Here is a 60948-nt window from a genome sequence, read left to right as displayed (position 1 = left end):
TAATACATATTGTGATATGGATTTTTACTGTGGCTGTTTGTGCCGATATGTCGCATTCATAATATCCTCCCTTTAAGTCTGATATTTCCCTTTTCTTTAGCTTTGATGCATGTGTGTAAATTCACATGAAACAGTACATTGTTGCTGTGAAATCAGACAAACAGAAATAGCTCTGAAACCACTTCTTTAAATTGGTCATCCTACTGGGTCGATTTTAGAATTTAAAAAAGCAGCGAAGAACCCACTGCATCCTGTATGGGGGGAAAAAAATGTTCATGAGAATTGAACTACCTTCTGTATTTACACCAGTGACATATTGCACCTCGTATTTCCTGTTGCTGGTGGTTACAACTTTATCTGAAGCTTAACTTAGATGCAAGAAGTCCTTTATTATCAAGTATTGATATTAAGCTATACAGAAACTGGTAATTGTTCATTTCAGTTGTGAGCCTGCTCACAGTTGACCAACAAACACAGTATAAATGTATAGGCTTTGGGTGCTTCAGCAAAGATGAGCTTACTCTGCAGCCTCAAAAGCCCTTGTGTTGATCTGCAGTCAGGTTAAGACACTTCTGTTGGAACAAAATGAAACTAACTGCAGATGAAGCACCGGTTGTATTTCAAAGCTGGTATTACAGTAGATCCCCTTATATCGGTGTACATTTCTTATAATCACCAATCATATTAAAGACTGAATCTGGTCTCACACACTAACAAGCAGGCGAGATAATACACTCACTTTTTGTGCAGCAAACAGTAACACGGACAGCAGTTTTAAATAGAAGTTTGACACTTAGAAAAAGTTACCTGCCCTTACAAAAAAAGGTGACGGTATTACATAAATCTGTACAAATCGATGAAAAAAGTCCTTTCAAACAAAAACACACAAATCTTTGACACACTGAATAGCTACTGGCCTTTTAACCGCTGTGAAAACAAATTGACATTGACAGGAAGTCTGAATCATATCGGCATAAATCAGAAACACTTGAACGAGACTTCAAAAGGTCACTGATTTGGGCAGTGGCTGTCCACCTGGAGGCATCCTGCAAAAGTCTGGGCTGGATCGGACCAGGGCCCCCCCCACGGAGGACTGTCCTGAGGGCCTGGGGTGGCCTGGTGGGGACCCCGTGTACAACAGTGGTGCTGGAAAAGCAGAATGGTCCCTGGGGCCCCGAGAGAAAGGCTTAGAGTAACTGGGTGAGGCGGCTCTGGGTGAGGCGACTCTCTGTGTGTCCGAGCAGCTGGCAGCGCCACTCTGGAAGGGAGTGAGCCGGTCAGCAAAACTGGCGGGAGGAGGGGGGATGATGGAGTCCTCCACCCAGCTGTCCTCCCCCTCGTACTCTGGCTCCTGAGGCAGACTGGGGAAGGCGCACAGCGGGGGAGGACCGAGAGAAGGTGAGGGAGGGATGAACGCAGGAGGTGGAGTGTAGAGAGTGGGGTCATAGTCTCTGTCTGTGGTGTGGGGGGGCATGCCGTGAGTTTCCTCAGGCGTGGAGCCCAGCAGTCTCTCCAGGCAGCGCTCGTCCTCCTCGGCCTCCGATAGGTTGTCGTACTGCGAGGTGTTGGAGGGCCGTCTGTCGCCTGCTGGCACCGGGACGTAGAGAGAGACAGGGAACTTGGTCGGCTTTGGGGGAGGTCTGGGGGAGGAAGTGGAGGATGTGGTGAGGGCACGGGGAGGGGTAGGCTTCGAGGGAGGGGGTTTTCTCTGTGTGAGGTCAAGAGACGTGGGTGGCTTTAGGCAAGGTTTTGGCTTTGTTTGGGTGACCAGTGGTGGGGCTGAGCGGGGGGAAGGAGGGTGCCGCGGGGTCTCTGAGACAGCCGGGCAGGGAGATGCGCCGTCAACCGGCTCGGTGTAGAAGAAAGGTGGAGGCGGCAGATCTGGGAGGTCCATGATCTCTGCATCAGTCTGCACAGCTTCAAAGGCAGGGGGCTCATAGGGCGGGGGCCAATCAACGGGCTCCTCCTGGGTCTGGGGTTCTCCAGGCTGGCTCTGAAGAACATTTTCGGTGTGTCTTACCTCAGGAAGCGTCCCCTTCCCCTCTCGGTCCGGCCCGGCCTCAGCACAGGATTTCTCTGCTTTTGGAGGTAGCGGAGGTTTCCTGCAAGGCCTTATGGGAGAAGGTGTTCGTTGTGTGTGGACTACAACGGGGTCAGGGGAAGCCAGAGGAGGGGTTCTCATGTCTGCAGGAGACGGGGTCTGCTGGCGGGTGATGCTGTCCATCTGAGGGCCCTCTGTGGTGGGGGGAATGTGAGGCTGCAGGTTTACTTTGACCTCCAGAGGAGAGTCAGGCTGCTTAGGCAGGAGGGCGACCGGTCTCTCATGACCCAGAGGTTTCTTTGGCACCTCCTCTGATTTGGCTAAAGTAAGAAAAGAATGAAATCCATCAACAAAGGTGAAAATAAATATACCGTAGGATATTTTAGACAGCTTTACATGGAGAGGGAATAAGAATAAAAACTGCACCTGGAGGAGGTTGGTCCAGCTTTTTACTGCGAAGTTCCGACATAGAAGCCTGAAGCTGTTCAACCACAACATCATCATGCAGGAAGAATGAAACCTCCAGCTGCTCCTGGATGAACTCCCTCAGGTCCTCCATCGGAAGCTTCTGCAGGCGCTCTGATTGGACACACACACACACACACACACACACACACACACACACACACACACACACACACACACACACACACACACACACACACACACACACACACACACACACACACACACACACACACACACACACACACACACACACACACACACACACACACACACACACACACACACACACACACACACACAGTCAGAAAAAAAGGTGACCCTATTCTATTTTGTCGCTGCCTTTTATAAAACCAAAGAACTATTCATATCTTACACTGTCGCTTGTTATTCTTGTATTCTAGTTCAGCTTGTATTATTTTGTCTTCTCATGGCTTGTTAATGACTTCTTAAACCTATTTTTTATACATGTTGTTATGTTTTTCTTTTGCACTATTTGCTATGTCTAAATGGGTTACTGAAATTCGCTTTATAAATCGACTTGCCTTTCTAATCAATGAGGTCACTAGTGAGCCTATGTGATACAAACCATGAGCATACATGATGTTAAATACACCGCTTCAACCCAGTCTTAACTTTAAGACACCGAGTCAAGAAGTGCCCCATCAAAAGAGCTGCTTTGCACGAATACAACTGTGCTGAGGCTAAGCTTGTGCAGGCGTCCAATGAAAAGTCAGCTTTCTGTTCTTCTCCACAGCAACCGGCCACTTGCATTATGTAAGCCATCCAGTTAGGAGGCAGCCAAGCGCGAGGCAGCGTGCGGCGCTACGCTCACTGGTATAGCAACAGCAGCTGGGGCTGTATCTGGGCATAAAACTGGTTTGATGCGTTCAACGCTGCACGGGAGATATTGTTATTTTCTTCTTACTCACTCTTGTGTAACTTCAGGGTTGTGTAAGCCATGGCGCTCAGTGTCTTCTCTCCCTCCAGTATGTAGATGTCCCATAAACGCAGGGTGAGGGTGAACGGGGTCTGTTATGTAAGACACGCAGCAGCAGATTAAAAAAATAATGCATTAAAAAAACACAGATGGGATGCACAATGAAATTCTGATGAATTATTAAAATGCAGAATATGTCTGGTACAAACAGGGAAGAGCATTTAAGGAGGATGTGAGTCAAATACTCACTCTGTCAATGAAGCACTGCAGGAACCATTTGGTGGTGTAAATCCCTGATGTCATCTGCTCCTTGTCCTGTTTGGGAGAATTAATGAGGAATATGGGAGCTCACGCCTCATAAACTGTTCTGAGTCATAAATCTAACTCTTGCACTAACATTCTGAACATGTGGCCTTTTGCAACATAAATGCATCAAATAATGAGAAATTAAGCATGATAATCTACCGCAGACCTTCTGAGCAATACATCAGCTCCTTGTTTCTCCTGCATGGTCAAACGTATTTTAGCTTACCAGGTGTTTCTTCAGCTTCGGGAGCATTTTGGAGAGGATCAGCTCATGGTGGGCCTGGAAACGGTGCAGCTTAGGAAATCCCGGGATAAAAAACCCTAGCAAAGCGAGAAAAACACAAATCAGCAGGCCATACTGGTGCATGGTAATAGTAGATTCATGATATTTACTATTTTCCCCTCTTTCAAAGATTGTTTCAAGGGCACTAAGAAAGCGTGACAAAATTATTTAGGTCCTTTGATTATTTGGAACATTTGGTTAATTTTCTTTGACTCACATTAAGCTTTGGTTTATGGAAATTTGGTAAACTATTCCTAGAAGCCTAATATTTAGCAATATTATATGAAAATGTGTGGAGAGTTTACAATATCATATCTAGAATTAATTAATTAATTGAGAAGCTTATATAAAAAAGGGGAACTTTCATTTTTTTCAGCTCCTAAAACGTAATATTTCACTCCTTTTAAAACGACTGTTTACAATACACTGTTGAGTGCACACTTCAAATGTTATGCGCACATAGAGAAGAGTGTATATGTTAACAAATCTGAGTATGGATTGAGTTACAGTTTCAAAACTGACACACACTTTTGTCCTTATCAATAGGTGTTGTGTTGTCGCTGCTATGGACAGTCTTGCACTGATGTACATTCTCAAAGACATTGAAATGACTGTTATTTAGTATATATTGATTGTTGTGCTTTTATTGAGGTCTTAATGTGTTCATATGTATAAATGTGTCTTTTGATTGTGGATATATAGGTATATACATATTTGCATACATATCTTTATATATATTTGTTTTTGTATTAGGGATTGTGGGAAACGGTATTTCGATCTCTCTGTCTGTACACACAAACTGAAAGATTGACAATAAAGTTGACTTTGACTTATGTTAGTTGATATGTATATGATTAATCAGCCCTGTTGTTTTCCTCCCTGTCCTCATTCCTCCCTCTCTCACCATGCATGGCATGTTTGCTGTTGGTGAGGAGCTGCGACAGAGCCCAGAAGGCCTCTTCCTCATTCAGGTACATGAGCAAGATGGCAGCGATCTGACTCATCCCCTGGCAGTAGCTCACCTCCTGGGGGGGGACACAGCAGAGACAGGTTCAATTAAACAGAATGGGCCAATTTATAATTTAATAGCGCCCACACACACACACACATACACACACACAGACACACACAGACACACAGACACACACACACTGGCCGAGACATGAGAGCACCTGAATGTCTGATGCGGTCTGAAGCCAGACTGTGGATGTGTGTTAAAACCTTACACGCTGCATCGACATTATAAACACTTTTACCGAAGATTGTTCAAATATTTACTGTAGCTACACATACATAGTAATTTGGTGTCCTTAACTTGGCTTACTGCCAATTTGACTCCACAATGATCCAATTATTTAAGCTAAACACATCACCCTTGGCAAGCACACACTTGGTATTTGTCCATATTAAGGCAGATTGATGGTGCAGACAGAAAAGGACACTCCGAAGTATCCTTTCAAGGAAATACAGTAAATATAAATCAGGGTAACATTGAGGTTAAACGACCACATTCTCCACATTCTTCACTATCATCACATAGGCAAAAGGGCAAACACACTCCCCCCTCCCTTCCTTTTCTCTCTCGCTCTCTCCCACTGACCCAGATTCTTCTGAGCAGTGTGTGAAGAGACAAAAAGAGAGCAGCACATGCCCATTTCCTCTGGCTCACCTCTATTGCACAGTGACAGACTCCAGAGCTGAATCAGAAAAAACACGACTGTGTTCGTGTGATGGGAGTAATGTGCTGTCTTTGAATGGTAATACCAAACGGAAGCAATCTATGCTGAGATACACATACATGCATGTACTGTATTTCAGTAAATACTTGTTGACACGGAACATTCCTACTTAGTTATAAAAGCCAGATTTCTGCCTACAGTCAAACTCTGGCTTTGGGTGGAGAAAGTAAAGGGGCTGTGGCGGCTCAATACCCAGTTACATTTGAGTCGCCGAGAGGCTAAACTTGGCTTTAAACTGTGACGCGTTTTCGAAAAGAAAGTCCATGTTGAAACAATATAGTTGTAAGGATATTTAATAAACAGAATCAAAACATACTAACTATGGACAAAAACGGTCAACAGAAAAAATGACAGCACAAGCTCACCCTCTGTCATGTGCACTCGACATCAAACAGGTGACTTATAAACCAAACCACACCCTTGTGACAATTACCGGAAGTGCTCAACAAGCAAATAAAGGTGACGTAAATAATAATGATAATACAAATAATGAACTTGAGCTAAGTAGTGTTATGGCACCTACAGGGGCCATAATCATCATTATGTCTAACCTCAGTACGTGCATATGCATTTTAAACGCAATATTATAAATCAAAAGACTGGTAAGATTAGATATAAATGGTGTCAATTAAAACTTAAGACAATGGATGAAACTGCCTGGTTCATTTTTGTGTTGACGAAGTATCTTAAATCAAGAAAACCGTTTTATTTTGTTTCCTCAAGTGTTAAACGACACATAATAAAAGAGGAACTGGGTCTCACGATGTGACTGCTGACTATTGGTTTGCCGGTGGTGTGACTGTCACACTGTGTTGCTGAACATTCAAGCAACACCACACTCATAAATACAAAATCTCACCCTGGGCTCTAAACAAGAGAACATATGGGTTTAGAGTGCTTGGCCTGTTCTTCGCTGTATGGAAACACACTGTTGCTCCACTGACGTGCTGCGCGTATTATGTAACACACACCTTTCAAGGCACACATCTACACACAAACACACTTACCGTGTTGTAGACAGAGTAAGCTGCAAGTACGTGAAACAGGGCCTGCTGCCTAGAGAGGGAACAGAGAAACCAACGGTTAAAATTAGGATGTGGTTCCTTAGCAACAATCGAGCAAGCTGAAACAATGTTTGCAGTAAATTAGAGTTAATTCCATGAAAACTCCCAGAGGCCGCATAACTGATGATGTCTCAACCACCTTATCCTCAAATTAACTCCATCCATCAGCACGGACAGACTTTAAACAGCTGCAAATATTTCTGGGGAGGCTAACCATTTTATCATTCTACTGTTTGTATAATCTGTGTGTGTGTGTGTGTGTGTGTGCGCGTGCGTGTGTGCGTGCGTGCGTGCGTGTAAGGTCTTTGCCGAATATATTGTAGGTTTTAAGGGATCAACATAAAGCTACAATAACTTTCATCAAATCAGTTCTTTCAAAGCACCAAGGCAGCAACTATTGATTATTTCCAATATCAATTAATCTGAAGAATAATTTCTATATTCATTGATAAATCATTTGGTCAATAAAATGTCAGAAAATTGTCAAAAACTCCACCCCAGTTCCTAATTTTTTTTAAACGTCTTGTTTGTCTTTAGAAAACAAAGGTATTCTGCTTAATTTATTAAATATTTTAGATGCTTAAAAGCAGCATTTGTTGCCATTTATGCATGATACATCTAACAAAAATCGGAATATTTGGTGATTACTTTTTCTCGATAAGTTGACTAATTGTTGCAGCTCTACAAAACAGCAGTGTCTATGTCCACAGGGTAGCGTGCTGCATGGCTGACTACATCTGGAGTCTCTACCGTTTCACACAGTGAACACAGGGCTGCTTCTGTGTGTGTGAATGTGTATCCGAGCAGAGAAGTGGCATTAACAACTACAAATGCAGAAGAGAGAGGATGTCTTCCCTCCAGGCCTCCATAGTAAATACATTTCTTATAGACAGAGACAGGAAAAGCAGCTTTAAATAGCTGTCAGTGTCTCAGTGTGAGTGAGACAGCTGTTGAAATGCAGGGAAGGAGTGGGCAGTGAGACAGGATGGAGCGGTGTTTTGGTCTGTTTGGACTCCATGGCTTTGAATTTGACGGGGAAATACGTTACAAAAAAGGAGAGCACTGAGTCAGAGTTTCCACCGACAAACCTTACAGATGTTCACACACAGCTGTCCCACAACTGTGTTCGGAACATCATTTATTCAAACTTTCTATTTCAAATGTTTGAGCTTTGTGGGCTTTGTCATTCTGTTCACTTGATGTTGGTGCACATTTCTGTATAAATGCCATTTCCTGTGGGGCTTTGCACACTGACAGGAAGGCTAATAAAACACAGTGAGGAGGAAACCACCGCTTTGGTTTTGTGTGTGTGCCTGAGTGTGTGTGCCTGAGTGTGTGTGGGGCTGCCTCAAGTCAGAGGTCACACTCTGCTTACTTAGCAAGGGTGAACCTGAACATGCAGAGTGACAAAGAAAATAATAAGAAAAAAGGTTTGAAGGCATTTGTTATGACCGTAACAAATTCAACAGGGTTTCTGAAATAAAATGGAATACAGGCCCTAGACGCATATTTCTGCTGAGCCAAGCTAGGAACTTACTTGACTCCAAAGCGGTCCATGAACATGATGTGGTTCCTGAACGTTCGGTTGACGTCCAAGTCGATCTGTTTGATCTCAGTGGAGAAGTTACGAGCCTGCAGCTTCATTCTCTGGAGAATAGATAGAGGAAAATGTTATAGAGGCTAGATGTCAGAATGTACCCTAACATGGTACCCTATTTTGAGAGAAACTGTCATCCGTTTTAAGATTCATACCTCGTATTTTCCAACGTTATCTTGTTTGACTTTCTCTACGTCCAAAAGCAAGGCCCAGGCCTGGCCTCTCAGCTGCAGAGGGATACCTTTATATACACGCTTCACCAACTGAAAAACATGTGACATATGAGCAGACATGAATGGGGTCTCTCCAAACATAAAGACACAGTCTTCACCACAACAACTACAAGAGAGAGGCAGAGGGTTGCTTATAAATGCTGCTTTATGGGATGTTGGCTCTATTAAATGACAAGAAGTCATCACAGGCACTTATGCTTTAACTGTCTACGCTGTGGAGAAGGAAGAAGTTGAGGCTAAAAGGGGAATGGAAAACAGATTATTAAAAGATACATCAAATCCTCGAAGCAGGAAAAAAAGGGCTAAATTGAGATGTTGGTTTTGTCCACCACTGCTGAGTAACTCACTTTTTCACTGTTCTTGTACTTGTCCCACTTCTTCGACATTTTGAGCCATTTCTCCACTCGCTCTATCTCCAGTTGCTTTTGCTGGGGAGAGGAAAGATAAACATACATGTTATCCACTGTGTCAACGGATGTAAATACATATATTGAAAGTTAAAATCTGGACTTTCTACGCATGTTTAAAATGGATAATACCTTCTCTTCAAGCGCACTGGGTGTTGGCAGCTCCTCCTCACTGGAGTAGAAAAAGCAGAACATGTATAAGTAATATGCACACAGAGGATCATCTAAGTTCAGCACCAATATAAGACGTCATAATATGGGGAAGAGAAAAGGGGAAGAGGGAAAAAGACAATCTAGATACAAATGAAGGTATTCTGCTATAATTCAAACTGCCACAAGGAGCCTGTCAGGGCTTTAAGTCAGGTAACTTACTGCAGGAAGCCAAAGCGGTCAGTGACCTTGTAGATGCTGTAGTCAGCATCCTCCCAGGGGTCAATGTTGACCCCCTCCTGCCTGCCCTGAAACAATCACAAACCATAACACCTATTAGAAAATATGTGCAACACAAACGGTTTCGAAAGTGACTTATGGTGGTGCGTTTGTGGGCTGCATTGTGATACAATACATGTAATATGCTAGCTAAGGACAATGAACACTAGACAGATTCTAATGGTTCACTATATAACATATTTCCAAAATGTGTCCCAGAGAAACGGCAGGGAAATGCTCTGCCATTTAGTTTCCTCCAACTGAACCATTAACTTCAACTCTGTTATTTGTGTTCATCATACATGTTCTGTATTGTCAGAGTGAGGTGATGGTTTTCCTGTTCACACGCTTACCTTGTCATATTTAGCGATTATTTCAGCTCGTTCCTCTGCTATCAATGTGTCTATGTCTTTCTTCATGTCAAAAACTGGAAGAAAGCAGACAAAAATGGCTTTTTTAAAAATCAACAAAATGAGCATAAACTATATTAATGCAGTGTTGTAGTCAAGTCACCAATTCACGAGTCCAAGTCACTCTCGAGTCACCACTCTTCGAGTCCGAGTCCAAGTCCGAGTCACCCAAGGAGTGTCCGAGTAGAGTCATCATTACCTGTGTTTGAGTCCGAGTCCAAGTCACCTAAGAAGAGTCCAAGTCAAGTCAGAGTCACAAGTCTTCATGTATTAATCTTCGTGGATATATGTGTTGAAATGTAGCTGCTCCTCTACATTGCTTTTATCCTGTCATGTTATACTAATCGGTCTAATGAACTGCTGTGAAGCGAGCTTGGCTGCAATTCCTGTAATAGGTGCTATACAAATATAAAGCTTATTACTAATATTAATATTATTATTGTAATTTACCTATAATATGTCTAACTATATTTAAAATGAGTTACCTTTTAGAGAAGTGATTATATTTGTATGCCAATATTTTCCTATGGTAAAGTTTTCGTTTTGCACTTTTATTTTTGATAGTAATAAGATCGGGACTCTTATTTTGAAGGAACTTTTACCGGTTAAATCGGTTTACCAATAAAGATTAAACCCCAGAAAGCACATGGCTACTTAGCATGCAAAATGATGTCATTATGCATGTTAAGTAGCCATGTGCTTTGTGTTATGGCTGAATCTTTATTTATTTATTAGATCACATTACTCTGATGATAGTGTTCAAGACAGCCTATATTTCTGAACTCGATCCTTAGAGTAATGTGTTACGGAGCCTTCTCTTCAATATTTTTTCCACACAACGAGCATTTTGCGCTGCTCTTTTCCAATGTGGAAGCAGAATGTGTGAAAGCATAGGGGGAAAGCACGATGCGGGGTGTGTCTCTAGACATCTTTAGACTGGAATAGCGGGGCCCAGTACATGAACTCACCTCACAGGTGCACACGCCAGGATAGAGGACATCAGACTCCAGAGAAAACTTGCTCGAGTCCGAGTCCAAGTCGGAGCGTCAATGTACAAGTCGAGTCTAAGTAATCGTACGCGATAATTCACGAGTCCGAGTCCAAGTCATCGTGCGCGAGAATTCACGAGTTCAAGTGCGAGTGGCGTACAATCAGTGCGCGAGTCCGAGTCCAGGACTCAGTACTCGATCTCTAATGTGGCCTAATATTTTCATTATTTGGATATAATGTAGCGAGGTGATATACTGCTGGTTGTTGGTGTAGAATATGCAGAGGGAATGGGGAGATTATACCATACATTCATCTATTCCTAAACATAAAAAGGATACATTTGTATTGATGGTAATACTTGACTGTTAGAAGTAGTCACAGTTTTTTTGCGTGCCTATAGCAGAGAGGAAAGCTTCTGATTGGACATGTTCTGACATAAAATAAAGGTTTAAGTTAACTTGATAAGTCCTTGACCATGTAAACAACACATGACCCATTCGAGTTGAGGTCAGAGTGCAGGTCAACAAAAGGGCAGGGCTAAGCTGCAAGGAACACAGAACAGCCATCATTGTCATCCACTTGGGATAATATAAAGACTTCTTATAGAACAGAAGAATACGTCTCACCATTATATCAGCTTAATATTATAAACTGTCTTACTTACTTATCCATCACCAAAACCCAAGAGGAACAGTAACCAAACTGACAAATTCTACAAATAGTTTTTCTTCAAAAGTAGACATATATGCTCAAGTCAATAAGGAGCACGCGTGTGAAGATAGAAGCCACAAGGCCATCAGCAACTTCCTGTTAGTGTGCCCATAGCTTCAGATGACAAAACGGTTTGCCATGATTAGACAATTTTCTGAGGCCAAATATTCTCAGTGTGACGTTGGTACACTGACATTTATACTGTATCTTAAAGAAAACATTGTCCCAACTCTCCATGGTACATTTAAATCCAAAGAATGTGTCTGATAAGGCCAGCTCAGGTCAGACTGAGAGTGGATCTGAACGGTTTGGACTGAACCGCTTAACCTCGGCAAAAATCTGTGCAGTGAAATGGTTCCAAGGAATCCTTCCAAACGTTTGCTCTCCTCAACGTTGGACCAACAAACAATCCAGTGGTGTATTTTCAGACTGGTTCATTTTTAACCTTGAACCACTGGAAAATGTATATAAAGAGGGAAAGAACATATATATGACACAGAGGGACAGTCATGGGACTTCACGTTCTATAATATGTGTGTACATGTATGCAGGAAGTCATTCGCGTCTAACTGGCCGTTTCTCAATGTCGAGTAAACCTGCTGCAGAGCCACCATTTCAAGTATACTACGTCATCGAGTGGCGCCGAATGCTCGGCATTTAACATGCATTTAAACAGTCCTTCAGCGCCACTCGATGACGTAGTATACTTGAAATAGTGGCTCTGCAGCAGGTTTACTCGACATTGAGAAACGGCCACTGTGTGCCTATAGCTGCATTGGTGCCAACACTCATGAAGCAAGAAAGCACCAGGGAAAGAGAAGGAGACGAGCAAGGCCAGAGCCGCTGGAAAGACCAGACATCTGATTCTGCTGGAGCCTCACCCCCTCCCTTTTTTCTCACAGTACAACAACTTTACTGACCCTGGTCAGCCCCTCTTCCCAGGGCTCATGAGCACAGGCAGCCGGCTCAGCTGTTCAGCAGTTGGCAGGGCTGAATTATTTGCTCGAGAGACAGAGAGAGAGAAAGAGAACAGCCTCACCTCACGTTTGCCAGACCAGCATCAGAGTGGAGTTTGGATTTGAATAATATGCCAGATATGCCTAGCAGGCGCAGTGAATGATAGGAGATAAAAGAAACAGACTCAAGAGACAGGCCGGTCTGAGCATTTGTATGTACTGTAGGCATTAAAGCACGAGGGTTAGGGACCACCTGCTACGATCTGGTGTTTATTATAAGCAACAAGGTAGACAAAAAGGTCTTTGTTTTGCTGCAACCTTAAATGTTGTCATAGAAAACTTTAAACGTTGGTGGTTGAAGAGACATAGATTCGTAAGATAAGCTACAGCATTTAAAAAGAGCAACATTGTGAATTGTAACCAAAATGACTTACTTTAGGAGCATTCATTCAAAGTATTTTGCCTGATAAGATCGCAAACAATAACAAAAACTCTAAGGGAGAGGCCATGGGAATACTTTCACTGACGTTTGACAACATGTGGAGCCAGCTGAGGCCTCAGGCGGTGTGTGTGTCTGTCAGCAACAGGTGTGAAGGCACCTGCCCCCCCTGACAAACTCCCTTTAACATTTCACTACAGACCCTTAGGCCAAGTGCTGACCACGACACATTTCATCCAAAACCATGTGACATTGAACCCGTCATAATTTACATCTCCATGCCAGAACATTGGGCACAGACAACTTTTAAAGGGGAAGTTCACTGGGCTTCAAATTAAAAGATGCAGTTTGTTAAAAAAAACTGTCTTATCGTCAGGTACCAAGTCCTTCAACTATATAAACCTAATCCCCAAAGCCCCAGCAGCATTTAGTCTTCTCCATCCAAACAACAGCTGAGTCTCATTTGACAGGTGGGCAGTGAAACTGACCCCTGAACAGATGGCCTCTGCTCTTCAGTGCTTTCCTTTTTTGAATTTCTCTTTTCTCGTCCATCTCAGGTCAAAACATTCCAGGTTTTTCCAGGCATCAGCAGATTTTTCTGAACTCACTGAGTAAGCAGTCTATGAGATGGTGCCACTAACATTACTGTAACCTTGCCTAAATTATCAGAAAACCCGACAAGGCTTAAGGAAGTCGTTGGCCTCCCGAGGGGTGTGAGGTTTTAAATGTCTGAACTACAGAAACATTTTAAATCAGAATGACCAGAGATGTGAAAAGTTGTGATGAAAGCCTATTTAAAAACACATTTAAATGTTAAAAAATGGTGATAAAAATGATGAAGCGTAACCTTTTAAACATCTTAGTTTGCAATTGGATACTAGGCTATGTTAATGATAATGGCTGCGTTAACAAACAAAACACATTTTTTATATCGTCTCAATTGCTCCTTTTACAGATGAGGACATGACGACACATGATTAGTTTAGGTTGTGAGACATATTCTAAGACATGACTCATTAGATGTAACGTCAAGGCTCTGGAAGGGCATTCAATGAGTCTTAAGGAATAATACAGAGATGTGTTTTATTCAAGCTGCACGTGGGTAATTGTGAGCTATTTTCAATTTCTGTGTATTTGGTAAATTAGTGTAAGCAGCCGGTTATGCTTCATCTTTAGGTTCCAGCAGCTTACTTCCTGTGTTGAGTCTCCAGACTGCTGATAGTATTGTGTTAGGATCAGGAAGAAAAGGAAACCAGTGACCGCCACTCCTACAACAACAGGTTCAATGAGAACTGAAAAAACAGTATAACAACAAAATGGGTTTTACTCCATCTAAGGAAAACCCTTATAGTGACAGAGCTTCAAATTATACAGGCTTGGTGTTTGAAGTCAGCAAAAAAGACATGAGTTATACCTTAAGTGGTCAGTTCACGTTAACCCTGCTGACATTTTGCTAGTGAGTCACCAACCCAGCTGAGGCCCTCCTCTGTGGGCGATACGTCGAAGGCATAACATCTTACAGTGCGTTCAAATACATGTGCTTTCAACGGCTCTTTTCAAGTGGTGGCTAGAAAGGTGGCTAGTTGCGGATGGGATTAGGGTCTCAAACAGATCCAAGTTGGAGAAAAGCGGTGAGTAAGCAGCAGAAGGTCACTGGGTGGGAGAGAGATCACATATACAGTTAAACATCACACCTGTGGGAGTGTGTATTGCTCCAGTAACCAGGGGTGTGTGTCATATGAGTGAGAACAGATATAGAAAAAGGAGATTTATTAATGTGTAACGATCAACTATCTAAAATAGTTGTGTTAATTAAACGCACAAGGGGTTCTTGAATGAAATAATATTATAAAGGTAAACAGAAATAATAAACGGATAATCTGCTCCTTAAACAAAATAAACAGAGACAGATTTCATGCATGATCCATTATATTGACAGTTTTCCAGCCAAACAACACAAACAAAACTAAACAGTCTGCTCTGGGATACACAAAAAGTGTCTTACTGCCTAATCCAGGCTATTGTTCATTGTCAAAAAAAACTGTTGCTCCTGCGCCCGTCGGCGGCAAAAACAGAAATGTTTGTAGGCCTTTTCAGGATATATTCCACACAAAAAGGAAACACGAGGTCCTGCGTGGCACAAAGGAGCGATCTCACCCTGTGTCGGAGAGAATCTCTCTCTCTCTGTGCGCGTCCTCTCCAAGGAGACGTGCTTCCAGGTCGGTCGATGCAATTATCCACATACGGTTACTTTCAGTTACTTCCCCATTGCATTTTTACATATATACACATGCTGAGAAAACGTAACTATCCCGCTGAATACCCGCATTCACCACACACAGGCTTCCTCCTCCCGTGAGAACCACCTATGGCATCCTGTTGACGTGCCCACTAAAAAGCCTCTGGGCGCGCCGCGACAGGTGAATATGCAAATGAGGCTTGCAGAACCACACCCTCAAACCTTATCTGGTATGTGACTGTAGGCTAGCATTGCACTAAAGTGACTCAATATGCTTATTTCTATATTTCGTTAATCTGCATGCATACAGGATACAAGATTTTGAGTCGGCATGACATCATTTCCTGTTATGACATAGATCTCTAAATCTAGCATGCCTATATAAATTCCCTCTGCGCTGTTGTCACCACAAGCAGCTCACACATCTCTCTGATGCACATCCAGCTAATAACATCGTTTCAGCAGAGAAGCGGCAGACAAAACCTCCTTTGCTGATTTATCACCAAAATGTCCCATCTCTTTTACATAACACATTTATATTTCCTTGATCCATAATCGTCTCTATTTTGGCGTACAATCAATCTTAATCTCAGCAGCAGAGTTCAGGCAGAGGATTATACAAGAGCAAAATAAGAATGACAGCCTGAGAATAGAAGGAGTCTGGCAGTGGTCGAAGTGTAGGAGGCTGGAAACTCTGAGTGCAGCGAGCCTCACTGGACTGATAGTAAGGGGGTGTATTTACTGTATGTATGTAAAGTATGTGGGTATTAGTGAGCAGATATCTTGAAAACTGCATCAGGGTGTGGAAAGTTTATATTGACAGAATGAAGGACAGAAATAAATCCTGTTTCGTCCTACTTACATGTATGGTCCGATGTATCTAATTCTAACATGTCACATTTTGACAGAGCTTCTTCTTTGCGGCTGGCACTCAAACCACACTCCCAAAACCCCTGATGGCCTAACGTAGCAGAGGACGACAGATGTTTGGATCGTTTCACCAATGAATGTTTCGTAAATGCTGCGTGGTCAGCCAAGGGCCGCTCTGGCTCTGAGATCAGACGGGGCCTCGGCCATGGACTCATTCAACCCGGTTAACCACACAGAGCCTACTCCCATACCCTGCCTCTCCTATCATACTCATGATGACGTGTAATTTATTACCGGTATGCATTATTGTCATGTCCTGTATATGTTTAGATTAACTGAAATTACCACCAACAAAATACCAAAGGAAACTACAAATTAGCCTCCCTTTTTGTGATCGAAGATCCTTAAAACTGTTGTTTTCGTTTTCATTTATTTTAAACATCTTAAATTGAAGAATCTAAACAATACCGGACACCTATAGAGCTCTAGAGCTATTTATTTCTGACCGAAAACCTTATTACATGCCTCATTTGTAGGGATGTCCCGATCACCTTTTTTTGCTCCCGATCCGATTCCGATCATTTGATTTTGACAATCTGCCGATACCGATTTTTCCCGATCCGATCTTTATGCAATGCATTAAGAGAGAAAAAAGGTAACAGATAATGGCTGGTCATCCAACGCGATGAAGTCAGTTATCTTGGCTGTTATGTTTTTGGCCTTGTCACTGTTCTGGGGCAGTTTCTCTTTCCTTTTAAAAGTCTCTGAAAGTGTCGGTTGTTTCAGTGCCGTTACCTGAGTGGCCGCTGTGTACTCGCCGTGTTGTTGTTGGTGTTTGTTTCTCAGGTGGCGTATTAGATTGGTCGTGTTGAACGTAGCTCTGTTCTTTCCACCACGCGGAACCTCCGCCTTGCAAACATTGCATCTGGCTGTTACACTGCCTTCGCTTTCAATTTCATAATACTTCCAAACTCCTGACATTTTCTCTGTCCCGACTCCGAGTCACCAGCTGGACGTAGCCTCTCGTTAGCTTGCTGCTGCTGCTATTAGACACTGCGCCCACTCTGTTGCTTTGAGAGAAATAAGCAACCAGGTCTGAAAACAAGCCCAAAGAAAGCAACACATACATGATGTTGTGTAATTTTAAACCAAAACTAAGTCCTCAGGATGACTTTAAGACGTGAACATGGTCATTTTTGTTTTGTAACATTAAATAATAATAAAAAAAATAATAAAAAATTAAAAAAATCCCGATCCCCGATTTTTTTCCTCCCGATCCCCGATTTTTTGAAAATCACGTGATCGGCTCCGATCCCCGATCACGTGATCGGATCGGGACATCTCTACTCATTTGTGTGATTAAGTCTTCTTCTTCCTGTCTGCAGTATTTCAAAATCTCATGACATCCATGTTTCTGAATATGTTTGCACAATGTTATGATGTATACAAGACCTTTCTGAAGATATCATAACACCCAATTAATGTATTACTTTTGCAACTGTGCTGGTGGCTAATCATTTCAGTAATTACTAGGCTAATATAATTCACGGAAAACAACTTCAAAGAATGAATTGTAATGAACTCCATGTCATCATCCCAGTCATTACATTAGCTTAATGCTGTAGGCCCGTGGTGATTGCGGAGAACAAGCATATCATTCCAGTTCAGAAAAAGGAAGGAGGCTAACAAGCGACCACATGGCTCTAATTTCCACATGAAGAAGTCTGAAGTCCCAGATGGCTTCAGAGCTCCATTGTGTAATGGTGTGAGATACACTGTGTGTGTGTATGTACTGTAAACATACACATTCAAAAAGAAGCAGAAAGTAGGCGAGCAAGTGGGAAACAGGGATTGAGGTGGCATCAACAGGGGCTGAGAAAAATAATTGTACTGATTTCTTCGTTCTGATTATGTAGCTCATATCCCCCTGTACCAATCCTGCTGCAGACTGCATTCACTTTAAAAACAGATCTTTTGTTAATTTCCTCTCAAAACAACGCCGATTTGGCAGAGGAAAACAGAGTCTTGTTATAAAAAGTGAGCCCCTGAGAGACGAAGAATATCACAAAGTCACCCTACAGGAAATCCAAACAGGCTGGTTACGAGATGCTCTTTCTTTAAAGAAAAGTATAGAGTCCAGATGAAACTACAGATACAGTAAAGCTGCTCAAAATGGAGAACCATAGGTTGAAAGCTCTAGTGTTAGCCAGAGAGATTCAGTATCTGTGAATCATACACAATGAGTAACTGGTATAAAAACATGTGTAGGCTACCCTACCACCAGGTTTGATCTTGCTTGGCATCTTCCAGCATGTTGCCCTCAACACCCAATCATAACATGTTAGTTTTAATGAGGATGTGTATGAAAAAGAAAACACCAGACACTTTATTAACCTAACATAATGTAAGAAGGATGCAAATGTCAAAGCCCAGTGCTACCAAACATGTGTTTTGCAGGTGCGATGATGCAAGGACAATGGCCAATTGTTTACACTTAGAGGTTCCTCTCAGGTGGTATTGACTCACAGCAAAAGCATGAGAAATAGTGTGCTAACTTCATCTATTCTGGACATGGTTAAGGCAACCACTGAAACCTTTAAAACTAGAACAAATTCACGTAGGTACAGAGAGAAGAATGATACCAAATTAGGCCAATGAGAGGAAACTCATGGGAGGCCTTGATGGCCGTGCACTTCGTCTCCTCAACAACAGATTCCTTGTCTTATTTTCTGTCTGATACTCTCTTTCCTCCGTCTCCCTCCGATTCCTTTGTACGCTTTAGGGTTTGTGTTTATGCATAGAAAATAGCAGCGACACAGAGACTGTGTGACCCAAGGGCGAAACATCTTGAGAAAAAAGCACACGGCTCAGAATAGTTAGTTTTCCCCAAGGGGCTTCTCTGTCCTGCTCCACTCTGTAATACCACTGTCGCTCTGACATATCGTATTTTTCCAAAGCTGAGCACATAGATTCACTAACAACACTCAACATCCCAAACTACCCAACCTTTCCCCTTTCTAAATAACAAGTCTGTGTCTGAGGGGGGGGAGCTCTCTCTATTGCCTCACCCTCCATTTTACCCGGCCTGAGAACCATCTCTGGTCCTTGCTGCGGCCTCCCCCCATTACCTGGAGGGTGTCTAAATATAACAATGACTACACAAAGTTGTAGATGTTGGAGGCGCAGGCCAGCCAGAGAGGCCTTGTTTCCCAGTGGCAGCACTTTTTCAGGGGTTGGTATGAGAAGGACAGGAATGTCAAGGGAGCCGTTTTCATAAACATAAACCCACAGGACCCTGCTGAGAAAGCCACATTCTCATAAAGGGATGTCATAAGTGAAGACAGAGGAAAACTCTCGAGATCTATTACATTCAAACCTAGAAATACAGCTTTTAAAATGATTTGATAAGTCATATTTGAATATGAAGTTGAACAGTACATAATACATGGTTGAAAAATCGTAACTCATTGTTTACGTAAGCTTTAGAGACTTTCACTGATAGGCATGTTCTTTTTATATTACATCTTTTCCCTATCATTTTGAAATCACACGGAACAAATCTTTCTGCAACACAAACAACATTTTTACAGTCCATGATGCAAATTCCCAGGCCATCAATAGACTCACGACAACATACAATACACTTGTTTTTATATATTAATACTGCAAAACTGCACCACAGCACAGTTTCTTACAATGCCAACCTGATTAAATTATTCAAAAGGTGAACATGTGTTACCCAAAGAGAACATTTCAACCAAGGGCCAAAGGCGACTGATCTCTAGTCAAAAGCGAAGCAGAAATGACGTTAGGTTCACTGATGCGCACTCCTCTGGTGATTTGGTTATCATAGTTTTCATGTTGTAATTGTGTCTTACAAGGCTGAAACGGAGGATTATGGTACACATAAGAGGAGCAGCCTTACAGCCTGGAACTGTAATTCTGCCGCAAGGAGGTTAAGCATTTGGAGCAAAAACAAATCTGAAGAGGCCTCAAAAAAGACACAAACTAGTGACAATAATAGAGGGGGAAATTCCAAGTCAGCCCAATTTAGCCTTTATACAAATGCCAAAAGACAAACAACTATCTCTACCGTTATCCCAGAGAGCCATCACTCATCTCCTCAGTGGTGTCGTCTGTTTTCCAGTGACAATCTGCAATCTCAACAGCAGTGTGACCTCAATATTTACTAACGTGTGGGGAATAGATTTGGCTAATTTATAGACAAACTCTGCTAAATGTTATCTTGCTCCTGGCAGAGGCTGAATCTGCAGAGCGAATCAAATGAACCAACAGATGGTGGTGCAGTGTGAGGATTTTGGAGCAAAGTAGGATTCCAACTTTTGATTTGACAGTATAGTATTTTTTCTTGCTATATTACTTAAAATAAAAATAAATTATCTAACTTTTTTTCATAATAAATATATTTTCTGTTAATTGACTAATCAATCATTCATCTAATCATTACACACAGCTTTATGGAAATAATCCTTATTTATATCAAACACAAACAAACTCATATCAATTCATACATTGTACTAATGTGTCATGATATGAAACAAGACTATGTACGATTAAGGATTTGGGCTTTTTTTCTTTTGTGATATAACAAAAACATTGTCTTTACGCCTTAAGGATTGCATTTCTTTAATGTGATGCAGTTTTCAAAAAGTATTACTCTAACTTGGTAAAGCGTATGACTGATATTTGGTCAGATATACCATGAGCAATGTCATGGTTCAAATCCAGCACACCTTTTTGTCAGAGGTTTTCCTGCCACAGTGCTCAAACATGCAGGATTTTTTTAACTGGAAATAGCATGCAGGTGTGAATGTGAGTGTGTCAAGGGTGTAACCCTGACTATCGCCCAGTGTATGTCGAGATAGGCTCCAGGAACTTGTGACCCTGACCGAAATAAGCAGGGAAATGGCTGTATTTCCAAGAAATTTGAAAAATAACCCTGACACCTGAAACATTTCATGAGTCACACGGCAGGCCTGAAGCCTCTCTGTCTTCTTTATGGTTGGCTGGAGGCTTCCCTCTCTGGTGCATTTTGTGACACTCAGCATTGGGTCTTTGACGTCTATAAAGCTGCCATTCAGGCAGACAAAAAGGCCATTGATGCCTCTCCACTGAACTAATATTATCACAATAGAATACAATGAAGGCTGCTGATTGAAGAGGGTTACAAGAGAACCATAGATTACCGTTACATTTGCTCTGATAGATTTTCTTAACCAAATTCGGTTAACACATCATTCATTCAAAGAAATATACGTGCAATGAGATATGTGGTGATTTACAGTAGAAAAATGACTAAGAGTCTTAATCACCATCTCAAAGAGTACTAAAAAAAGGCAGCTGACTGAGGCCCATTCACGGGCATAACATATAAATAACGGCTCACATGCCCTGCCTCACACGTGGTTCACATCCGGTTAGAGAGGGCAGTCAGATCATTGTTCAAGTGTACATTCAAGTTCCTGAACGCTTCTCTACAGAAAAGTTCATCTGGCACCCAAGTCAAACTTTACCGTTGGAATAGGTTGTTGAAAGACTAAACTTCCACTCCCAAGCAAAAAGTGATGACTCATCTTTGATTTGGCGATGACGGATACATCTAGAAGAGTGTTTTCATAAACACATGACTCCAATGAGAATTTAGGGGAGCAAATATTGTAAATCTGTTAACTATTGACCAAAGATGATCAGAAATCAAACAATTTCATGCAGAACACAAGAGCCAAAGAAGGGACACAATGAACAAGAAAATAAATGCTGAGGGTAGGGCAGAGGGGGGTCTCTCCTCAAACCACAAGCATAGTGTCACACAATGTGAAACACTAAAGGCTCAACAACTATAATAACAAAACACTCCATGTTATATCTGTGCTTACATGTCTGCATGTAAATCAAAGGGGAAATAATTCGTCATTACATAGAGATAATTAGATCATGTGCACCATTAAGCATACAACTGCAAACACAAAACATATTAATCTGTTTCCTTCCCAAACAATGATGCACACCAATTAAATTAATGAAAATGGATACAAACAATTAACAAGCTTTGTCATTAGCAACATGCACATCTGCTACATTGTAAACAGAAACACAATGAGGGGGGCAGTGACAGTAGCCTACAACAATGACCAGCAGCAGACATCTGGTAGAGGTAGAGGATGAGAGCTAAATCCTGCCGGAGATGTTTCACTCAGACTGTCTGTAACCTCCCCCACTGCATGAACCAGCGAGACGTCCAGTCAGCCTTCAGGAGGGGACCACGCATGGCATGACACAGACCAGTAACCTACTTCTGTAGATGGGGCATCCGTGTTCTGCTTAGGGTAAATCCTACTTCTTCAATGACAAGAGCTATGTCTCGACGACCACTCGTATATTTCCTGATTCTTACACTTGCCTCATATCTGTGTTTGTGCATAAATGCGGAACTTAAGGATGTCAAGGCTAAAGCAGAGAATTGCCATCATACCAAGATATATCTCAACAGAAAACAGATACTGTTTGTTGGAATGGGTACCATAACATTAAGAGACGGATACCACGTCTTGCCATCCTAGCATGGCATTAGAAAGCTGGAAACCCCGTGAAGGGTGACACAAATCAGAAATTCCCCTACAGAAGCGCTCGGTCATTGTTTTTACCACAGTGAGGATATGTTAAGCAAGCCATATACTCTTACAGTAAAGGGTATCAGTTCCCAGAACAAAAACTACCATCAATCTTCATTTCTATCAATCAAGTGCACATGGGAGCACATTCTAACGTTGCACAGCTGTATGAATACGCATGAATACGCATGAGTACTCGATACAATTAGTGCTTCCTTTACTGGTGTGTAGTGGATTTGGCAAGTTGTAAAAACACAAAATGACCAGATAAAGAGACCCAGGCGACATGTATTTTATGGCCACCCACGTACGAGCATTTCCAGCGCCAATAATTGTAAAGTGAGTGAGGAGTAACTAGTTTAGTGGAGACGCTATCGTATCAGCCGTCGTCGCTGCTTACCTTTTGGGTGACTTCCCCTTCTTCTGCTTCGCGGTGCCTACAAACAATATCCACTATTCTCATTCTCCCCCTCGCTGTCCATGGGGAGCCGCGTCACCTAAATACTGCCAGTGCCACTGTGCTGAAGGCTTGTCCCCGACTGTCGACTCGCTTCGCTGAAATCGATGCTGGTCAAACGGACGCACCCCCTCGCCCTGGTCCACATGCCGCGGCGGTCTGCAGCTGTCTGGCTCTCCGCGGCGGACACAGTGACAGCACCGCGCACGCGTACGAGCAGCGGCGGGAGGACTCTCACTGAAGGAAAGTTTGACACAGAGGAACTGACATAACACACGGTCGGTAAGCCATAATTTAATAACTGTGTTTTTTGTACATATACGGTACTTACATTTTAACAAGAGGTAGTTCCACCTTTCTCTCCCCATTGTTGCATTTCCTGCAGTTGTGCTAGCTGATACATTCCTCCAACACGAGGAGTCATCTTTAGTTGAATTAAGTTAGCTTACGTTACAATGCTAATTGTCACGTTAATGCTAACATACCGTAATATGTCATTTGTGGACTTGCTTAATACCTTACTAGTTTCAACTTTAAAATATGTATTTATGAGGAAAATTATCGTTTAAACTCAAACCTTCACGATAATGGTGATACTGTGCCCTCTGTTGGACAAATACAAGACACACATGTGAGACTGGGATGTTGCCTCATGAGTTATCTAGATCCAGGTGTGTTTGGCTTTTCAAATTCTTAAAATAAGAAAAGATTTAGTTAGCACGTTCCTCACAAGGTATGTCTTTAATGTGGGCATAAACTGAAGACATTTAGCTGACTCTCTAGCCCCCTTTGGGACTCGAAGAGATCATAGATCTGTTCATAATCAGAATCCCTTTATTAGTCCCACAGAGGGGACATTTACGTAGTTACAGCAGAAAAAAGAGCCACAGACAGCTTAATGTTACATATGTTACATGCATTAAAAAGTACTAAGTTATGATATAAGAAAAAATATATAAGAAAAAAATAAAGAAAACAAAAAGTTACATCATTTTCAAAATTTTCAAAATACACATCCTTTAACAGTTCTTAGGATTTAGCAGCCAGGTATATAGCACATTTTTAACGGCATATATTGCACATAGTTGGTTGGTATTTAGCAGCAAGGGTATAATACCCAGTGTTTCACAAGCAAATGGGAATTGTTCTTTTGTTCTTTGTTCTTTATTAGGATCCCCATTAGCACTAACACGAGCATTGGCTATTCTTCCTGGGGTTTGGCTTATAACCATCATTAAGTCAAACATAAAATAATACAATCCATGATTGCACATACCCACAGACAGTTATATATATGATACAGAGATGTTGTATTGTTTAAAGGAGACCTATCATGCTATATTTAAATGATATAGTGTATGACCATACCTATATAAGGTATATTTATACATTTTATTTTTCAAAATACCAAACAGATCATTTTTTAGACATGCCTCGTTTCGCTCATTTTCGCTTTATTCCAAGCCCGTCTTTGAAAATTCTGAGCAGCAGCTGACCACGCCCCCCTGCAGAAGAGCAGGCATGAGCCGGCGAGAGTCACGTTACCATGCTTGCTGTGATTACGAGTGTCGAATAAACATGTCATCTCAGAGCAATTCATGTGTTCAAGCATACTATCAATTTGATCCAGAAACTGACCCTGAAGCAGCGGAGGTTTTGGTGGAGGTGCAAAAATCTCGGTTGCAGCAGGACGTTTCTGAATGGTTAGCTGACAAGCTGTTGTCCCTATTTATTTTACTCTGTTACGATGCTTGCTCCTTATTCCGTTCATATTTTGGCTAATTAGCAAGAATGCAATGTGTACAGTTTGTAACGCAAAAACAGCGATATATATATTTATAAAGGGAGACATTCATATGTTCAGCATATATACAATGGCCTCATTGCGTTTAATAGTTTACAGTCCTTTTCTTCCAACATCCTGCAACAACCGTTGGAAAGTTGAATAACTTAGGATGATAAAAAGTATAACTCCAACAACACCTCAGTTGTCAGCAATGTGTGTAGTTTCATGTGTTTTTAAAAGCTCAGTTATTGACTTCTTTGTGCAAATTGCGCCACGACGTCATTGTACTATTATATACTACACAGCAATGGCATAACACACCCATGTGTACGACAAAAAGGTCCACACACACAACCTTATGCTTTTGAAATCAGAATATTCTTTACCCATCCAAACATGAATAATCACGACACATTTTGATATCAACTTGGAACTTTATTGTCAAAATCAACGGTTAAAAAAACCCATACAAAAAAACTAAATGTAGCCTACTTGTATTTTGTATAAATGACACTAAATATTTTTACAGAAGCTTTGTGAGCTGGTGCTGGGGCTTCCTTGGACGCAGGATCAGAGTGGTGATTCCGGCCTACGTTGTCCTCAGGATACGCAGGGAGTTTCCTGATCCGTGAAATGTCGATGTTGGGTTCAGACAGCAGCCAAATTGAACCGTGTAGCATACCCGGCGATGACCTCCTCCCTGTCAGGTCGCTCATAATGGTGCAGGGTCCACAAAGACTTGGTCGAAGATGAGGTCCATCAAGTTGGCCACGTAGGGCTGTGCAATGGTAAAAAAAGCACAACAAAAAATGTGGTTTAGATTAGTATATGCATGTAAAAAACTGAAACTTCTTAGCAAAGCTCTCTATTTAGCAAAGCTCTTTGCTTAGCCGTTTCCAATCTGAGTTAGTTTTGAACCGTAACGTGCATGCTGTGTTTCTGACTCAATGCAGGTGATGTGTTGGAGAGGGGCTGAGCTCAGTAGACTCACTGTAATGAGTGCTAGCCACTAATTAGCCTGTTGCTAGAGGTAAGGCCTTGTCAACAACAACAGACCGACGGGGCTTTAGCTCAGTTTTACTCGTGGTGTGTGTCCCCCCTCGCATACATACAGTGTTGTATCCTAACACCCCCCCATTTATATTCATGTGCGCAAACAAGTAAACACACAAAAGCTTTTACATATAACGCTGCAAAACACGGCATGTCTCATTAGCGTAGCTTAGCTTACAGATCGATGATATCTGATCGTTCTTACAGACTACAATCACAAAAGCGTTTACATATAACGCTGGAAAAAACGGCACTTGCCTACAGAAGATTACGTTTGTTATTATAACTTACTCAATATGATTGTAGAGGATACAAAATACTAATAAATAGGAGAATAAATACTTGTGTTATCGCCTAGGGCGTGGCTGTACAGCCTTCACACAGATCGCCATTACGGCAGTATGTCTGAACATGTTAGCAAATGCCTGATAATTCAAATGACAAAGCAAAGACTGCGGAGCGTACAAAATAAAATGCTACAAAAATATATAAACACCTAACCGATTACTATTTGGGTTTGAGGCGACATTGATGCGGCTAAGCTACATGCTACAAGCTAGAGATAGCTTTATCAGGAAAAACACCGCTAAATAAAAACTTACAGCTTCAAAATTGGATGTGTCCTCACTGGCCTGGTCCCGGATGGTTGGTATTGATCCCGGGTTTAGCATTAGTTTGGAGGCATATCCGTGTTGGACTTGAGAGAAGTTAATAAACATGTCCGTGGTAAAATGTTTGGAACACACAAACAGAAATCTTCCGTGGTCTTCTGGCACATGTCCCTTGTAAATGAAGTCTAGCCACAGATTCATTTCTTTTTCCACTGATGGCATTGCATGCAGTCCCCTGTCCCGAGTCTTGCAGCCAACAACAGCACAACGTTTAACTGGCTTAGACATCCTGGCAAGAGTAGGCAAAAACACAGATGTGACTGGGGTGTTGATTATTTAGCCTGCCGATGCGAATGAGAGGTTTGGCAATGCACGTGGCCGTGGCTCATTCCCCTGATAGGTGGAGAGTTGACCAATAAGCGGAGCACTTCTTTGTGACGTAGAAAAGTATTGGAATGTGGATCCGTTTTTTTCAGATCCGTTGCAGCCCCTTTTTTAGAGATTTGGCGAAGGAGGAAAATAGAGAGGGTTGTGTTTTCTGACACTTGGTGAGTTCCTTGGAACACCGGGGACACATTCATGTATAAAAGACGTACAAAGGTGCATTTTGCATGATAGGTCCCCTTTAAGCAAACTTTTGAAAAGCACTCTGGAATTCCAGCTGACCATGGCTCTGTATATTACTGTTTACTGTTTTATATTGGATTAAGTTTTGGGTAACATGAACCTTCCTTCTATTGCATGTCATGTTTGATAGTTATGTTGAGCCAACTGCAATATACATAATGTGCTTAGTGCGTCACTGTTATTGAAAGCAAAATATTCAGAAAGTAGTAATTATCCTTTTGTGTAACAAATACATGTTCTTTTTGTTTATCCCCATCTTGTTACTCACCATATTTATCTAACTAACATATTTGACTAACCTAACCCCATTATGACACATCCCTTATACCACAACAGATAATGTATTTAACAGTGTCCATGCGATTAAGTGATAATCATGGAAAGGTCATGTCATGTTGAAAACACTGCTCTGTTGTGTGTCCACTTATAAATGCAAGAGTGGAATCCATTGACTCAGACAGATCAGTGCCTTTGCTTAGTATTGGCCCACCATATGAAACTGAGTGCAACAGTGCCCCCTGTGTCTGGATGCACTTCAAGCCCTGTGCTGCCTTTCTCTCTGATTCTGAATAGATTTACCTCCTATTACCATGAGGTATTTTTGTTGTGTGGAAGACTTTTGACAGGTCTGCGTAGAAAAAGCACGTCAAGCTCAAATGTTTGCTTTTAATAAGCCCTGTTTCCAGAACTTCTTGCTTGACCAGCTCCTTTTTCACAGCAAACAGTTGGAATTTTCATAGAATAATGCCCAGATGTAACTAAAAACAAGTACACAGTCAGCAGGAGTAATACCAAATCCCTGAAGCTGTGACAGCTTAGTGGAATGCATCCTTCATCAATGTGAATAAATAGGTTTCTGCTTTCCCTACTATGGCATGTCAAGAAGTCTACTGTGAAAAGACTGAGTACAGCAGTGCTGGGAGTTGGCTGTGGTCACAAAACGTATTCAACGTCAAAAGGGTGTAGGCTTCCCATCCTCAAAGGGGCAGTAAAACAGAAACCTCAAAAATACATCTTTCAAGCAACTCAGTCGCTCGGGTGGCAATGGGCCACAATTCTTCCAGGTTACTTAAGGAATGACGGTTCTAGTCATTTCTTGTCAGTACTGGAACGAATGACTCGCTCTGTGTTACTCACTAGTGGTTTGCAAAGAGGGGAAGGTAGCAATAAGTCTGTTCTGAGGGCAGCATCAGAGAAAACACATGAATGTTTATTAGATTATTAGGACTGTCTTAGGTAAGACAGCTTTTATGTGCGCAGCTCCACTTGCTTGGAACAATCTTCAGCAAGAATTGAAACTGAGCAATCTCATTCCTCTGCATGTTTTTAAAGCTAGGCTAAATGAAATGCTTGCTGATACAATGGGCACTTGTAAATGTCTATAACTATGTATCCTGTAAATATAATGTATAATGTCCTTTATTGTTTTATGTTTCATGTGGAACCTATATGTTGCAATGGGACCAATCTGGTTAAATAAAGGTTTGAAATGAAATGAAATGAGATAGCGGACATCTTAGTTCTTACAATTACAGTAAGTTATTACAATTGCCAAAATGTGTCCCCCCTGCATTGTTGTATATATATATATATATATATATATATATATATATAAAGGAGAGTACTACACAACATTTAATATGAACACTGCTTTAATATAATGCCATATAATAAAAGTACCTTGCTGTTTTATAGACGTGTTACTGAGCTTGGTATCACCTTTTTTACGTGTTGTTTGTATTTGAGGAATACAAATCAAAGCATGTGACAAGTGTAGTTTTGGCTGGCAATGTTTTTTTAAAACTGTGTATAATTGTCAACCATCAGAGATTTTGTTAACACTGTGGTAGCACTTATATTATCTCTAAATACATTAAACCATTGTAGAAAAGATTGCAAAACAGGGTAAGACTGTTTTATGCCACTGTTGGATGTTTATAGGATTTTTCTGATATTACATCAACCAAAAACCCATTCCTATTTGCTTATTTTATAGAAACACTAAATCTAAATTCCTCAAAAAATGTTACTATAAAACTGAGATTTAAAGACGTAACATAGATAATCGTACCCATACTGCCCTATTGGACTCCATTTGATTGTCTGGATATTCTTAACATCTTGCCTATCATCTACACCAGTGGTTCTCAACCTGTGGTACGCGTACCACTGGTGGTACGCCAGCTCCCGCTAGTGGTAAATAGGAGGAATCTGACATATACAAAATATTTTTTTTTATTTAATTTAACCAGATGAAAACATTGAGACAAAATCTCATTTACAATGCTGACCTGGCCAAGCAACGTTACACGTTCTTACACATAACACAGACATATAAAATACAGAAAACACAACTAAGTAAACAAAAAGACGAAAAGCAGTCACTACATTGTGCACATTTGGGACAGTAAGGTACACTACTTATTACTGCAAGAGCAGTTGGTGGTAAGGACCTCAGACAACTTCAATTTAAAACGATAGTTACGGCTGTAACTACGGTTCTATGAGTCCCGGATGACCGCCAGAGGCGGTGCTTTAGCACTGGATATGTCCATCGCGCGCATGCGCAGCTCGAGTACCAATAACAACAAAGTCACCTGTGACCCACGTGACACCGGCTATATCAGCCGGTATTGTCAGAGGATCTGTTCCCCGAATCTTCTCGCGAGCACACAAGAATTCTGAGTGACAGGGAACTCTGGCGGTCATCCGGGACTCATAGAACCGTAGTTACAGCCGTAACTATCGTTCTATTTCGTCCCTACTGACCGCCAGAGGCGGTGCTTTAGCACTGGATGACCTATACCAACAATGTCATGAAGAATCCAAGCCCTTTCTCACCACTGGAAGCAGCGGAGCTCGGCAAAAGGACCACGCCCAAAGAATGGGGAGTGGCGACATTGACCTGATGACAACTGGAGAATGTGCCAGAAGACGCCCACGACGCCGCGGCGCAGATGGTCTCCAGGGGCACCCCTCTCAGGGCAGCCCAATATGTTGAGATGCTCCTTGTAGAGTGGCATCTCAGCCTGGTGGCAGGGGGCGGCCACTGGCCCCGTAAGCCTGTGAGATGGTATCGACAACCCAGTGGGGAAGCCACTGGTTAGAGGGCCTAACCTCCTTTAGTGCCGCCAGGGCAAACTCAAGAGTTGCTCCTCCTGCCGTATACAGGCAGTAGCCTTGATATACGCCCTTTGGGCACCCCCCGGGCACAGCAACTTCGATGTGCCGTACTCCTGAATGTCAAAGCGTGCCAGCTGGGCAGGCTGATTGAAGTGAGTTTGTGGAAGGACCCCGGGCGGGAATGCCACATTTGCCCAAAGGGCAACGCATGAGAGTCCCACCTCGGGCATGTATTGTTTATGGAGAGGACATGCAACTCCCCGACTCACTTCCCTGAGGCTATGGCAAGCAGAAATGCTGCCTTTGTGGGCAGCCACCTAAGCCCCACCTGGGCCAGGGGCTCGAAGGGAGGAGGTGATAGGGCATCCGGCAGCAAGGGCAGGTCCCAAGCCGGAGCCCTCGGGGTGCAAGGGGGACGCTGCCGTAAAGCCCCTCTCATAAAGAGGGACACCGACCTGTGGCACCCCACCGTGGCGCCGTCGACCCGAACATGTTGGGCAGAATCGCAGCCACATAAATTCAGAGTGGAGTGAGAACGTCCACTATCTAGAAGGGACTGTTGTCTAAGCAACAATGTACATGCTGTCCCCAAGGAACACGCACATTCTTGCCCCCAGTTGGGGTAGAAAGTGCGTGAGTGCAAGCTGCACGGCCCGAAGCTCTAGCACGTTGACCCGGCGCGCACTCTGCTGGGCAGACCACTGACCCTGAACGGTCCTGCCCTGCCGCACTGCACCCCACCCTGAGAGACATGCACCTATGGTGATGGTCTCCTGGCGGGATGGGATGGCGCCCATGGGCACGCCTACCAGAGATAGGCCCTGCCCCTCCAGCGTGACGGAGAGTGGAGCAATGCTGCGACACCCTGACTTCACTGTGCCTGTGCCACTTGGCGTCCAAGTGAAGGCTGTTCAGCCACATCTGCATGGGGCGCAACGACAGCGGGCCTAAGGGCCCAGCGGCCGAGGCAGCTGCCAGTCTGCCCAAGGGCCGGAGGAACTGAATATAAGGCACCCTCTTGCCCGGCCCACGTGGAAGTAGGCATCCCTCGGTTGGGAACCACTCCACCTGTGCGTATGCAGTAGTCAGCATATAGAATGGCAGCACCTTCAGGAATCTGTTGATTCCTCTGAGGTCCAAGATCGGGCGAAATCCGCCGACTTTCTTGCTCACGAGAAAGTATGCCGAGTAGAACCCCCTGGCTAAGCAGAGGGTCTTACTGGGTTGATTGCGTCCTTGGACAAAAGGACGGACAACTCTTGGCCCAGAGGTAGGGCCCCTGCCGGATCGCTGACGACTGTCAATTAGACCCAGCCGAAGGCTAGGGGCCGGAGCTGCGGTCCGTACCCCTGGGTTAAGGTGAAAACCACCCAAGGGACGGAAGTACAGACTGCCCAGAAACTGAGCTGCTGCTGGGAAAGCAGCCGCCGACCACCCCCGGGATTTCAGAGCCCAGCCCCCCGGACCCTGGAGCCTCTTGGGGGGTTCCGGTCAGGCTCTGGGGCACGAGGCCGCCTGGAAGGCGGGCGACATGGGGCACGAAAGTCATTGGGAGGCGGTTGAGTGGGCCGCTAAGACCTCTGCAGACCACCCCTGTAATCCAGCGGCTGAGTGCGGCTGCTAGAGCGGCCCCTGGGCCTGCTGGGAGTGGGCACAGGTCTGCGAGGACCCGAGTGCTGCTGCCTGGTCTGCCTAGCTTGGGCGGCACACTCCAGTGCCTCCGAGGGCAGCTGATCTAAACAGCTCCCCTGGCTCGACTGGTACGCGACGGAGGACTCTCCGTCAACCGGAGGAGGTGCGTCAGCCGAAGGAGTGGCGCCAACCAAAGGAGGGGCGCCAACCAAAGGAGGGTGGGGGGGGGGGGGATGGTTAGCAGCCCCTACACCGCGCCCAGGCTGAAGGGCCAAGAGGCGACTTCATCATGCCCCTATCGGCAGCTAGCCGATCCACTTTAGAGGACAGCCTATTTCTAGTCCTTCTATTGGGGGGAGCACACAAAGCCATCGCTCCCTCAAGTCGCCGGGAATGGCCGAATTGATCTGGAGGAGGATGTGTGACAAGGAGAGGTGTCTGTTGGCTGCTGCCAGACGTTCCACCTCAGTGATTCGAGCCACTCTGAGCACCCGAGGCATGCAGCTACAGCTCATGCAGGCGTTTACCGTGAGAACCTCCCTCAGATGCTCGAATTTCGTCCCCACTGACCGCCAGAAGCGGCCGAGGCAGGAGGGGCAGCGGTCGTGGCCGTCCTCGGGAACACGCCTTCACCAGCTACCTGCTTAATGGAAAGAGTAGAGCGTTGCTGCTACTCGCCGAACAGAAAGAGGGATGTAATTACACCCACGTTACGGCAGAGGGAGCGGGAGCGAGATCACTGCCTTCACCTAGCTGGATTAGTAAATAAGGCAGTTTACCAAGAGCGGGGGCGAAAACACTGCCTTCACTGGCTGAGCTAGAGGCGAGTGCCAGATGCAGCGTAACCGGGAGCGGGTGCGGGAACGCAGCCTTCACCAGCTACCTGCTTAACAGAATAAACAAGGCAGTTTAGCGTCTACCAGGAGCGGGGGCGAGAACACTGCCTTCACTGGTTGAGTTAGAGACGAATGCCAGATGCAGCGTAACCGGGAGCGGGTGCGGGAACGCAGCCTTCACCAGCTACCTGCTTAACAGAATAAACAAGGCAGTTTAGCGTCTACCAGGAGCGGGGGCGAGAACACTGCCTTCACTGGTTGAGTTAGAGACGAATGCCAGATGCAGCGTAACCGGGAGCGGGTGCGGGAACACAGCCTTCACCAGCTACCTGCTTAACAGAAAAAACAAGGCAGTTTGGCGTCTACCAGGAGCGGGGGCAAGAACTGCCTTCACTGGTTGAGTTAGAGACGAATGCCAGATGCAGCGTAACCGGGAGCGGGTGCGGGAACACAGCCTTCACCAGCTACCTGCTTAACAGAAAAACAAGGCAGTTTGGCGTCTACCAGGAGCGGGGGCGAGAACTGCCTTCACTGGTTGAGTCAGAGACGAATGCCAGATGCAGTGTAACCGGGAGCGGGTGCGGGAACACAGCCTTCACCGGCTACCTGCTTAACGGAGAAACAAGGCAGTTCCGCGTCTACCAGGAGCGGGGGCGAGAACACTGCCTTCACTGGTCGAGTTAGAGACGAATGCCAGATGCAGCGTAACCGGGAGCGGGTGCGGGAACACAGCCTTCACCAGCTACCTGCTTAACAGAAAAACAAGGCAGTTTGGCGTCTACCAGGAGCGGGGGCGAGAACTGCCTTCACTGGTTGAGTTAGAGACGAATGCCAGATGCAGTGTAACCGGGAGCGGGAACACAGCCTTCACCGGCTACCTGCTTAACGGAAAAACGAGGCCGTTTGGCGTCTACCAGGAGTGGGGGCGAGAACTGCCTTCACTGGTTGAGTTAGAGTCGAACGCCAGATGCAGTGTAACCGGGAGCGGGAACACAGCCTTCACCGGCTACCTGCTGAACGGGAAGAGTAGAGCGGTGCTACTACTCGCCGAACAGAAAAAGGGATGTAGCTACATCCGCATTACCGGTAGAGGGAGCGGGAGCGAGAGCACTGCCTTCACCTAGCTGGGTAAAATAAAGAAGCTAACAGTATACGCAAGCGAGATCAAGTCAAATAACACACATGTTTAAGACCAGATACCCACAGGAGCAAGTTCAGGTGAAGTGTCTTGCCCAAGGACACAACGGCTTTACAGACGCAGCAGCGGCGGGTTTCACTCCTTGATCTGATGATCATTGCACAGCGCGCGCACTGCGCCACACCGTCCATCTTCACGCCTCGAAGTCATCGAGGCGCTTTTACAAGTACACATTAGTATCATACATGTACTGTGGACAATACCCACAGGAGCAAATCCGTGTCTTGCCCAAGGACACAACGGCCTGACGCAGTGGCGGCAGGAGCGGGTTTCGAACTGGAGTTCCCCAGCACCCCCCTTGATCTGATGATCAGATGCACATACCACTGCGCCACCCGTCCCTTAACGGTTACAGTTCACCCTGGGCAACGGTTTGGCAGGTAGCAGAGACTGGACTGATGTTCCCCCTGTGCTTTTAGTGACTGGCGGTCCGATTGAGTCAAGGTCTGAGGAGAGCTCTACAGTGTTGGCAGACGTCACGTTATTTCACTCCAGGGTGATAGCAGGACACCCCATCTAGTCACTCAGAAAAGATCAGGACATTCTGATGTAGAGTTTCAAAATAAAAGAACTTTGAAATCTCTATTGTATGAGCTATCATACCTCTGTTTTTAGATAAGAATAAAACAAAAACTCTCCAGTATCAAAGACTCATTTTACTCCAGGGTGATAGCAGGACACCCCATCTAGTCACTCGGGAAAAAATCAGGACATTCTGATGTACAGTTTCAAAATAAAGGTCCTTTGAAGTCTCATATATGAGCTATCATCCCTCTTTTTTTAGATGAGATTAAAACAAAAGCTGTCCAGTATCAAAGACTCATTTCACTCCAGGGTGATAGCAGGACACCCCATCTAGCCACTCGGGGAAAAAATCAGGACATTCTGATGTGGTGTTTTAAAATAAAAGACCTTTGAAGTCACATATATGAGCAATCATCCCTCTGTTTTTAGATGAGAATAAAACAAAACTGTCCAGTATCAAATACTAATATCACTTCAGGGTGATAGCAGGACACCCCATCTAGTCACTCAGAGAAAATCAGGACAATCTGATGTAGTTTCAAAATAAAAGACCTTTGAAGTCTCATATATATACCACTATAATTTAATTATGCAAATATTATAATACTTATAATATTAGTGTATCTTGATTTTATCTGACACTCTGCAGATATACCTGCTTTAAACACAAAGTTAAAAAAGCATTAAAAGGTGGACTTTTAATTATAATGCTAACGTCATGAATAAGGCTTCAAACTATTCTGAACAGGCCTACAGTGGTTGAAAACTGCACTGTAACAAATTACTGTAAAAATATGGATAATTTCTGACCGTAATCTACCATTTTTGGTCAATTTGGTTGAATACTGTAAATGTGTGTGACTTTGAGGTAAATTGTAATACACATTTCTAAATGATGCCGACGTAACAACATACTGATACCGGTTAGTAAAAACCATGAATTAATGCTTGACAAGTCTGCAGACAGACGGCAGGCGAAAAACCTTTTAAAATGCTTGTTTTCTGAATGGAGATTGGGTCGACCAGGCTAAGCGTTGTATATGCTCACTCCACACTCATAACAACGGCCTACAGACGTAAATAAACCAGTGACTGTATTCAATCAATCAATCAATCAATGTTTATTTATATAGCCCAATATCACAAATGTTACATTTGTCTCAGTGGTCTTCACAGTGTGTACAGAATATCAGTATGACAATACGACACCCTCTGTCCTTAGACCCTCACATCGCACAAGGAAAAACTTCCAAAGAAAACCCAGTTTAAAGGGAAAAATGGGAGAAACCTCAGGGAGAGCAACAGAGGAGGGATCCCTCTCCCAGGACGGACAGACGTGCAATAGATGCCGTGTGTAAATTGAAAAGATAATACATTTGCAACATAGGTAGTCCAAATGTTTGGAAATGCATGTGTGTATAATAGGAAGATGAATCCACGAGGATATCCATCCAGGACCTATGATCCAGGACCACAGCCACGACTCAAGATCCAGCGCTCGCGATCCAGGACACAGGACCGCAGGATCATCCATGACTCCGGATCCCAGCGTATATAGACACCAAAAAGAAAGACATTTGGGGAAGCTGGGTTAATCGGAACATGAGTGTACACGGGTATAGACAGAGAGAAGGAAGAAGTAAGATGTCCCCCGACAAACTAAGCCTATATCAGCAAAACTAGGGGCTGAATCTAATCAGCCCTAACTATAAGCTTTATCAAAAAGGAAGGTCTTAAGCGCACTCTTAAAAAACGGATAGGGTGTCTGCCGCCCGAACACAAACTGGAAGCTGATTCCACAAATGTGGAGCTTGATAAGAAAAGGCTCTGGCTCCCATTGTACTTTTAAAGATTCTAGGAACAACCAACAACCCTGCATTCTTGGAACGCAATGCCCTAGTAGGACAGTAGGGTATAATGAGTTCTTTAAGGTAAGATGGCGCCTGCCCATTAAGGGCTTTGTAGGCGAGAAGAAGAATTTTAAATTCTATCCTGTGTTCTATAGGGAGCCAGTGTAAGGCAGCCAGAATAGGAGTAATGTGGTCCCTTTTCCTAACTCTGGTTAGTACACGAGCCGCAGCATTTTGAATCAGCTGAAGCGACTTGATTGACTTCTTAGTACTCCCTGATAATAGAGAGTTACAATAATCCAGCCTAGAAGTAACAAATGCATGGACTAGTTTCTCTGCATCGTTTTGAGGCAAGATATGCCTGATTTTTGCAATGTTACGTAGATGGAAGTAGGCGGTCCTTGAAATTGATTTTATGTGGGCGTTAAAGGATAAATCCTGATCAAATATAACACCAAGATTCCTTACAGTCTCACTGGAGGCCAAATTAATGCCATCCATAGTTAGTATGTCTTTAGATAATTTGTTTCGTAGATTCTTCGGGCCAAGTACAATAACTTCAGTTTTGGTCGTGTTTAACATCAAAAAGTTTAAGGTCATCCACGTTTTTAAGTCCTTAAGGCAGTCTTGAATTTTATTTAGATGATTAATTTCATCAGGCTTGGTTGATAAATATAGTTGAGTATCATCCGCATAACAATGAAAGTTTACAGAATGATTCCTTATAATATTGCCTAACGGAAGCATATATAATGTGAACAAAATAGGTCCGAGCACTGAGCCCTGTGGCACTCCATGGCTAACTTTGGTTTGCGTGGAAGATTCATCGTTAACACGTACAAACTGAGAGCGTTCAGATAGATAGGACCTAAACCAGCCTAAAGCAGTTCCCTGTATGCCAACTAAGTGCTCTAGTCTTTGCAATAGGATATCATGGTCGATAGTATCAAATGCAGCACTAAGATCGAGCAAAACAAGAATAGAGACAAGTCCCTTGTCTGAGGCTATTAGAATATCATTTGTGACTTTAACCAGAGCTGTCTCTGTGCTATGATGTGTTCTAAAGCCAGACTGAAAATCTTCAAATAAATCATTGTTTTTTAAGTAATCACACAACTGTTTTGCGACCGCTTTCTCAAGAATTTTTGAGAGGAACGGAAGATTAGAAATAGGTCTATAGTTGGCTAAAACCTCTGGATCGAGGTTGTGCTTTTTAAGAAGCGGTTGTATCACTGCTACTTTGAATGATTGTGGAACATAGCCTGATAATAAAGACATATTCATAATATTTAATAAAGAAGTGCTAATTAATGGAAAAACTTCCTTCAACAGCTTAGTTGGAATTGGGTCTAACATGCACGTGGATGGTTTAGAAGAGAGAATCATTGAATGTAATTGTTCAAGGTTAATGGCTGAAAAGCATTCTAGTTTACTATCTAGTGTAATATTAGAACTTACGATTCCGGGAGCTGTTGATAACACTATACTGGTCAAAGGCAAGAGGTCATTAATTTTGTTTCTAAGAGTAACAATTTTATCGTTAAAAAAGCACATAAAATCATTACTACTGAGTGCTATGGGAATAGAAGGCTCAATCGAGCTGTGGCTCTCTGTCAGCCTGGCTACAGTGCTGAAAAGAAATCTTGCATTATTCTTATTCTCATCTATTAATGAAGAGTAGTAGGCTGCTCTCGCTTTACGCAGTGCTTTCTTATATTCATTGAGAGTAATATGCCAAATTAAACGAGATTCTTCAAGTTTAGTGGAACGCCATATCCTTTCAAGTTGTCTAGACTTTTGCTTTATTTTGCGGGTTTCGGCATTATGCCATGGAGCTAATCTATGTTGTTTTATTTTCTTCTTTTTCAAAGGAGCAACAGAGTCTAATTTTATTCGCAGCGCATCTATAGCACTATCAACAACATGATCAATTTGGGGTGGTGTACATTTTGTATAAGTTTCCTCCCCTACATGCAGACATGCTATCGAGTTAAGTATTGGTTGAATCTCTTCCTTAAATGTGGCTATAGCACTAACAGATAGGTTTCTGCTGCAAGAGCTTTTGACTAATGCTTTGTAGTCTAGTAACAGTACTTCAAAAGTTACTAAGAAATGGTCGGATAAAGCAGGATTATGCGGTTCGACTAATAGTTGCTCAATTTCAATACCATAAGTCAGAACAAGGTCGAGAGTGTGATTATAACAGTGGGTTGGTTTATTTACACTCTGACAGAAACCAACAGAATCTAATATAGAGTTAAATGCAACAGTAAGGCTATTTTTATCATCGTCAACATGAATATTAAAGTCACCTACGATAATTACTTTGTCTGTTTTAAGAACCAAAGTTGATAAAAACTCAGAGAATTCTGATAAGAATTCTGAATAAGGACCTGGTGCACGATACACTGTAACAAATAAGATTGGCTGCAAAGTTTTCCAGGTCGGATGCGTAAGACTAAAAACGAGGCTTTCAAAAGAGGTATAATTACATTTTGGTTTAGTATTGATAAGTAAACTTGAGTCAAAGATTGCTGCAACTCCACCTCCTCGGCCCGTGCCTCGAGCAATATGAGTGTTGACATGGCTGGGTGGAGTGGCCTCATTTATGCTGACATATTCTTCATGTCTCAACCAAGTTTCAGTGAGACAGCATATATCAATATTATAATCTGATATTAAATCATTTACCAATATTGCTTTAGATGCTAGAGATCTTATGTTTAAGAGACCACATTTAATCTTCCTGTTTTGTTGCACTGTAGTAGTTGTTACATTTACTTTTATTAGGTTATTATGTATGACACCTCTATTAGGTTTTACCTTAAATTGTCCTTGGGCAGACACACACACCGCTAATATTGGGTATTTTATTGGGTTCGGGATTCCTATGGATGACTGCCTAGGAGAGAGCGCAGAGAAGCGTGTAAGACTGCGACTCTGCCTCCTGGTCTCAACTCCAGTTTGTCATGGATTACGTCCACAAAGCCCTGAAATGTTTGCCGAAATGAGATCTGCACCTTTCAAAGTAGTATTGAAGTATTCGCTATGACACAGACAGTTTGTGGTTTGTAATTGTTTAACTTTTATACAGTTTCTGAACAGATATGAGGAGCTGTGATCTCTCTGTGCTAACAGCTAACGGCTGATGTTTTCTGGTTGAACCCATGGATGTATAATAAGAACGGTTGAACCTCAGTAACGGCAGGCTGAGAACCCTCACCACTGATTGGCTTCAGCGAGAACGCGTCACGTGAATTTGACGCTCGAGTTGAATAAATTGAACTCTCGCGTTTGACACGGCACTGTTCAATCGCCTCAATCGTGTGATTCGCGCCGCGTCCACCGCTTCATGCTCGCCGTCGGAGCGAATTTGCGTCTGTCCGCGTCTCTGCATTTTAATTTGATTTCAAAGAATAACTTAGGGGATCTCTTGTACAAGCCATGTTTTATTTTTAAAATGTGATTTTTTTTTTCTTTAATAATTTAGTCTTAAAACACATGTAATATGGTTTACTGTAATGAACTGTTGTTTTAGATTACAGTAGGTGCACTGTAGAAAAACAGTTGAATGCTGCCAGTATTTTACTGTAATGTAACCAAGTTTAGTGACCACAAATGGATGCATGATAATGGTGATAAAGTGCTTACTCTGCTTCACAAATTCTTCCCATGATTGCTGATGCTGTTCCAATTGTTACCATCTGCTAGTTTGTAATAGGCTGTTGATTGAGTTTCAAATGTACACCATTATCGGCACTAGCACCAAGGATAGAGTGCCGATGCTATAAACAACATACACTTGAATCCTTTCCAAATTAATGTATGATAGATGAGAAAATGCTTACCTAAAAAATGATATCATCATCATCATCATCATCTTTATTTAAAGAGACTCTTGGTCCATTATTACAAAACATACAACACTCAAATATAAATTAAAAAAGGCAGTTATACCAATGTTTCCACAGAGGTGACTGGTATCGTACAGCACTGAAACACGGATTTGATAGCAGCATAATGACAAAGTTATGTTATGTTATCATCTTGTCTGTTTCACCAATTTGTGTGTGTTTGTGTGTATTTATTTGTTCAAGATGATATGATTATTAAAGTTCAGAAGTATATTATGGGTCCTTGTGACTGTCTGTGCCCACTCCAATTTAAAAGCCTTTCTGTATTTCATAAAAGGAAAAATACAAAAACACAGAAATATTAAAAAATAAAATACAAGACGAATACGCTGACACCCACTGTGATCAGTAAAAGACAGAACATGTTTTTCTTGATGTAGAGTATAATAATAATAATAATATTAACAATAACCTTTATTTGTATAGCACCTTTCATAAAGGAGTTGCAGTGCAAAGCGCTTCAGTCTCATAAGATAGAGTTTAAGAAAATAGATGTCAAATAAAATACAGTTAACAAGAACATTGATATCACATACTGTATGAAAAGGTTAAAAGACATACAAATATAAATAAAATTAGGATAGAATGGACATTGAGTAAAAAATAGATTCAAAATTCAGGATAATAAAAGAAAATATTTAGACCGAGCAGGCTTCCCTGATGTCTAACGGTATCGTGTTCCACAGCTTTGGGGCATAATTAACGAAGGCTGCATCACCAATTTTCTTATTTCTGCCTCTGTTTAATTGTTAAGTAGGAAACATTTAAACAGCTGACACAACAACTTGCCATGGGCCCAAGGCGCTTGAGGCAAAATAAGCAATGATGAAGGCTTAACAATTAATTTGATGTAGACAGGTTCATATTATTATCAGTGATACTACAAATATTGTAAATGTTCTTGTACTGTAAGTGTAGTGTATCAAAAACACATATTTGTTGCAAGTGTATTTAAGAATAGGAAGTTAACATATCATATCAGTGCCCCTAAAAATATATATAATGGTATAGGACATAAGGCGGAGTATGTAGTTATGTACACATGACAAAACACTATTGAATCTTTTCATTTTTGAAAAAAATGTGGGTGTGGAGTCCCTCCAGTTCCTAGAATGCACTATCTTCCATGAGCTGAAACTGACATAACATGCATATTAATGGGTGCCAAGCATAGACTGTTTTTCAAAACATTTCTAAAGCAATAACCCTCTACAACTCGTCATCCCTGGCCAGCAGATAACTCCCTGCACCATACATTGTTTGATCCGTCTGCTACATTGTACTTACATCGGACATGCAGTGCATACTTTTGAGAATTTCAAATGTATTATTGTCTGTTCTATAGTGTGCATTTGGATGTAGATACTCTTATTTTACAGTGAATATGGATATTTTTGCTTTAACCTTTATTTCTCTTCTATTGTACATTATATTTTTTCCAAATATTCCGGGTGATAGCTCATATGAGACTTCAAAGGTATTTTATTTTGAAACTCTACATCAGATTGTCCTGATTTTCTCTGTGTGACTAGATGGGGTGTCCTGCTATCACCCTGAAGTTATATTAGTCTTTGATACTGGACAGATTTTGTTTTATTCTTATCTAAAAACAGAGGGATGATAGCTCATATATGAGACTTCAAAGGACTTTTATTTTGAAACTCTACATCAGATTGTCCTGATTCTCTCTGAGTGACTAGATGTGGTGTCCTGCTATCACCCTGGAGTGAAATAAGTCTTTGATACTGGAGGGTTTTTGTTTTATTCTTATCTAAAAACAGAGGGATGATAGCTCATACAGTTGCAAGAAAAAGTATGTGAACCCTTTGGAATTACCTGGATTTCTGCATAAATTGGTCATAAAATGTGTTCTGATATTCATCTAAGTCACAACAATAGACAAATACAATCTGCTTAAACTAATACCAAACAAACAATTATATGTTTTCATGTTTTTATTGAACACACCATGTAAACATTCACAGTGCAGTGTGGAAAAAGTATGTGAACCCCGGGCCTAGGCTAAAGACTTCTTCAAGAGCTAATTGGAGTCAGGAGTCAGCCAACCTGGAGTCCAATCAATGAGACGAGATTGGAGGTGTTGGTTAAAGCTGCCCTGCCCTATAAAAAATACACACCAGTTTTGAATTTGCTATTCTAAAGAAGCATTGCCAGATGTGAACCATGCCTCGCACAAAAGAGCTCTCAGAAGACCTACGATTAAGAATTGTTGACTTGCATAAAGCTGGAAAGGGTTACAAAAGTATCTCTAAAAGTCTTGATGTTCATCAGTCCACGGTAAGACAAGTTGTCTATAAATGGAGAAAGTTCAGCACTGTTGCTACTCTCCCTAGGAGTGGCCGTCCTGTAAAGATGACTGCAAGAGCACAGCGCAGAATGCTCAATGAGGTGAAGAAGAATCCTAGAGTGTCAGCTAGAGACTTAAAGAAATCTCTGGCACATGCTAACATCTCTGTTGACGAATCTACGATACGTAAAACACTGAACAAGAATGGAGTTCATGGGAGGACACCACGGAGGAAGCCACTGCTGTCCACAAAAAACATTGCTGCACGTTTGAAGTTTGCAAAAGAGCACCTGGATGTTCCACAGCACTACTGGCAAAATATTCTGTGGACAGATGAAACCAAAGTTGAGTTGTTTCGAAGGAACACACAACGCTATGTGTGGAGAATCCAAAGGGTTCACATACTTTTTCTTGCAACTGTATATGAGACTTCAAAGGTCTTTTATTTTGAAACTCTTTAAGTTTTAAATTCACTCAGTTATAATGTAGTAGTTTGTCTTACATTATTATTGATCATATTAGGCCTATATAGTACATATTTTATATATATATACAGGGTTCGTCCGGGTGCTTGAAATCCTTGAAAATGCTTGAAATTTGACGTGCTGTTTTCAAGGTTGGGAAAGTGCTTGAATTTTGGGAATGGTGCTTGAAATTGAGATAAAGTGCTTGAAAATGTAAATGCTTTACTTTTACAAAAAATTGCTGTCTGACTGAATAGTTCGCTTTTTAGATTAAAAGAAAAGAATTGCTTCGCTTCTACATAAAACATCTACGCTGCGGCCTTCCCGCGCTATGCGCGCGACCTGCAAGTGTTTGTGTTACGTGTGACCTGGGCATTCTGATGAGAGTGATAGATGACTGTGTGCCAGGAGGTTGCCGTTTCAACGAGCGTTGGCTAGCAGAAGACCAATACAAGCCATGGCTAAGACGAGGGTCAAGCCCATGAGTAGCCTCCTGCAAAGTTTGCAACAAATAACGATGCGAGAGTCTGCGCTGACGAGCAACATGAAAGGTACGCCGTAGAAGAGCATTTTAGATTAGGCTAACGTTGCATGTTACATTTGTTTAAGCTAACGTTAGCTAGCTGAATAGCAAACTCGATTGAGGGATAATAATAATTGCATCCGCCATCCTGTGGTGTTCAGAGGACGAAGCACTCACTGCATTTCGTGTTATAGTCATGAAATATAATCTATTGATTCGACACAGAGCGATTTTGAAAGCAATGTATTTCTACTGGTAGTATGTTTCGTGCCTAAACCAAATGTGACTTGCTCTATCGAAATCAGTCACATTGACCCGAAGACACATTTTCGTTTCTATTACTGGTCTGGGGGAAGCTCGCGAGTGTGTTTGTGTATTTTTGCGTTTGTGTACCGGGGAAACACTCACAAGAAACACCGGCTGTTGTTATGCTTGCTGTGACGTTACATTAGTCCGTTCTCCGCTTGTAATTATGCCGAAGCTTCAAAGTTGTATTTATCATCTGAATTTGCCGAAACAAGTTTAATATTTTGAAAGCCAATACTTTGTTTATTTGAAAACAGATGAAAATAAACTGTCTTTTATATAAAATTGAAATATTATACAAGTAAAACTACATTTTGTTTTAATCCCATGTAATTGTAGAATGAACACAGTCTTCCTTTGTAGATGTATAAGTCGGGTGTCTTGAGTAGTCAGCATTACCTACAAATCATTGGACACATTTGTAAATATTATTTTCAACTTGTTACCATTGTGAGTCTATTTTTATGCAGCTCTGCGTGATTTTGTGGCTACAATTCAGACTAATACACTACTAGAGGTGGATAAGTACTCAGATGTTGTACTTGAGTAAAAGTACAAGTACTCAGATATTGTTTGAGTAAAAGTAGAAGTACTCAGATCTTGTACTTGAGTCAAAGTAGAAGTACTCAGATCTTGTAGTGAAATTATAAGTACTCAGATCTTGTACTTAGTAAAAGTAGAAGTACTCAGATCTTGTACTTGAGTAAAAGTAGAAGTACTCAGATCGTCTATACTTGAGTAAAAGTAGAAGTACTCAGGTCTTGTACTTGTGTAAAAGTAGAAGTACTCAGATCTTGTACTTGAGTAAAAGTAGAAGTACTCAGATCTTGTACTTGAGTAAAAGTAGAAGTACTCAGATCTTGTACTTAGTAAAAGTAGAAGTACTCAGATCTTGTACTTGAGTAAAAGTAGAAGTACTCAGATATTGTACTTAGTAAAAGTAGAAGTACTCAGATCTTGTACTTGAGTAAAAATAGAAGTACTCAGATCTTGTACTTAGTAAAAGTAGAAGTACCAGTGTGTAGGAATACTCTGTTACAGTAAAAGTCCTGCATTCAAAATGTTCCTCAAGTGAAAATAGAAAAGTATTCTCATCTAAATATAGTGAAAGTAGCGACACTAAAAGTAGTCGTTGTGCAGATTGGTCCATTTCAGAATAATATATATGATATATTTTATAATGATTGATCATGAAAGTGTTCTCAGAGCTGGTGAAGGTGCAGCTAGTCTGAATGAATTTGTATACTGCAGGGGAGCTTGTGACTTGACTCCAGGTGGAACTAAAGTCTGATTTAACACTTGGTTATATTTCACATCATTCATCCACATCTGTGAAGTAACTAAAGGTGTTAAATACATGTAGTGCAGTAGAAGTACACCATGTACCTCTGAACTGTAGTGGAGTAGAAGTACACCATGTACCTCTGAACTGCAGTGGAGTAGAAGTACACCATGTACCTCTGACTTGCATTCACTACCAACCTAAAAGTACCTCAACAATTAATCAATAATGTATTGAAAAGTTATTTGGCTGACTGTTGTATATCGGCTCAGCCAGGTTATATGGGAGGCCCAGTCTACGTACAGATCACTAATTTTGAAATATTAAACTTAGTTTTCTTTTCTTTAATTTTTCATCCTCGTGTAGAATGCTATCACGAAACACACATTTGGTTGTTTATAGCATAAAGAACATCTGATTTAATGTGAGGTAGGGAAATAATCATTTGAGTATGTGTATATAAATATGTAATTTACAACAGCTGTAAGATGCTTGAAAAGCTGGAAAATGCACCTTGAAAATGCTTGAAAAGTGCTTGAATGGTGCTACTCATGGTGTATGTGACTTCATTCTCAGCAAGATGTATTTCCAATTCCCACCTGCTGGCTGTCCTCATACAAACCATACCTTTTATCACAAAATACCTCAAGGGGGCGCTGTTTCTAACGCGACGTGATGGTTCTCTCGGCCACTTGAGTAAGAAAGGGGGCAGGCTGTATTCAAGTCTGTCCTCTCATTCATGCAGAGTGTAACGCAGTCCCCGCCGACAGCCAGGCCGTGTCACATCCTCGTCAAAACCGAAAGCTCAGCTCTCTCTGACTGAAAGCGTTGGTGAGTAGGCCTAATAATTATCCCTTTTCTGAAAGCCTCTTGACTCTCTTTATGTCCCTCTCGGCAGTTTTGGAAGTAGCTGTGAAAATATGGCTGCAGAGTATTTAGGGGAAAAAGAAACATGGCAAGCTAGGCAAACACCTTTTTAAAAGCTGTCGTTAGCTCTGCGCAGTTAATGTCAGTTTGTTGCATTCTCGTGTCGGCGCAGTGCTTTAGAGCTGCGCGCCGCGGTGTTTACATGGCGTACAGTAGGTTTCTACATAATAGCATTGACATTACCGGGCAGTCAGAAATTAAGTTGACAGCATCAACGCTAATTGTGAAAGTGGAAACTATGCCTCGAGCGTAACTGTCTATTGTCCTCACAGCCATGCTATTGGGTTTTAACAGCAGGTTGTGGAAAATGCTGAAAAGGCCTCGTGAATATCTGCATTAAAAATCTACCCTGACTTTTTTGTATTGCGAACGTTAAACGGTCCCTTAGCACCCCTGTGTTGTTCATAACATAAATGTAGGCAAAAGTCCAAGTAAAGGTCATTCATTGACAGTTACCTGGAAGCTCTATAACACTAGATACAGTTGTGTTACTCTAATAATAACAATAGTATAGTATAGCTTGTCTGCAGTTATAATGTGTGGCAGTAGCAAAAGATAAATTTAAATAGGTGTGTAAATGTCACCTGCTAGTGAAGGTCAGTAGATTCGTCATGGTGTCCTTCTTGTGAGAGCATCATAAAAGTAGATATTAACCGTAGTTTATTTGCATGTGACTGAAAACGCTGGTTATTTTTTATTCATAAATAGAATATTGTATTGACAAGGGGGGGTGCACACTGGTGACCCCCTTTCTCCTAGACCATGTGGGAAATATCATTAACATAGGCTAATGCAACAAATGTACGCGTTTGTGTGTAGTTTCATGTTAAATGATATAGTAATGACAACAGGCTTAAGGCTTTATGGAGTGGTTTATGTGGTGTTTTGGTCAGAATCAATTGCAGATAAGGTTGACATAACGTCAAGTGCTTGAAGACTTGGGAGGGGAGTTGACATAATGTATTAACGCTAGCAACGGCTGTCTAACTGCTGTAAAGTATAGCAAATGAACACACGCCTATTATACAATATCCAAAATGAACAATCTTTTTTGGTTGGCTTTATTGTGACCACAATGGGATATACCCACTACTATGTTGCCAGTTTTACCCGGTTTCTAAGCGGCGCAGTGCTGCGACCTTTCCCCTAGTTTCTGCAACACAGGGTGGATCATGTGATGCTGGAAAGTAGCTGGGGGAGGGGACTCACGCCTCAAACGGTGGATGGTGCTCCTTCCGAGGACTAAAAACGTAGATACGTGTCCTGCTTTCAGAGTGCTCTCATTAAATAACATAAAAAATGACTGTGTAAAGAAAAAACATTGCTTTCAGAAACTAAGAAGAGGCTGCAGGGAAACGTTGCTGTAGTCTTATTGAAAAGTGAAGAGAAAACCTAATACAGCAAATCCATGCCATAGGATGCAAAACATTAACCTCAGTTTAACGATCTATATAATCAATGGCCAGTTTGAACTTGCCCACTCGTGAGGTACTTGTTTTTGCTTATGTAGTTATTGTATTTCCTACTGCAATTGAAGGCAGCTGGAAACAGCAGGTCCCTCACAACGCCACAGTCAACCAGGCATTATATAATTCAGGTGGTATTTACTTCACACATTCTGCTGGTCTCCCATACCAACAGTGGTCAAATAAAGGCTTTAGCATTGTAATTTGAAGCCGAGACATGGGTTCTGAGTCTGTGCAACTATAGAAAATGGTGGTCATATAGTACGTCTAAAATCTCTGTCATTTATTTAACTAATCTTACTAAGTAAAGCATCACTTATATCAGTTAACATTGTATTTCACATACAAACTAAAAATGCTTTCTAACATTATTTAAACAGGTTTCAGAGAGGTTTCCCCATTTGAAATAAAATGATCTTCAGTTTTATAATAGAGATGCTACACCTGCCTAACCGGTCCAGTGATGAGTACCAGTAATGCAACACAGTCACCTCCCAGTGCATCTCCTCTGGTGTCAGTTTGCAGGATCCAGTTCAGATGATACAGTAGCCAAATACAAAAACATCCATGTCAAGCTGATTTATGAAGGACCTACTTGTATTCAAAATACATCACTTCCTTATAAAGGATGCTGCTTTGTCATTCAATGTTAATAAACAATAATCGTTGTTACATGGCATTTGTATTGCAGTTAAACCAAGTATCTGATGTTATGTTTGTATACATGCCCTTTAGTTCCACTGCTTTCTCACATGACAGCCTTTAGAAAGTATACAAAATGGGACTCTAAATGAATCTTCTCCAAAAAGATTACCCCAGAATCAAAACTAGATAAAGTTGTGGTCAAGACCAATATCATACAGAGAATATAACAAATGTGGTTTCAAGACTACAATATTGTCTCTGTAACTCAAGACTTCATGGACACTCAACAGTTTTGCCTCTGAAAGTAAGCTTGCATTTATCCAGTCACTCTGTGGTCTACTGGCCAGTTTCCTACAAAGAGCTTAAACTGAAGAAACCTTGGGAATGAGGCAACCTGCAGTGCCTTCGAGGAATAACAACCACTGATTTCAAAGCACTGTGACAGCCAGGAGCATGTGAATAGAACAGGATGTTCCAATTTTGTCCTGAATACAGTAATGCACAGCCTTATCCCGATGTCAGCCTGTGGTGATTTTACATTGTTGAGATCTGCTCATTCTTGTAGTTAGTATCCATATTTACTTTGTGATTGACCTTTTATGATTGCTATAAGTCTTCTTGTAACTGCCTCTTAACTTACTCTATTATCTTGCACTTCTTCTGCCCTCAGTGATCCTGTGCAGTAGAAGCCACCATGGCAGAAGCTCACCAGGCGGTGGCCTTCCAGTTCAGTGTTTCCCCCGATGGTATCGACGTACAGCTGTGCCACGAGGCTCTGCGCCAGATCTACCTCTCTGGCATCCACTCGTGGAAGAAAAGGTTCATTCGCTTCAAGGTGAGAGGTGTTCGACGTATGGAGAATAAGGTCTAGAGGGTTTCTGTACAATATGTGGCGACATTGTTGATGATCTTTGACTGAGTTACTACCAAGTAGAAGTCCATATTAAGTTTATTAGCAAACATTCCATTTATTTGGGTTAATCACCTGATCGAGAAGGGAACTTTGTTTACTCTTTGGAGGGCCTTAAGATACAGACATATGTTGAACATGTTGTTGAGTGCTAATTATATACACACACACACACACACACACACACACACACACACACACACACACACACACACACACACACACACACACACACACACCATCACTTTAAATGTTTTCAGCATATATATGTATTCCATCTGGAGTGATTGACTAATATTGGTTACTCACAAAGCATATGTTTATATAGAACTTATTTATGTCCTTGGAAAATAAAACTTTAAAAAAAGGCATGTATGGATAGTAGATATTATACCTATTCATTATTCAATACAGATTACATTTTGTATTTAATTTACTTGATTTAATGTTTATTATAACTTATGCTTTCACATTTGTAATGTGTGTTTGACTTGTGAAATGTCAGAGTGAAAGATTGGGTTTCGAAGGGCACCTGTTTGGGGTATCTGTGTTTGTATACGGATGTCTTGCTTTAAATAAGAATGTCTTTACAAAGATAAATAAATATTGAGGCAATAAACATCATCTGAGGGCTGCAGTAATGCTTACAGTCATTTATCCATTTGTTCTTTATCTGACTGTTTTATTACTCACACGATTAGCTAGCAGTGACCATAACCTTCCTGGGAATTCTCAGTGTCATAGCCTTTGGCCTAGTTGTGTGTTTACACCATACAGGGCCACTCAAACCCAAACACCTCCAGGCATTTTCACACATTCCTTATCGTTTACTTAAAAATATATCTCACACAGGTCAGCAGGATCCAAAACAAAGTGATATGAAAGCACTTGTTGTATTAACAATATCCTTATAGATGATTTGCCCTCTGTAACCTTCCCTTTGGTTTACCTCTCCACAGAATGGAGTAATGACTGGTGTGTACCCAGGCAGCCCTGGTGGGTTCATGGTGGTGGTTGTGTCCTACATGTCCTATAATAAATATAACGTGCTGGATCCCTCTCTGGGGTTGATTGCCAGGCTGGGTCAACACGTACCCATCAGGTAAGATCTGCCTCGCATGACATGATGTTTTGTTCAATATAAGTAGACAAAGAAAGCCAAAAACCTTGCATTATACACACCAAATCAAAGTCATAGAACTAGTTGCGATTGAGCAAACTATTGTCGCCTCATGTTGCGTACGTCCTGCCGTAAAATTCACACTTAACCACACCACAAAGACTACAGCCAACCATCCAACTCTCCAGTACCTTCTGCATCTTTGTGAGAGAAAATAACTCTGCATAACAGCATGGGGCTTGAAACCGGAAAAGATAGGGCTGTAAATAAATAAGATATCCGTGTATTAATCAGAATAGGTTAAGATAAAAAGTGAGAATGTGTGTGACCTCTTGACTTTAGTTTTAATTTGTTTTCCTCACATCCGTTTATCTCCCCGTGCCCTGATTCCCATAAGCTTAACAGCCAATCAGAGTGATTATTAGCTGACACCCTCTGCGGATGGTGCAAGACCCACCGAAACTAGGCCGACAGACGCTCACCCACGGCCCAAACTTGACGGTCTGCCGATTAATAGGCTTGGTGTCAGGGCCTTAAAACAATACAAATCACCAAGGAGATGTATTCAAGTCTAGACATAACCACCATGCTAATTTGTTCACAAGTTGGCTCAGTGTTCAAGAGGAAGTCCCTAAACAAATAAAGTGATCATTCCGTAGCAACAAAAAGAAAATGGGCGTGAAGGAAGTTACGAATTATGATTACAAATCCAACATGTGAAAAGGCATGGAATGCGTCTTTAAGCTTTTATTACGTTTATACAGATAGGCACATGCCTCTGGTATTTACGAGGTGCAGTTGGAGATTGTAAAATAGATGTCATTTCATTTTTAGACTTTTTGTTCCAATTGTCTGCCATGCCTCATCTTTATTGTTTGCCAACAACGCTGCTCACGTTTGGTGATATTTTGCCAACACTCCCTGTCCATATAAAGCCTCACTTTATCTACAATGCTGGGGATTTTCCCTCAAGTGAAGGACATTGTTCATGACCGCATTGTTAAGGTTATTGTTCCCGTGTCTAATGTCTAAATTGTTTCAAACACTGTTAATTACATAAAAGCCTTGCCTCTCCATGTATATTTATAACATATATTATCAATGTCACCGGCTACACCAAGTGGTAAGGATAGGGATTTTACCATTGACAGTTCAATGTGTTAGAGTTTTTATCCTTTCAAAGATAAATGTAATACTCTTTTGACCATGACTTCATGTGACTTTGAACTCAGCCAAGTCTGTATGCTGCGATGTGTCATCATTGTACAATGTGTCCATTGTGTTGTTGTAGTGGACACTCTCATATATTCACGAGTTAATCAAACTTGAAAATGTAATGGCCTGTGTTATTACTTTGAATGCCATATCTTTACGTTGTTCTTGTTTTTCTTTTAGTCAGGAAAGTCATATTTCCTATTAAAAACAATTTCCCATACTTTGAACCAAAAAGTGTTGCTTTGCTACTCTTATATTGACCTTCTCTGTGTCTTGTCCTGGTCACGCCGCCCTCTGTCCTCCCTTCTCTGTCCACAGTCAATACATGTGTGAAGACAGCCAGAAGATAGTTGGAGGGGTTATGGTGGGCACAGGCCTGTGGGTCACCATAATCATGGTTATGAGGAATGTCCTGAAGTGCCTGTTGTCGTGGCACGGCTGGATGCACGCTCGCCACGGCTCTGTGCCCTTGTCTACTCGTTTGTGGATGGTGAGACAATTAATGTCCTCCTCTGTTCAATTCCCTGTAGAGCAAACACAGGAATGTCTGGTGCAATTATTCATAACAAAGAAGTATGTTTTTGCTTCTTCGTATGAAGGACAAGCCAAACATATGAGAGTCAAGAGTTAAAACATTGATTGCGTTTTTACACAATATTACACAATTCCTGCTAACAAGGGCTTAACAGTTCTTGATTTAATAGGATATTATGAGACAGGTTAAACGGTTTGAACTGTACGGTGTTTAACTAAGTTGCTCAACAAATCATTTTGCCCTTATGCTATTTTTTCAGTTGTTAATCTAATTTGATGTAAATGAATCCAGGCCTACTATGCATTGCTGTAGGTCATTCATTTCCTGTTGAAGTATGTCTTTTAAAGATACCACAAGACTTAAGAATATAAGGTCCTAGTAAAGTGATTATACTGAGTGACACCATTTATTTTTGACTGATAGGACAAAGTTCTTGTGTAAAGTCTTTGTCAGACCATGTGCTGTTTTGGTCTTTGTTATATTAACCCACCTGTTACGTTTTTGGACTTTGCTCCAGACCCCGACACATTACAGGTCAAACACAAAGTGTAACCTTCAATCCTCCTTGTCCTCTCCTTTATCTCTTGTTCTTGTCCTTGTCCATGTCCAGTTATTAGTGAAGGTGTTCTCTGGCAGGAAGCCAATGCTCTACAGTTTCCAGAACTCCCTGCCCCGGCTTCCTGTGCCCGGTGTCAAGGACACCTGCAGTCGGGTAATTTCCACCTGCCTTGTTACTTCCTGTCTCGTGTGCACAATCTTTCATGATGATAACGATCCTAGCTAATGGACTGGAAACACATTTTTAGAAGGCTCGGCATTCGTAAATGTTTAATTTGACTAACCTATTTTGAAAGAATACATTTATTACCACTGAACTGCATGTAAATCCTTTATCTTTTTCCATCATGTAACATAGATAAGGGGTCTATATGTGCCCTGAAGTAGTACTACGTTTTTGGAAAGAATGCTTCTATACTTTAGTGTGCTGAGTCACATTTCTTTACATTTCAGTAAGACTCTTTGCCTGAGGCTTAGCCATAAAACACACTGGTCGTCTCCCATCTGTCGGGGGGGGGGGGGGGGGGAAAGAGGAGATGACCCGTTTTCTGTCTTGCCTGCCCTCTCCTTGTTTAAACGGTGATTAGACTTTGCATCCCTCTTTGTGACTTCCCTGTTGCATTGTTAATAGTACCTGGAGTCAGTGCGCCCACTGATGGAGGATGAGCAGTATGAACGTATGGAGGGCTTGGCTAAAGACTTTGAGAAGAACCTGGGACCCCGCTTGCAGTGGTACCTCAAACTCAAGTCCTGGTGGGCCTCCAACTACGTGAGTTACAAATAATTCCTTCTTCAGCCTTTTGTCACAGATTTGGAAACTGTCCCGGGTCCGATTCATTGAAAACAATCAAAGAAAAGCAGTCTGTCTAATGTAGTCTCCCGTTTTCCTTTCCCTCTCTTTGTGTTGCACAGGTCAGTGACTGGTGGGAGGAGTATATTTACCTGAGAGGCCGTGGGCCCATCATGGTCAACAGTAACTATTATGCCATGGTAAGACATCTCTAACTGAGTACATGTTGGCAATAATGGCTCAGCCTTTTTCATTTAAAGTTTAATCAGGAAGCATATCCATGTATGTTGTGATTGATTCTCTTGCTGAAGGTGTGTTTTAGCATGTTTAAGCTCTGTTACCACATCACTGTTTTTTCAGGAAGAGTTTAAACATGTAACCATACAGAATTGTTGTTCTACCACATTGTAAGCTATATATAATAATAACTTCCGATAAGAGTATTTAGATATAAGTACTATTTCATGGCATACTGATAGTCTTATCTTATTTGCTCAATTGGTTAGCACATTTTCTTTCTATGTAAGGACACACTTACATTCCATGCATCGTGGCCTTAGGGAGCTCATTACAACATCAGCCTCACAGTCTGGGGATTTACAGCATTTTGCTAAATCACTGCCTTACAATGCGTCCTTATTTGAACTCGTGGGCTGCTCAAAATCTGTGTCAGCTTTGTAATCCCAGTAGACCTAGTGAACCAAACAGAAATGCTAGCGGCCAGAACTAAGGGTCTATAACAGTGAGTCAAAGGGCTGTTCCTGCCTTGAGAGAGTAGACTCACTCTTCATAGACAGAGAATCTGTTTTGTCTGTGAGCAGTTATCAAATAGTAACAATGTCAACAGAAAATTGGATCTCTTATGCTTTCTAAGGAGGTAGACATGGTATAGATCAGTGGAACAAAACTCGGCATGCTTCACATAGCAGGTGATGATAGCTATTAGCTACTGTATGTGCACATACAGTCCTTGACCAAAATAACAACAAAGGATCTATTACACAGTGACACAGTTGTGTTCATGGTGCTTTCGTGGTCACGTCTTATGCCCTTTTGTTTTCAGGACATTGTGAAATGTTAGAGATAATGAATTGCTAACTATTAATCTCCTTTCCCAGGACTTCCTGTATGTGTTCCCCACCTCCATCCAGGCGGCCAGGGCAGGTAACGCCATCCACGCCATCATGCTCTACAGGAGGAAGCTGGACCGAGCCCAGATCAAACCTGTGAGTGGAGAGCTGCAGTGTTTCCTCACTGTTACATTCCTTAAATGGTTTTTTTAAGCTCTGGTGATCCACAGACATTGTGAAAGCTGTGGTATAAATAGCATTAGCACATGTTTGACCATATAAATTCTATGTAAATGTTTAACTTTGTCCTTTATTGATTAACGACTGTTATCTCAGTTTGTCTTTTAAGTTTACAATGAGAGCAGCTTATCTATCACAGTCTTCTTGTGTACTCTCAAAAGTACGTTTATGTCAGCAACGATTATGTAAATATTTCATATTCTCCTCAGCTCACTTTGTCTAACTCTGACTTTAGAAATAGCCTTTCCCTGGATTTTTGTTTGTCTGGACACAAGAGGAGCTGTGTTTATGCAAAATCGTACGCATCATGTGAAGGCTTAAGGCTCGATGAATGCTGTGCGATTTTACCGACGCACATCAGTGTCATCTTTCCCCGCTCCCGTGTCAGTCTTTTTTCCTTTAGAAACCTGCATGACGCTTGAGTGCAAACTCTGTATTTTCATTTGCACAATCCTGACACACATTGAACAACATGTCGCAGAAATACAAACTGATCCCCCTGAAAAACACATTGACATTTATACAAACCAATGCATGAGCTTGCTGTGTTAGACACTCACATTCAGTTCTCTCTGTTTTACTGTTTTGTCCCTTCGCTGTGTCGGACGCTGCGTTAGATTTACTTGCTGGCAAACAAGATTCCTCTGTGTTCGGCTCAGTGGGAGGCGATGTTTAACACCACACGCGTCCCAGGTTTGGAGACAGGTAAGAGGAGGGCAGATCTCCGCCCGTGCCCTCGACAGCCCTTCCCCATGACCTTAGCTATTCATGTGGCACCAGCCGTTGGAAACCCTTACTGCCAGACTCATTCTCAACAGCGCAGCCCTGAAACAATCCTATTTCTTATTGGCTTTTATTAGTTTTCTTTGGGTTATATTTACATTTATAAAATTTAAACCCAACTACATCTCAGTACAAATGTTTCTGCAAATATCAGGGCTATGCTGGTGTGAATGAGTTGGCAGACCACTGGTTTCTGGACCCTGCTCATGTCTCTTTCCCTGGCAGTCTTCTCAGGTCCCTCCTCCTCCTTAAGGCTGCTTCTCAAACCAATCCTCATCGCTCCCTCTCCACCTCATCCATGCTCCTGTCCCTGTAGGTCTTTGGCCGCTGCCGCTCTCGGGGGATTTTAGTGAAATAGTCTGTCTTCTCTGTGTGTTTGACTCTCCCCTTTTGCTTTTTTCAGCTCATGCTCCTACAAACTATTCCCATGTGCTCAGCCCAATACGAGCTCATGTTCAACAGCAGTCGTGTCCCAGGTGTAGACACAGGTAGAGTCCTTAGCAGTCCGCCTCCTCCACACTACTCCTACTGTACTGCTCCTTGGGACATTGGTCCGTGTGTTTGAACTAGAAATAATCTGACCACCATGAATAAATAACAAATGTGTCTATGCACATCCAAGGACTAATGTGCATGTGACTAAAGTTTGACAAGGCAAAACAGCGATAGTGTTAAGGTAAGACCTGGAAATGTCAAACACTGCTGGCGTGAAAAAAATACGTTAAATATGTATAGGTATTGCATCACATATAATATATACGTTCAAGATTGCGAAAGATGTAAAACATCGTAGTATCATATTAGCTCCTGGGTGGTGCTCATAGTTACTTTAGTGTGTATTTATTGTTGTCTACAATGAATACATTTGGAGGTGTATGAAGCAATTCTCCTTCAAGAATGTCATGATATGCATTTAAAGCAACTTAAATGAGAAACTGTTTTTTCCATTCGTAGAACTATAAATGATATATAATGCATGATCAGTGTGGAGAGGACCTCCAATGCATGATATAACCAAGATGAAGACCAGTTAAGTATGATAGCCCATAGCTGGAACCTCAGGACTAAGACAATGAGCTGTGATGTCATCCTAATGTCTGACAACATATTAAGATGTTAATGAGAAACAAATATATAACGTAAGGCCCTGAAAGACTACGTTATCTCTCTGGCTGTAAAGGATTGATTATGGATAATGATTAGGTATACAATAATTGAAATGTGAAAGAAAAATGGGAGATTCAGCATTGAAAAATATAAAATAATTACTTGTTTTATGTTAAAAAAAATGTAATACAAATCAAATGTAAAGATTTGTTTAGACTATTATAGGTTAGTGAAGAGACAGAAAGATATACATTACTAATCCTAGGAATATGGAAGCTTTTTTTTAGTTAAATATTAAAGCCAGTTTGGATATATAATGGGATCACAGTTTTGACATTGCTTGAGGTGCAGGCCTTTTTAACCTTGGTGTGAGGTGTTTGTTGGTAATGGGGTTGGTCCTAGCTTATGTATCCCCTCCCTTGTCTTGCCTGTAATAAGGGCAATGTTTGTTTGAACACCATGAGCATGGCCATATCATAGCTGTGAATCAAAGATGCAGCTGGTGTTTTTGAATTGGTTTCTCTGTCATGCACAGTGCTGTTCAAACTAACTTGGCCCCAATTTGTTGTATTTCAAACCACCACCCTGTTCCCAAATTACTTTCCCTCTTCATCTCACTTCCCCCACCTCTCATTTCAAGCCGCTTTAGTTTTTGAACTTGATAGCAGTCCCATCATGTAGTTTCATTTTGAATTCAGTTCATTTCTTCCCGATCAAATTTGTATGGATGTTCACAAAAATGTAACGATCAAGTCCTCGAAAAATATTCTGCCCTTCACAGAAACATGTGGATGTTGTGGATGTCACCCAATTTCATCTGTGGGACCAGGATCTGGTTACTAACAATTCTACTGTTCCCAGGAATGAAATGCTGTGACATCCACACTCCATCTATACTGATGCCTTCAATTTGAGATAAAATCCTATCCAACTTACATTTTAAAATGCATCAACATACACATAAATCTGCTCTCACTGACGCCACCCCCAACACTCCACTTGTCTCTGTTCTCCTCTTTTTCTCCACTTACAATTGGTCCCTCTCTCCCAGACATCCTTCAGCACATGAACGACAGCAAACACATAGCTGTGTACCATAAGGGCCGTTTCTTCAAGGTGTGGATGTTTTATGACGGACGGCTGTTGTTGCCGCGGGAGATAGAGCAGCAGATGGAAAGGATCTTGGCCGACACATCGGAGCCGCTGCCAGGAGAGGAGCAGCTCGCGGCGCTGACCGCAGGCGACAGGTGGGAGCAGTACAGAGGCAGCTGCAGCCATATTGAGAAAGACAAACAGTTAACCCTATGCATTGAACTATGACAGGAAATAAAGTGCGGAAATTGGCTTTTATTGCAACCATAAGTTTCAAGGTTGATTAAGCCGGTTAATGATTTGCATCCTGTAGTTATAAAGTGTTATTAGACTATATAAACACAGTCATAGATCAAATTCATTGGAATTATATTTCAAAATATACGACATGACAACCTTTTTTATCCTTTTAAGTATTACCTGAATTTGACACCTTGATATGAACTTAGCTGGACATTTTACTAAAATGAACTCAAACAGCAGTGTAAATGTACTATTATTTATTTAGTTGACAGATTTGGTTGATGTCTGTGGTAAGTTAAAATCAGCCCCTATCGATCCAGATGATGTATTGTCTTAATATATGAAGGTAGGGAAGTATGTGTATTGATCACAGAAATGTACGAAAAGTACCATCCAAACCAAACATTACAGTTTTCTTACACTGAGGAGAAACTTGTATTGAATAATTACAAGAATAGAAGGTGTGACTTCTGTAAGGCATTGCCTGAGATCTACCTGGTGAAAAAATAAAAGCCTGTTATTTGACCGTCTGCAGGACCCCATGGGCCAAAGCTCGTGAAACCTACTTCAGCCGTGGTAAGAACAAGCAAGCTCTGGACGTCATCGAGAAGGCAGCTTTCTTTGTAACCCTCGACGACACCGAACAGCGCTACGATGAAGCCAACCCGGTCAAGTCTCTGGACAGCTACGCCAAGTCCCTGCTCCACGGAAAGTGCTACGACAGGTGGGACAGACCAACTAGCTATAATTTAATTTTTAGATATTTAAGAGTTTGCAGGGTAAGTTCTATAAAGATAAACTGAAAATGTTTTTTTGTCATTCAGGTGGTTTGATAAATCCTTTAACCTGATCGTTTTCAAGAACGGCACCATGGGACTGAACGCAGAGCACTCCTGGGCAGATGCTCCCATCATTGGCCATCTGTGGGAGGTACGGCCATGTCGTTTTTATCTAATGAATTTAATGTTTGCATTATATCGCAAAGAATAAATAAGGAAATTAATACCCTAGATTTGGGTCCTGACGAAAACAATTTTAGGTAAAACAAAAAGGAACAAATTCAACTAGCTCAACAAGCTGAACAAGTACAATGGAAAGGGGCAACAAATGTGGCATGATGGTATTAGTCAAAGCTTTTAAGACAGAAATGCAAAACCAATCACACATGTTCTCCATTTAGCTGAGATGTTAAAACGTTCCTCTGCTTTGCAGCATGTTCTTTCCATGGACCCTATGAAGTTGGGATATACTGAGGAGGGGCACTGCCGCGGAGAGCCCCACCCCAACCTTCCAGGTCCTCTGAGGCTGTCATGGGACATCCCTGCTGAGGTAAAGGTCGAGTTATGCTAAAAAAGATCCAACAACATGTTATCGAACCACATTAGAAGGCAAGAGTGTTTTAACAGCTGTCCACATTTGAGGGTGAGGAGAAAAACTGGCTATAAAGAGGATGGAACACCCCAATAGGATGCACAGCGCTAAGTTTGTGTGAATAACTGTGCAAACTTTCAGAAAGTCTCCTGGAAGACATTTATAGTGACGCACTGTTTTTTACACATCAAAAACGACAGAAATGGTTATTTAAATTATGGAAAGCAGAAGAGGTTCATACCTTGCTCTCTTCCTCACATCCACACAAAGTGAGTCTGAAAATGAAATTGTTGGTTACAGAAAGCTATTAGATGCAACCGCCAAATTCAGCTGCTGCAAATGTGTGGTGTGAGGTTGGTATTAAGCTCATTGGCCATCTGAGGAGCTTATTGAAGCATACTGAAAGCTAAAGACTTCATGGTCTCATACACCGGGCTGATATTTGACAGTCATATGTATTGGCAGGGTTCGAGTTATAAACTGAGCTCTATGGGGGTCTTTGAAACTAACTAACTAACACACACACACACACACACACACACACACACACACACACACACACACACACACAGCAGCCCTCTACTTGCTACAAACTTAAATATGAAAAGGTTCAACTAGGCACACACACATAATCTCGGCTCGCGCAGCACGCTCACAGGCATAGATTGCGCAATAATGTGTTGCGCACCTTGGAGGTGCTGTGCAGGCATATTGTCATTCAAGAGATGCGTAGTTCTTTTGGAAAACATGTTTTTCTTTTAGCCTATTTACCTCGTTAATGTAGATAATACTCATTACATTGACACATGCATTATTTGTGATTAAAATAATGGTTGTTGGTAATGTATTAGCGACCCCCACAGATGTATGATTTCACTGCATCCGTGGGGGCTCAGACCCTCCTTAAGGGAGCTCAGCTCCCATTGGCTCCCACATAACTCAAACCCTGTGTATTGGGTTCCCTCTGCTGGTTGCTTGAAATATGTGCACCACCAGGGTCTGTATTACTTAAAAGACTCAAAGATATAGAGAATGGGCTTCTGGGTATTCTTTATTTGAAATTCCACATTTTCTAAACTCATGTTAAGCCTAAAAAGTACTAGTGCCACTGATAAAGCCTTTTTTTATTGTTTTGTACATGTTGTCAGCGATGCTATGCTGCCTCTGCTCAGTCTAACGTATGCCTGTGTGTTCCTGTGTGTTCCTGCAGTGCCAGGAGGTGGTGCAGAGCTCTCTGAGCGTCGCCAGGACTCTGGCTGACGACGTGGACTCTCACATTATCCCCTTCAACGACTTTGGAAAGGGTCTGATTAAGAAGTGCCGCACCAGCCCTGATGCCTTTATCCAGATCGCTCTACAGCTGGCCCATTTCAGGGTAAGTACATTCATCCTACAGTTTTCTAAGATTTTTAAAACAAAAACATAATTACAATAATATTCATTTATCCATTTGTCCTTTTTCTGGTCTTTGCATGTTAGACTTATCGTTATAATAACTGACTCAGTTCAGGGAAATTCCTCTCAAATTCCAGCAGAGGGCAGTCTCAACATGTCATCGAAGACTGCCAAACATTGCCAGAGAATGATTGAATTTAAACTTAGTTGAGCTTTAGTTTGAGGCTGTATTTTA

At 41.9% G+C, this 60948-nt stretch overlaps 2 protein-coding genes across 3 annotated transcripts in view; one reads left to right on the top strand and one right to left on the bottom strand.

The window, feature by feature from the left end:
• Positions 1 to 369: 369 nt before the first annotated feature.
• LOC117447792 (USP6 N-terminal-like protein) lies at positions 370 to 23387 on the bottom strand. Its single transcript, XM_034084683.2, has 14 exons — positions 23152 to 23387; positions 9858 to 9931; positions 9448 to 9533; positions 9208 to 9247; positions 9016 to 9096; positions 8591 to 8698; positions 8376 to 8485; positions 6782 to 6830; positions 4940 to 5060; positions 3979 to 4073; positions 3696 to 3761; positions 3439 to 3538; positions 2468 to 2620; positions 370 to 2361 (listed from the first exon to the last, which is right to left on the bottom strand). The coding sequence occupies exons 2-14, from the start codon at positions 9921 to 9923 to the stop codon at positions 1001 to 1003; spliced, it is 2436 nt and encodes an 811-aa protein (XP_033940574.1). The 5' UTR covers positions 9924 to 9931; positions 23152 to 23387; the 3' UTR covers positions 370 to 1000.
• Positions 23388 to 45966: 22579 nt separating this feature from the next.
• cpt1ab (carnitine palmitoyltransferase 1Ab (liver)) overlaps positions 45967 to 60948 on the top strand; it is an 18492-nt gene continuing 3510 nt past the window's right edge. Inside the window, exons 1-14 of one of the 2 annotated variants that reach the window (XM_034085737.2) lie at positions 45967 to 46077; positions 48955 to 49119; positions 50154 to 50296; positions 51848 to 52019; positions 52675 to 52776; positions 53254 to 53391; positions 53535 to 53612; positions 54531 to 54638; positions 55909 to 55993; positions 57664 to 57859; positions 58483 to 58671; positions 58772 to 58877; positions 59160 to 59276; positions 60529 to 60693. In XM_034085737.2, the coding sequence (XP_033941628.1) occupies positions 48979 to 49119; positions 50154 to 50296; positions 51848 to 52019; positions 52675 to 52776; positions 53254 to 53391; positions 53535 to 53612; positions 54531 to 54638; positions 55909 to 55993; positions 57664 to 57859; positions 58483 to 58671; positions 58772 to 58877; positions 59160 to 59276; positions 60529 to 60693 (1740 nt within the window). In that variant the 5' untranslated portion in view covers positions 45967 to 46077; positions 48955 to 48978. Of the gene's footprint in view, positions 46078 to 48954; positions 49120 to 50153; positions 50297 to 51847; positions 52020 to 52674; positions 52777 to 53253; positions 53392 to 53534; positions 53613 to 54530; positions 54639 to 55339; positions 55428 to 55908; positions 55994 to 57663; positions 57860 to 58482; positions 58672 to 58771; positions 58878 to 59159; positions 59277 to 60528; positions 60694 to 60948 lie in introns of both variants that reach the window. The other variant, XM_034085736.2, reaches the window with a different exon arrangement.

The sequence above is a fragment of the Pseudochaenichthys georgianus genome, chromosome 6 (genome assembly GCF_902827115.2).
Source record: "Pseudochaenichthys georgianus chromosome 6, fPseGeo1.2, whole genome shotgun sequence".
NCBI classification, from domain to species: Eukaryota; Metazoa; Chordata; class Actinopteri; order Perciformes; family Channichthyidae; genus Pseudochaenichthys; species Pseudochaenichthys georgianus.
Note: the sequence above shows the minus strand (reverse complement) of the source record. Positions and strands in the feature narration are given on the sequence as shown.

Excerpts from the sequence above, each read along its gene's own strand:
- LOC117447792 (XM_034084683.2), bottom strand. The coding sequence starts at position 9,923 with ATGAAGAAAGACATAGACACATTGATAGCAGAGGAACGAGCTGAAATA. Across the intron at positions 6,831-8,375 it reads ATGGACCGCTTTGGAGTCAA|GCAGCAGGCCCTGTTTCACG; the intron begins GTAAGTTCCTAG and ends TTCCCTCTCTAG. Across the intron at positions 3,539-3,695 it reads TGCAGTGCTTCATTGACAGA|ACCCCGTTCACCCTCACCCT; the intron begins GTGAGTATTTGA and ends CTTACATAACAG.